Genomic DNA, 72,089 nt, shown 5'->3' with positions numbered 1-72,089 from the left:
AACTTAGTGAAATGGAAAAAAAAATTTCCATAGAGCAAAACAACTCATTTAAAAACTCAGTTGGATATATACAAAATGAAGTAAAAAAAGCTAATGAAGAAAATAATTCATTAAAACTCAGAATTGAACAAATAGAAATAAATGATTCATTGAGACATCAAGAATTAATCAAGCAAAACCAAAAAAAAATGAAAAATTAGAGAAAAACGTTAAATATCTACTTGGGAAAATGACAGACCTGGAAAATAGATCTAGGAGAGATAATCCAAGGATTATTGGACTTCCTAAAATTATGATGAGAAAAAGAGCCTAGATACTATTTTACAGGAAATCTGTAAGAGAACTGCGCAGATGTAATAAATCAGAAAGTAAAATAGGCATTGAAAAATTCATTGAACACCTTCTGAAAAAGACCCTAAAATTAAAATTCCAAGGAATATTGTGGCCAAATTTCAATACTATCAGACTAAGAAAAAAAGATTACAAACAGCCAGAAAAAAAAATTCAAAAACCAGGGTGCCACAATAAGGATCACTCAAGATCTGCCTGCCTGCACATTAAAGGATATTTTGAAAGGCAAAAGTAATTGAAATGCAACCAAGAATAAACTATCCATCTAAGCTGAACAGTTTTTTTTCCATGTAAGAAGATGGACATTTAATGAAACAGATAAATTCCAATTGTTTCTAAGGAAAAAAAAAAAAGATCTAAATAAAAAAAAAATTGTTCTCCAAGCATAGGACTCAAGAGAAGCAGAAAAAGGTAAAAGGAATATTTGATAATCATATTTCTATTGTGGATATACATAAATACTACATGTATAATTTGATTTTACTGATATAACACACACACAAAAAAAGAAGTACAAATGGAAAAGGGATAGTGTCAGAAAAAGGGGAAAGGGGGGATAAAAAGAAGGAAATTATATCCCACTTAGAGGCAAAGGAAACTTATCATATCTGAAGGAATTTAGAGAGGGGGAGGAACATTGTATGAATCTTACTCTCATCAGACTTGGCTAAAAAAGAAAATAATTTACATATTTGTTTCACACAGAATTTTCTCTCACCTCATTAAAAGGGGGGAGAGGGAAAGGGAAAAGGAAAAGAGTAATAAAGGAAGGGTACATGACAGGGGAAGAGATTCAGAGGGGGGAAGGGGGGTTCCTAAAGAGGGTGAGTGTCGTGACACAAGTAGAGCCCATAAGTTTAATACTGGGAAAGAGCATTGGGGGGGGGGGCCGCAAGAAAAAGAAAAACATAATCTGGGTATAATAAGATGGCTGGAAATACAGATTTAGTAATTTTAACTGTAAATGTGAATGGGATGAACTCTCCCATTAAGCAGAGGTGGATGGCAGACTGGATCAAAAGTCAGAACCCTACAATATGTTGTTCTCAGGAAATATTTAAAGCAGGGAGATACATACAGAGTAAAGATAAAAAGCTGGAGCAGAATCTATTATGCTTCAAGTGAAGTAAAAAAAAGCAGGGGTGGCCATCCTTATTTCTAATTAAGCAAAAGCAAAAATTGATCTAATTAAAAGAGATAAGTAAGGCAGCTATATCTTGCTAAAGGATAGCATAGACAATGAAGCAATATCAATATTAAATATATTTGTACCAAGTAGTATAGTATCTAACTTCCTAAAGGAGAAGTTAAGAGAGTTGCAAGAAGAAATAGTCAGCAAAACTATAATAGTGGGAGATCTCAACCTTGCATTTCAGTATTAGATAAATCAAATCACAAAACAAATAAGAAAAAAATTAAAGAGGTAGATAGAATATTAGAAAAATTAGTAAGATAGATCTTTGGAGAAAACTGAATGGTGACAGAAAGGAGTATATTTCCTTCTCAGCAGTTCATGGAACCTATACAAAAATTCACCATATATTAAGACATAAAGACCTCAAAATTAAATGCAGGAAGGCAAAAAAATGAAATGCTTTCTTTTCAGATGCAATAAAAACTATATTCAACAAAAAGTTAGGGGTAAATAGACCAAAAAATAATTGGAAATTAAATAATCTCATCTTAAAAAACGGTGGGGTGAAACAGTAAATTATTGACACAATTAATAATTTCATTCAAGATAATGACAATGATGAGACATCATAATAAAATTTGTGGGATGCAGCCAAAGTAGTAATAAGGGGAAATTTTAAATCTTTAGAGGCTTACTTGAATAAAAGAGAAAAAGAGAAGATCAGTGAATTGGGCTTGCAACTTTAAAAAGCTAGGAAAAGACCAAATTAAACCCCCCCAATCAAATATTAAACTTGAAATTCTAAAATTAAAAAGAGAAATTGATAATATTGAAAGTAAAAAAAAAAAAAACTTCCGGGCCAAGATGGCGGTGAGGAGGCACACAGCTGCTTGAGCTCCACGTTTTCTCTCAGAATTTACTTCATGACAAGCCTCAGAATTACTGCTTGACTAGGAAAAAAAAAAAAAAAAAAAAAAAAAAAAACACAAATAATGACCAAAAGAAGACATCCTTGAAACTCACCAGAAAAGGTCTGTGTTTGCTCAGGGGAGGGGATGAATAGATTGGGCGTAGACTGAGGACAGGAGCAAGAGCAAGGTAGGCAGCTCACACTGCTCAGACCATAGGAGGGAGGTGTGCAATCTTATCCGTTTCTGCAAAACAGCCTTTAACACAGTGTGGATATTCTATCTTGGCAGTAAGCCAGGATCAGCAGAGAAGGTGTAAACACCGGAGGTAAAGAATAAAACCCTGGAAAGCTAGCTCCTCTCTAGACCTGGTTACCCCCACCAACACTCAGAGTGACTCAGCAGTTCTCAGAGCTTCAGAGCGCAGATGCAGCACAGCCATCACTGTCCTGTTAGTGCCTTGCTGTTGTCTCCCGCAGTCTGTAGAGATAGCCAGGTGACACTTTCCAGACACATCCCCCCCAGAAACAGAACAATTGTTTCTCTTATCAATTTGTATTCTTCGATTCCCACTCTGACAAAATGAAAAAAAATTTAAAAGGGCTCTAACCATTGACAGCTTCTGTATGGAGAGAGAGCAGACTTCAAACCCTGAGGAGACTAAAAACCAGACTCTCTCCAGAGGAATCCCCTAAGGGGGAATATGATCTGTTCCTCAAAACACAAAACTCTCACAAAGTAAATCAAATAGGCTCTCACAAGAGAGATAGAAGAGAAATGGGAAAAGGCAAGGGAAGCTTGGCAAGAGAGTCTGGAGAAGTCATCCAGAGTGGATAAAGAAATCACATCATTGAGAAATGAAATTAGTGAGTTGGAAAAAGAAAACAGGTCTCTAAAAAATAAAATGGATGAAATGGAAAAATATTCCATAGAAGATAAAAATTCAATTGGACAATTACAAAAAGATATAAAAAAAGTGAGTGAAGAAAATATATCATTGAAAATTAGACTCGAACAAGTACAAATGAATGACTCAAGGAGAAACCAAGAAGTAGTCAAGCAAAACCAAAAAAACAAAACAATGGAAAAGAATGTCAAGTACCTTATTGGAAAGACAACAGACATGGAAAACAGATCCAGGATAGACAATTTGAGAATAATTGGACTCCCTGAAAAATGTGAGGAAAAAAAGAGCCTGGACACTATTTTCAAGGATATTATCAAAGAGAACTACCCAGAAGTTTTGGAAAGAGAGGGTAAAATGGACACTAAAAAATTCATTGATCACCTACTGAAAGGGACCCTAAAATCAAAACACCAAGAAATATAGTGGCCAAGTTCAAGAACCATCAGACAGAGGAAAAAATATTGTAAGGTGCTAGAAAAAAGCAATTCAGATATGGAAGAGCCACAATAAGGATAACCGAGGATCTAGCAGTGTCCACATTAAAAGAAGGAAGGGCCTGGAATATGATATTCTAAAAGGCTAAGGAACTTGGTATGCAGCCAAGAATAACTTAGCCAGCAAAAATGAGCATCCTTTTCCAGGGAAGAAGATGGACGAAATAAATGAATTCCATCTATTCTTGATGAAAAAACCAGATCTACAAAAAATGTTTGATCTTCAAATACAGAACTCAAGAGATTTCTAAAAAGGTAAATAAAAATCATGAGAACTATATTTCTGCTGTTAAGATATGTAAAGAACACATGTATAATTTGTCCTAGAAACTAGAGGTGAAAAGGAAATTATATCATAAAAAAGTGCAAAGTGGTGGTACTACATCTCATGAAGAGGCAAAGGTAACCTATTATATCTGAGAGAAAGAAAGGAGGGGGATGAACATAGTGTATATCAATAGATATATTTGATTTATGGTGAAACTTCTTCCACTTTATTGAAAACTGGGAGGGAAGGAGTAAGCTAAAGGTAAGGGAATACAGAAATTGTGAGGAAAAGGTGTAAAATAGGGGGAGGAACTTTAAGGTGCGGGAAGGATACTAAAAAGAGAGGGCTGTGAAAAGCAAGTGCTGCTCACAAGTTTAATACTGGGGGGGGGGTAAGAGGGAAGAAAAGGAGAAAAGCATAAGCAGGCATTAACAGGATGGCAAGCAATATAGAATTAGTCCTTCTAACCATAAATGTGAATGGGGCAAACTGCCTCAAAAAGAGGAAGCAGTTAGCAGACTGGATTAAAAGCCAGAATCCTACTATATGTTGTTTACAGGAAACACACCTGAGACAGGGTGATACATTCAAACTAAAAGTAAAAGGGTGGAGCAGAATCTACTATGCTTCAGGTGAAGCCAAAAAAGCAGGGGTAGCCATCCTCATCTCAGATCAAGCAAAAACAAAAATTGATCTAATTAAAAGAGATAAGGAAGGGCATTATATCTTGCTAAAGAGTAGCATAGATAATGAAGCAGTATCAATATTAAACATATACTCACAAAGTGGTGCAGTATCTAAATTCTTAAAAGAGAAGTTAAGAGAGCTGCAAAAAGAAATAGAAAGCAAAACTATAATAGTGGGAGATCTCAACCTTGCACTCTCAGAATTAGATAAATCAAACCACAAAATAAATAAGAAAGAAGTCAGAGGAAAATAGAACACTAGAAAAGTTTGATATGATAGATCTTTGGCAAAAGCTAATTGGAGACAGAAAGGAATACACTTTTTTCTCAGTATTCATGGAACCTATACAAAAATTGATCATATCCTAGAACATAAAAACCTCAAAATCAAATGCAGTAAGCCAGAAATAGTAAATGCATCCTTTTCAGACCACAATGCAATGAAAATTACATTAAATAAAAAGCCAGGGGAAAATAGACCAAAAAATAATTGGAAACTAAATAATCTTTTACTAAAAAATGATTGGGTGAAACAGAAAATCATAGACATAATTGATAACTTCACCCAAGAAAATGACAATAATGAGACATCATAGCAAAATGTGTGGGATACAGCCAAAGCAGTAATAAGGGGAAGTTTTATATCTCTAGAGACCTACTTGCATAAAAAAATAGAGAAAGAGAAGGTCAATGAATGGAGCTTACAACTAAAAATGCTAGAAAAGGAACAAATTAAAAAACCCCAGACAAACATGAAACTTGAAATTCTAAAAATAAAAGGTGAGATTAATAAAATTGAAAGTAAAAAAACTATTGAATTAATTAATAAAACTAAAAATTGGTTCTATGAAAAATCTAACAGAATAGACAAACCCTTAGTAAATCTGATTTAAAAAAGGAAAGAGGAAAAGCAAATTGTTAGTCTTGAAAATGAAAAGGGAGAACTCACCACTAATGAAAAGGAAATTAGAACAATAGTTAGGAGTTACTTTGCCCAACTTTATGCCAATAAATTCGATAACTTAAATGAAATGGAAGAATACCTTCAAAAATACAGCTTTCCCAGATTAACAGAGGAAGAAGTAAATTGGTTAAACAGTCCCATCTTAGAAAAAGAAATAGAACAAACTATTAACCAACTCCCTAAGAAAAAATTCCCAGGACCAGATGGATTTACATGTGAATTCTACAAAACATTTAAAGAACATCTAACTCCAATGCTATATAAAGTATTTGAAATATAGGGATTGAAGGAGTCCTACCAAATTCCTTTTATGAGACATGGTACTGATACCTAAGCCAGGTAGGCTGAAAAGAGAAAAAGAAAATTATAGACCAATCTCCCTAATGAATATTGATGCTAAAATCTTAAATAAAATATTAGCAAAAAGAGTACAGAAAAATCATCCCCAGGATAATACACTATGACTAAGTGGGATTTATACCAGGAATGCAGGGCTGGTTCAATATTAGGAAAACTGTTAGCATAATCGACTATATCAATAACCAAATTAACAAAAAACATATGATCATCTCAATAGATGCAGAAAAAGCATTTGATAAAATCCAACATCCATTCCTACTAAAGACACTTGAGAATATAGGAATAAATGGACTATTCCTTAAAATAATAAGGAGCATATATTTAAAACCGTCAGTAAATATCATATGTAATGGCAATAAACTGGAACGTTTCCCAGTAAGATCAGGAGCGAAACAAGGTTGCCCACTATCACCATTACTATTCAATATTGTACTAGAAATTCAATATTGTACTATCACTCTTTGCAGATGATATGATGGTATACATAGAGAACCCCAAAGACTCTGCTAAAAAGCTACTAGAAATAATTCAGAACTTTAGCAAAGTTGTAGGATACAAAATAAATCCACATGAATCCTCAGCATTTTTACACATTACCAACACAATCCAAGAGCAAGAGATACAAAGAAAAATTCCATTCAAAATAACTGTTGATAGAATAACATATTTTGGAATATATCTACCAAAGGAAAGCCAGGAATTCTATGAGCAAAATTACAAAACACTTGCCACAAAAATAAAGTCAGATTTAAATAATTGGAAAGACATTAAATGCTCTTGGATAGGCAGAGTGAATATAATCAAGATAACAATAATCCCTAAATTATTCTATTTATTTAGTGCTATACCAATCAGACTCCCAAGAAACTATTTTAATGTCTTAGAAAAAATAACAACAAAATTCATATGGAAGAACAAAAGTTCAAGAATTTCAAGGGAAGTAATGGAAAAAAAAATCAAATGAAGGTGGCCTAGCTGTACCTGATCTAGAAATATATTATAAAGCAGCAGTCAACAAAACCATTTGCTATTGTCTAAGAAATAGACTAGTTGATCAGTGGAACAGATTAGGTTCACAGGGCAAGATAGTGAATAAAAATAGCAATCTAGTGTTTGACAAACCCAAAGATCCCAACTTTTGGAATAAGAATTTATTATTTGACAAAAACTGCTGGGAAAACTAGAAATTAGTATGGCAGAAACTAGGCATGGACCCACACTTAACACCACATACTAAGATAAGATCAAAATGGGTCCATGATTTAGGCATAAAGAACTAGATCATAAATAAATTAGAGGAACATAGGATAGTTTACCTCTCAGACTTGTGGAGGAGGAAGGAATTTGTGACCAAAGAAAAACTAGAGATCATTATTGATCACAAAATAGAAAATTTTGATTACATCAAATTAAAAAGCTTTTGTACAAACAAAACTAATGCAAACAAGATTAGAAGGGAAATAACAAATTGGGAAAGCATTTGTACAGTTAAAAGTTCTGATAAAGGCCTCATCTCCAAAATACAAAGAGAAATGACTCTAATTTATAAGAAATCAAGCCATTCTCCAATTGATAAATGGTCAAAGGATATGAACAAACAATTTTTAGATGATGAAATTGAAACTATTTCCATTCATATGAAAGAGTGTTCCAAATCACTGTTGATCAGAGAAATGCAAATTCAGACAACTCTGAGATACCACTACACACCTGACAGATTGGCTAAGATGACAGGAACAAATAATGATGAGTGTTGGAGGGGATGTGAGAAAACTGGGACACTGATGCATTGTTGGTGGAGTTGTGAAAGAATCCAACCATTCTGGAGAGCAATCTGGAATTATGCCCCAAAAATTATCAAACTGTGCATATCCTTTGATCCAGCAGTGCTACCACTGGGCTTATATCCCAAGGAAATACTAAAGAAGGGAAAGGGACCTGTATGTGCCAAAATGTTTTTGTAGTGGCTAGAAACTGGAAAATGAATGGATGCCCATTAATTGGAAAATGGTTGGGTAAATTATGGTATAAGAAAGTCATGGAATATTATTGTTCTGTAAGAAATGACCAAAAGGATGAATATAGAGAGGCTTGGAGAGACTTACATCAACTGATGCTGAGTGAAATGAGCAGAACTAGGAGATCATTATACACTTCAACAATGATATTGTATGAGGATGTTTTCTGATGGAAGTGGATAGCTTCAACATAGAGAAAAGCTAATCCAATTCCAATTGATCAATGATGGACAGAATCAGCTACACCCAGAAAAGGAACAATGTGAAATGAGTGTAAACTGTTAGCATTTTTTGTTTTTCTCCCCAGGTTATTTTTTATCTTCTGAATCCAATTCTTCCTTTGCAACAACAACAACAACAACAACAACAAAATTCGGTTCTGCACATATATATTGTACCTAGGATATACTATAACATATTTAATATGTATGGGAATGCCTTCCATCTAGAGAAGGGGGTGGAGGGAAGGAGGGGAAAAATTCGGAACAGAAGGGAGTACAAGGGATAATGTTGTAAAAAATTACCTATGCATATGTACTGTCAAAAAAAAAGTTATAATTATAAAATTAATAAAAATAAATAAACAAAAAAAGAAATTAAAAAACTATTTAACTAGTAAATAAAACTAAGAGTTTGTTTTATGAAACAACCAATAAAATAGATAAATCTTTAGTAAATCTGATTAGAAAAAAGAGAGAGGAAAATCAAATTATTAGCCTTGAAAATCAAAAGGGAAAAGTTTCCACCAATGAAGAGGAAATTAGAGAAATAATGAGTTACTTTGCCCAACTTTATGCACAAAAATTGGTTAACCTAAGTGAAATGGATGACTACCTCCAAAATTATAGGTTTTCCCTATTAACAGAGGAGGAAGTAAATTGGTTAAATAGTCCCATTTCAGAAAAAGAAATAGAACAAGCTGTTAAACAACTCCCTAAGAAAAAATCCCCAGGACCAGATGGATTTACATGTGAATTGTACCAAACATTTAAAGAATAATTAGCCCAAATGTCATATTTTTTTTAAATAGGGAATGAAGGAGTTCTCCCAAATTCCTTTTATGACACAGACATGGTATTACTATCTAAACCAGGTAAGTTGAAAACTGAGAAAAAAAATTATAGACCAAGTTCCCTAATGACTATTGATGCTAAAATCTTAAACAATTTATTAGCAAAAAGACTACAGAAAATCATCCCCAGGATAATACACCAAGATCAAGTAGGATTTATACTAGGAATGCAGAGCTGGTTCAATATTAGGAAAGTTATTAGTATAATTGACCATATTAATAACCAAATTAACAAAAACCATATGATCATCTCAATAGATGCAGAAAAAGCATTTGATAAAATCCAGCATCCATTCCTATTAAAAATACTTGAGTGTATAGGAATAAATAGACTTTTCCTTAAAATAATTGGTAGCATCTATTTAAAACCATCAGTAAGCATCATATGTAATGGGGATAAACTGCAACCATTCCCAATAAGATCAGGAGTAAAACAAGGTTGCCTACTATCACCATTACTATTCAATATTATATTAGAAATGCTAGCTTTGGCAATAAGAGTTGAAAAAGAGATTAAAGGAATTAGAGTAGGTAATGAGGAAACCAAATTATCACTCTTTGCAGATGATATGATGGTATACATAGAGAACCCCAAAGATTCAACTAAAAAGCTATTAGAAATAATCCACACCTTAAGCAAAGTTGCAGGATACAAAATAAATCCACATAAGTCATCAGCATTCTTATATGTCACTAACAAAATCCAACAGTTAGAGTTACAAAGAGAAATTCCATTTAAAGTAACTACCAATAGTATAAAATATTTAGGAATCTATCTGCCAAGGGAAAATCAGAAACTATATGAGCAAAACTATAAAACACTTTCCACACAAATTAAGTCTGATCAAACCAATTGGAAAAATATTAAATGCTCTTGATAGGGCAAGTAAATATAATAAAAATGAAAATTCTACCTAAACTAATCTATTTATTTAGCGCTATACCAATTAGACTCCCAAAATACTATTTTAATTACCTAGAAAAAATAACAACAAAGTTCATATGGAAAAACAAAAGGTCAATAATTTCAAGGGAATTAATGGAAAAAAAAAATCAAATGAAGGTGGCCTAGCTATACCAGATCTAAAATTATATTATAAAGCAGTGGTCACCAAAACCATTTGGTATTGGCTAAAAAGAAAGACCAGTTGATCAGTGGAATAGGTTAAGTTCAATGGACAAAATAGTTAATAACAATAGCAATCTAGTGTTTGACAAACCCAAAGACCCCAGCTTTTGTTTGACAAAAATTGCTGGGAAAATTGGAAATCAGTGTGGCAGAAATTAGGCATTGACCCACCCTTAACACCATACACTAAGATAAGGTTAAAATGGGTTCATGATCTAGGCATAAAGAATAAGATTATAAATAAATTAGAGGAACATAGAATAGTTTACCTCTCAGACCTGTGGAAGAGGAAGGAATTTATGATCAAAGAAGAAATAGAGGTCATTATTGATCATAAAATAGAAACTTTTGATTATATCAAATTGAAAAGGTTTTGTACAAACAAAACTAATGCAAACAAGATTAGAAGGGAAGAAATAAACTGGGAAAACATTTTTACAGTCAAAGATTCTGATAAAGGCCTCATTTCCAAAATATATAGAGAACTGACTCCAATTTATAAGAAATCAAGCCATTCTTCAAGTGATAAATGATCAAAGGATATGAACAGATAATTCTCAGATGAAGTAATTGAAATTATTTCTAGCCTTATGAAAAAATGCTCCAAGTTATTATTAATCATAGAAATGCAAAGTAAGACAACTCTGAGATACCACTACACGCCTGTCAGATTGGCTAGAATGACAGGGAAAGATAATGCGCAATGTTGGAGGTGATGTGGGAAAACAGGGACACTGATACATTGTTGGTGGAATTGTGAATGCATCCAGCCATTCTGGAGAGCAATTTGGAACTATGATCAAAGAATTATCAAACTGTGCATACCCTTTGACCCATCAGTGTTACTACTAGGCGTATATCCTGAAGAGATCTTAAAGGGAAAGGGACCTGTATGTGCAAGAATGTTTGTGGCAGCCCTCTTTGTAGTGGCCAGAAACTGGAAACTGAGTGAATGCCCATAAATTGGAAAGTGGCTGAATAAATTATGGCATTATGTATATTATGGAATATTATTTTTCTGTAAGAAATGACCAACAGGATGATTTCAGAAAGGCCTGGAGAGATTTACATGAACTGATGCTGAGTGAAATGACCAGAACCAGGAGATCATCATATACTTCAACAACAATACTATATGATGATCAATTCTAATGGGCATGGCCATCTATAACAATGAGATGAACCAAATCACTTCCTATAGAGCAGTAATGAATTGAACCAGTTACACCCAGTGAAAAAACTCTGGGAGATGACTATGAACCACTACATAGAATTCCCAATCCCCTATTTTTGTCCACCTGCTAATTGCACACTATTTCAAAGTCTGATTCTTTTTGGACAGCAAAATAACTGTTTGGACATGTATACATATATTGTATTTAATTTAAACTTTAACATATGTAACATGTATTAGTCAACCTGGCATCTGGGGGAGGGGGAAGGAGGGAAAAATTACAACAAAAGGTTTGACAATTGTCAATGTTTTAAATTACCCATTCATATATCTTGTATAAAAAGCTATATAAAAAAAAGAAATTACACAGAACCCACATATCATATATCATGTTGTGACAAAGGGAGAGATGAATATCCCTTTTTCTTTTATTGTCTTTACAATTCCTGTTAATAACCAATTCCTGTTTAAGAGGTTGCCCCTTTCACACCTTTGGGAAAATCTAGTTAAAAGATTTTAATAATCCCCATTGCATGATGGACTATTGTTGTCTGTTTACAGATCACTCATAAAATATTGACAGTCTTCCAATTTCACTACAAAAGCAGGAGTCTATAAAGATCTGTATTTTAAAGTAAATAAACCATACTAGAAAACAAGAAGAATTTAGTATCTCAGACTTCAGAAAGAACTTCTCTGACATGCTATATAACTGGTAGGTGAGAAAACAAGACTGCAATGAATTACATTAATAGTAGATCTGATCAAATTCTTATTTTGTTTATTACTAAATGCTTTCTGAGAGGACATCAGGTTTCACATGGGAGTAAGTAAGTACTGAGAGCCATAGGAGGGGGACTGAATAAAAACTGGAATTTTTGCTTTTTTTGCATGTAACATGATTTTTAAAGAAAATGTGCAAAAAATCTATAATTCTTCACTGAGGTCAATGATGAACTCTTGTAGTTATAAATAGAATGATAAAATTTTTCATTTTCTCTTTCTCTCCCTCCTTCCTTCCCTCTTTCTCTCTCTCTTTCTGTCCCTCTCTGTCTATCTCTGTCTCTGTCTCTTTTTCTTCCCTTTTTTTTTCTCATTACTGAGCTAGTAAATGAATCTGTCACTTTATTGGCTTGAATGCTTTTTTTTTTTAACTAGTGCAAATTAATTCAAATTAATTCTCCTCTTTACTCTTCTCCCCCTCCCTAGACATAGATACTCATACACACATATACCTTCTTATCCTGTTTAATTCTTGTTCATGCTTTCCCATACATTCTCCAAAGAGAATCCACCCAATGAACTAAAGATTAAATTAAAAATCAGGAGAAATTACTTGTATGACTATTTTTTACTTTGAAAAGGTATGTGTCTCTACAAAATATTGTAAAGTATTGCCCAAAGAAATCAGATGCTATATATGAAATTTGTTTCTTTGTTTCTTTATTTTTAATCACTAACATTTATTCTTTTTGACATTCTCTAGTTACATCTGTATAATGTACAAAAGTCAGGCTAAAAAGGAAAAGATTAATCAATGTGCTTCATGTATATGTGTATATGTACATGAGTATTTATATATATACATATATATGTACATATATATTTATTTATGAGACAATTTATTTGATTTATTTTTTCCTATAAATTGATGAAATAATTGAATTCTTAATAATTTGAATATTTTCCTCTGAACTAATGGATTGCTTTGATACCCTGTAGAAACAGCCTTTATGCAGGAGGATCTGTGATTCAGAATGGTCAAATGATTTCTAATTGTCCTTTCCTATTTTTATTGTTGAAAGTTAATTAAATTAGTCATCAAAAATGGAGGGTTTTTTTTGAAATATTACTGATGCCTTTTTATACTACCTTCTAATATATTTTATTACATATTTTACCTTCACCTGTATTTTCCCTCATAGAAGAGAAAAACAGTTAAACAAGATGCCTTTGTCAGGCTAATAACCCTTCCCACCCCTTGACTGAGAAGAAGGAGGAATATTTTGTAATCTCACTTCTAGAAGTACATTTAGACACTATAGATAATAACATTCCCTCTCCTCCCTTTTTTTATTTTAATTTAATTTATAAAATGATAGCATTTTTGTATATTGTTCTTCTGATTCTCTTTACTGTCTAGTCAAGAAGTTAATTAATAACTGAGTGAATTCATAAAAACCCTCCCATGTTTCTCTAAATTCTTGATATCTATCACTAAATTTTCTATTCAGATATATTTTTGGAAATATGTGATAATAACTTTGGGAAGGTAATTTCATAACTTTAAACTTTAGTTTCCTTATCTGCAAAAATGAAAAGGAGGAATTGACATACAAATTTATTTTAGATGTTTTTCTAGCTCTAGCTTTTTTTCTCCTTTAAATTGTAGTGAATTTAATTTCATTTAGGTCTTTCTCCACTGAATAGTCAGCATCTATAATGTGCTATAATGTGGCTTTAGAATTGTACTTGGAAAAATGAGCAATTATTGAGCTTAGGAGAAAGTACATGTGTGTGTGTGTGTGTGTGTGTGTGTGTGTGTGTGTGTGTCTTTATGCATGTATATATGCCTTTAGAAAGTAGATTGAGAGATCTGGCACACACACATAGGATTCATTGAAATCAGTTAAAAATTCAGTTCAATAGCTTTAAAAAAACAAACAAACAAATAAACCTTATCATACTGTATCACTTGGACAAAACCAGCATTTGGTTGTAAACTTAGTGCCAGATATTATCATTGTACAAACATAGACTGAAATTTCTGAGGTGGGCAAGAATCTCAGCATAAGAGAAGAGAAAAATCATAATCTAGAGCCCACTTAGGTTTATGTCTAAATATGCAAATAATAACTGAGATAGACATTATAACATTCTTTATAAACACTTTATAAACATTATCTCTTTTTATCCTACTAACAATTTTGGGAAGTAGGTGCTATGATTATTCTCACTTTATAGCTGAAGAAATTTATTAAACAGAAACTACATGACTTGGCTGTGATTATACAACTAGTGAGTGTCCAATGTTGTATTTGAGCTGAGTTCTTCTTGTCTCCAGGCTCAGTGCTCTATTCACTGCATCACCTAGTATTGAAAGAAATGGCTGAGTGCTTATTTGGGATGTCAATATAATCAGTGAATACCAGGAGGCAACTTGATTTGGCAAAAAAGAATCACATGGACAGTCAAGGCACACAAATCAGTTGGATCATGATGTAGTTGTCTACTGTTTGTACTCAACTGCCATCAAATTTCTTCCAAAACTAGGTTCTACTCTAGTTAACTTTCTCACTGTGTAGTCCAAATTTTTTTTTATTTGAGTAATGGAGAACAGTTTCAAAGAGATGACATTTTTACCTTTTGTCTAATGGAAAAACAAAGACTAGTTGCCTCACTGAATTTTTTTTCATTAAGGAAGGAGGGAAGGAATGTAGGAAGGAAAAGAGGAAGAAAAAGAAAGGAAGGAAAAGGAAGAAAGGAAAAGGAAGTTAGGGAAAGGAAGGAAGGAGGGAAGGAAGGAAGGAAGGAGTGAAGGAAGGAAGGAAGGAGGGAAGGAAGGAGGGAGGGAAAGAAGGAGGGAAGGAAGGAGAGAAGGAAGGAAGGAAGGAAGGAAGGAAGGAAGGAAGGAAGGAAGGAAGGAAGGAAGGAAGGAAGGAAGGAAGGAAGGAGAGAAGGAGGGAAGGAGAGAAGGAGAGAAGGAAGGAAGGAAGGAAGGAAGGAAGGAAGGAAGGAAGGAAGGAAGGAAGGGAGGGAGGAAAGAAGAAAAACATTCATATAGCTCCAGAATAACTAAGCAAATTATAAGGAAATCAAGGAAAGGAATGTATTTTGAAGGTCTAAAAGGAAATATTTATTCTAGTTTCTTAGCTATAGAATTCAGAAATTTATGAGATACACACATACATAAACATTGATAATATTATTATGAATATGTATTGAACAAGTGTTTATTAAGCATTTACTATATATCAGGCACTGAAATAAAAGGAAGAACAAAGTTAATCCCTATCCTTATGGGCAGCTAGACGTCAAGAGGAGAGAGCACTGGGACTGAGTTCAAATATAGACTGAGGCACTTATTATCTGTGTGGTCTTAGGAGAATCATCTAACCTCTCTCTGCTTCAATTTATTTAATTGTAAAATGGAGATAACAATCACAGTCACCTCACAGGTTTGAAAATCAAATGAGATAATACTTATAAGAGCACAGTGCCTGGCACATAATAGGCACTTAAATAATGTTTGTTTACTTCCATAAGGAGAATAATGATCTAATGTGGAAATATTAGCATTAATAATCATAGTATTTTTGAGCAGAATTATTCTCCTATTTTATCTCAGAGTGTACAATATAAACTATCTACAGTTAAATAAAGGAGATCCTCTTCTACTGCCTTCTTTTATATGAGGGTTTTTTGTTTTTTTTTTTTTTTATTATTGAGTTGCTTCCAGCTTGTCTGATTGTTCATGACCTCATTTGAGGTCTTGCTAGACACTAAAGTGAGTTGCCATTTCCTTCGCCAGCTCATTTTACAAATGAGGAAATTGAGCCAAACAGGGTAAAGTGACCTGCACACAGTCACATAGCTAGTAGGTGAACTCAGGAAGATGTCCAGTGCTTTTTTCATTGTACCACCTGGCTTTCCTAGCTTTCCTCTAAGGTGTGTGTGTGTGTGTGTGTGTGTGTGTGTGTGTGTGTGTGTGTGTGTGTGTGTGTGTGTGTCTGTGTGTCTGTGTGTGTGTCTGTGTGTGTGCAGGGGGATGGCGGGGATGTGGGTTGCTTCAATTGACAGAGGGATTTTCTTTTTTTATTTTCAAAAGTTCACTGGAACTGGAGTCAGGTAGTCTGAGTTCAAATTCTGGTTCTATTATTGATTGCATGTGACTTTAAGTAACTTCTTTTCTCTGTGATTCATTTTCCTCATCAGTAATATGATGAAGTTGAAATAAATTGGCTGCCAAGGGTTTTTCAAGTTCTTTATTCAATGATTTTATGATCTTGTCTCCCTTATTCTTTGTGTATGATTAATCAGCTTCATTCTCTTATACTGGCATCAGAAGGGTGGTATAATGTTGGAATGGAAGAATTTGTATTTGTAGTGTCTTGTTTTATTCTGTGGGACAGAAATAGAGAAATAAATGCTTGCAAGACTGGGATGTTGAGTTGAAAGGTGCTCACTTCTGTTACTTTTCACTATTCTAGTACCTAATAATAACAGCATTTATTTATATGCTTTACAAAGTACACACAGTAACTCATTTGATTTTCACATTAATTCTGTGAAATTAAATAATTGATTATATTTAATGGCTATCACTGTTATATTAGTGCTAGGTAGCTAGCACTATCTTTTGGGGTATATGTGGAGATTTCTTCAGGACTGGAACATGACTGAATTCTTCCATCTAGAGGAAGCTATGCTTTGGACTTGGAGCCTCTACATGTGTCTATACCACATGGAATTAAGATAAATGAATAGATAACTGATCCCACAAATAGCATGTTGGTGGGAGCAAGTATGAAAGTGGGGTGGGAAAATGACTATATTTCATGATTAAAACTGAATTGTTCTTTAGAATCAGGAGACAGAATAAAGCTTTTTTTACTTGGGATTCATAGACTTGCCTTTTCAAAATACTTTAAAAAATTTTAAAGGCTATTTCACTATAATTGATTTCCTTAATAATCCAATATATTTTAATGCAATCAAAAACATTGTCACAAACGCAACTGAAAAAAAAGTCTGATAAAATCAGACTACCAAAGAACCATAATATAAAAAAGATTAAAGACTCCTACATCCCACTCCTACATATTGTAAATAAGACATTGACCCCCAAAAGGTTAAGTAATTTTCCCAAAATCACCGAGTAAGTATTAGAATGAGAATTTGGATGCCCATCCTCACTCTTGAGTCACCTTTTTTAGACTTCTTTTCATGAAGAAAAATTCCCTCCAAACAATTCTGTTTCTCCTAAATCCTTAGATTATATTTCTGACAAAAAAGTAAGCAGATACAGACTAATTTAACTCCTGATAAAGATGAAAGAAGTGATATTTGAGACAAACCCTTCTTGTTGTTCTCTGTATTTGGGACAAAAGCATGAGTTATAGGACCTGAGTCCTGTGGTTCAATTATAGTCATTTCACATTTTTTCTGTCTCTGTCTCCTTCATTCCTCCTCTTCCTCTTTCTTCTTTCCTCCTTCCTCACTCTTCCCTTTCCTTCTCCTTCTTCCTTTTCCCCTCTTTCTCCCACTCTCCTGTGTGTATATATCTCTTTCTACCCAACTCTCCTTCTCTCTGTCTCCCTTTGTGTGTCTCCCTCTCTCTCTCTGTGTCTCTCTGTGAGTCTCTCTTTTTCCCTCCTATCCTCTTCTTTTATCTCCTGTTTCCTCCCTCTCTTTTTCTCCTCTTTCTCTTCTATCTCTCTCTCTCCTCTTCTCTCCTATTTCCCCTCCTCTCCTTTTCTTTCATCTCCTGTCCTCTCCTCTCCTCTTCCTTCCTCCCTCCTTCCCTTCTTCACTTCCTTCTACCTTCCTTCCCTCCTCTTTCTTTCATCTCCCTCTCTCTATCTCTCTTTCTCTCCCTTTTCCTCTCCATCTCCATCTCCCTCCTTCTGGCTCCTCCATAAGGATAACTGAACAAGAAGGCAAAATAGTATAGACACCTATACATCTTCCTGCTGATGTTGTATAGATTTGACTGTCAGCACAGGATAGGCATCAGATGTGCACAATTTACTCATTTAAATGGGAAAAAAGGTATCATGCTATCCTATTCTATTCTGTGGCCGACCTTTTGAAAACCTTGGAAGACTTCATTATTCGGGTAATTGTTGTAAATGTCTGGTTTGGATGACTAACACAGAATTACTAAATGTGGTTTTATCCCTACAATTGCATTAGAGAAGTACAGAATGTACTATCATATACATGGAGTATGGATATAGAAATCACCAGAGGGCATTTCTATATAGTGCCTACTTTAATTTAATTGTACTGTAGAGTATATGTGGTAAGATGATATAAAATAAAGCTAAAAATATAGGGTGGTAAAGATTATGGAGGGTTCATAAGTTTAGAAAAAAATGGAAAGCTAGTGAAGATTTTTGTGTAGAAAATGAGAAATTCACTCAAGAAGAAGATAAACTCCTTGAATTGAGGGGTTTATTTGTTGTTTTCTACTAGTGTTTGTATGTGTATATATGCAAATATATGCATATATATATATTAATCTACAGATGTACATAAATATGCGTTTATATGTGTGCATGTTTGCACAAATCTATATATTTTGTTGTTGTTGTTCAAGGGAATTTCCATTGTGAAAATTGCTTTTATCAATCCACATTATTTAAAGATATGATATTAAAGATACTCTTTAAAAAAAAAAAGTAGACACATTTTACCATGTTCAAACAATTAGTATGATTCAATAGTGAGACTTGAACATCAGTCTTCCTGGCTCTAAAATCAATACCCTACAGAAGCAGGATACATATATATATATATATATATATATATATATATATATATATGTATGTTTGTATAAATATATGTTTATATTTATGTATATATAGTATTATATATAATAGGTATCTAATAAATGTTTTATAAAGTGACATAAATTATATTAAATAGTGATAAATATATCTGTGCATAATTAGTATTATTAATCTGAAAACTGCATGAAGATATTGGAGAGAAGAGAGAAAGAGAGCAATATATTGTTTTCATTTATTTTCATTCCCTCTTATTCCTCCTCTCTTAAGGTTATCTTTAAGCAGCTCTGACACATGCATCCATGGATGGAGCTAATTTCTCTGTTGTGTCTGAATTTGTGCTGCTGGGGCTCTCCAGTTCTCGAGAACTTCAGCTTTTCTTTTTTGTCTTCTTTTCCCTGTTGTACGGGATGATTATCCTGGGCAATCTTCTCATCATGGTTACAGTGACCTCTGATGCTCGCCTGCACTCTCCCATGTACTTTCTGCTGGGAAATCTATCCTTTATTGATATCTGTCAGTCCTCTTTTGCTACTCCAAAGATGATTGCAGATTTTTTGAATGAACACAAGACTATATCCTTCAATGGCTGTATAGCCCAGATTTTCTTTATTCATCTCTTCACTGGTGGCGAGATGGTGCTGCTGGTCTCCATGGCCTATGATAGATATGTGGCTATCTGTAAACCTCTACATTATGTGACTATCATGAACCAGCAGGTCTGTATTGCCTTAGTATTAGCCTCCTGGGCTGTTGGGTTTGTGCACACCATAAGCCAATTGACATTCACTGTGAATTTGCCTTTTTGTGGACCTAATGTAGTGGACAGCTTTTTCTGTGACCTTCCCAGAGTGACCAAGCTTGCCTGCCTTGACTCCTATACCATAGAGATATTAATTGTGGCCAATAGTGGGATTCTTTCCTTAAGCACTTTCTTCGTTTTGTCCATTTCATATGTAGTCATTCTGGTCACTGTTCGGTATAAGTCTTCTGCTGCAATGACTAAGGCATTGTCCACATTGAGTGCTCACATAATGGTTGTGGTCTTATTCTTTGGACCCTGTATCTTTATTTATGTGTGGCCTTTCACCACCTACCCAGTGGATAAGGTCCTTGCCATATTTTACACCATTTTCACCCCTATCTTGAACCCCTTTATTTACACATTAAGGAACAAAGATATGAAGGCTGCCATGAAGAAACTTATGACTCGAAAACTGAAGTCCAGGAAGATTTCTGAAATATCCCTCATGATGAGACCTTCTCTGTATTAAAACATACATCTTCTAAAGTTATCCCTGTGCAACCCTTACTATATTTTTCAACTATTATTGCTGTTATACCTTTCGTCATCATTATTACTACTTTTCACCCTTAAAAGACAGATATGTGCAGGGGGAACGGGGGTGCAGTATCATAACTGATGGAATATTGAAATTTAAAGGAACTATAAACATCTATTTTAATGCCCTAAGTTTACAGATAAGGAAATGAAAGTCAACAAAAGGAAAGTGACTTCTACAACAAAACAATAAACAAGCATTAAGTTAAATTCTGGGAAAGATTTCTTAACACAGCATTCGCTAATGTAAAAATATACTTGAATAGCTACAATTCAATATAACTGGCTGTAATCCTGTATTATTGTGTTCCTTTATATTTTATTTTATGCATTTAAAATAATATTCTCAGAAGTGGTCCATAGATTTCACCAAATAGTTGAAGGGATCTAAGACTAGATTAACCCTGTTCTAAGATTAAAAATCTTACATTTTCAATTAGATTAAAGATCAAAAATCCCTGTTCTAAGGATGTAAATTTAAAAAATAAAGCAGTCTCTATTCACAAGAAACAGCAAAAGGTTATGATGACAGTTACAGAGAATTAATGGGATAATAAGAAATTAGACTCGAAAAGGGAATGAGAGACAAAATTGAGGAAAGTTTTGGATTATATGGCAATCAAATAAATAGTACATCTCATGACTCTAAATTTAATTTTCTTCTTCTTTATAATACAATAATCATAAGCATCAATTTTTCTTTTTCTTTTTCTTTTTCTTTTTTTTTTTTTTTTAATCCACAAGCAGACTTCAGGGTCAAAGCACATTCAAAAAGCAGGAAATAAACTAAGTGCTACAATGGCCAGAGAAAAGGGCTAAATTTAATTCCTACCTCTAACACTTATTAGCTTAAGAGACTCTGGGTATGTTTATTTAATGTTTCTCAGGTTCAGTCTTTTATTGGTGATAGTGTTTGTTTACAAAATGGTCATCATAATCAAACCTACCGGAAAAGTTTTTGTGAGGATGAAATGAATGAATATATTTTGTTCTCTTTATTAACCAAAAATATTGTACAAATGTTAGCTGTTATTATTATTATTTTTGGCAAGATTATTGGGATTAAGTGACTTGCCTAGGGTCATACAGCCAGTAAGTGTCAAGTGTCTGAGTCTGGATTTGAATTTAGATCCTTCTGACTTCAGGCCCAGTGACCTATCCACTGTGCCACCTAGATGCTCCTATGTTAGTTGTTATTAGTGACTTTATTTTTTCCCTATAGTAGGAAGTATACAAAGAAAATGATGGTCTGTTGGCCTGGGTATACATTGATTGATTACGTGTATCTCATATGGACTTATTATTAGGTAATTAAAAACAATTACTATCTAGTGTTTGACAAACCCAAAGATCCCAACTTTTGGGATAAGAATTCATTATTTGACAAAAACTGCTGGGAAAACTAGAAATTAGTATGGCAGAAACTAGGCATGGACCCACATTTAACACCACACACTAAGATAAGATAAAAATGGGTCCAAGATTTAGGCATAAAGAACGAAATCATAAATAAATTGGAGGAACATGGGATGGTTTACCTCTCGGACTTGTGGAGGAGGAAGGAGTTTGTGTCCAAGGGAGAACTAGAGACCATTATTGATCACAAAATAGAAAATTTTGATTACACCAAATTAAAAAGTTTCTGCACAAACAAAACTAATGCAAATAAGATTAGAAGGGAAGTAACAAATTGGGAAAACATTTTTACAGTTAAAGGTTCTGATAAAGGCCTTATTTCCAAAATATACAGAGAATTGACTTTAATTTATAAGAAATCAAGCCATTCTCCAATTGATAAATGGTCAAAGGATATGAACAGACAATTTTCAGATGATGAAATTAAAACTATTTCCACTCATATGAAAGTGTTCCAAATCACTGTTGATCAGAGAAATGCAAATTCAGACAACTCTGAGATATCATTACACACCTGTCAGATTGGCTAAGATGACAGGAACAAATAACAATGAATGTTGGAGAGACTGTGGGAAAACTGGGACACTGATGCATTGTTGGTGGAGTTGTGAAAGAATCCAACCATTCTGGAGAGCAGTCTGGAATTATGCCCAAAAAGTTATCAAAATGTGCATACCCTTTGATCCAGCCGTACTGGGCTTATATCCCAAGAAAATACTAAAAAAGGGAAAGAGACCTGTATGTGCCAAAATGTTTGTGGCAGCCATTTTCATAGTGGCTAGAAATTGGAAAATGAATGGATGTCCATCAATTGGAGAATGGTTGGGTAAATTATGGTATATGAATGTTATAGAATATTATTGTTCTGTAAGAAATGACCAACAGGAGGAATACAGAGAGGCTTGGAGAGACTTACATCGACTGATGCTGAATGAACGAGCAGAACTAGGGGATCATTATACACTTCAACCAATGATACTGTATGAGGATGTATTCTAATGGAAGTGGATATCTTCAACATAGAGAAGAGCTAATCCAATTCCACTTGATCTATGATGGACAGAACCAGCTACATCCAGAAAAAGGAATACTGGGAAATGAGTGTAAACTGTGAGCATTTTTGTTTTGTTTTGTTTTGTTTCTCTTCCCAGATTATTTTTACCTTCCGAATACAATCCTTCCTTTGCAACAGCAACAACAAAAAAATTCAGTTCTGCACATATATATTGTACCTAGGATATACTATGAGATATTTAATATGTATGGGAATGCCTGCCATCTAGGGGATGGGATGGAGGGAAGGAGGGGAAAAACTCAGAACAGAAGGGAGTACAAGGGATAATGTTGTTAAAAAAAATTACCTATGCATATGTACTGTCAAAGAAAATGTTATAATTATAAAAATTAATAAAAAAGAAAAAAAAATTACTAAACTTGGATTCAGAGAGATCTGAGTTTGAATTCAACCTCTGAAAATCTATGTTAACAATCAAGTAATTGTATTTCTCTTAAGCCTCGGTTTTCTCATTTGTAACAGATGCAAAAAATTTTCATGTTACCTTTCAAAATTCATGATGAGTAAGCAAAATACTATATGTATCTACATGAGGGGAAAAAAAGGTTTATAAAAAGTGGTGTTTTGCAAATATAATGCATTCCTATCATTTTTTAAATTTTTTTTGTTATTCAGTAGATAGAATACTGGATTTGGATTCAGCAAGACTTGAGTTCAAATCTGTTTTCAGACATCTAGTAGCTATATGATCCTGGACAAGTCACTTAACCTTTTTTCCTTAATCTACTAAAGAAGAAAATGGTTAATAACTCCAAAATTTTTGCCCAGTAAAACTTAGGGATTATATATATGGTCCACGATGTCACAAATGACTTGATATAACTGAACCAGTGAACAAAAACAATTTATAAACTGGAACACATTAAGAAGAATGTAATTAGGATGGGGAATGGTGAAGAAATCATATTGTGATAAAATACGCTACTGGTTTCATTAATATGGATCTCCCCTCCAAAGATGCAGATTGCAACCCATCCATGTCTGTCCATTGTTTGCAATCCCCATCTGTGTCCTTTCATTACTTCTCTTCAGGTGATTAATCAAAAAATAAAGATGAAAATATAGAAATGTCATCTGGTTAATATATATCTTATTACATGCATAGCTGGTTGGAAAATTTTATCCCAGAGATGTTAATTAATAAACAGAATAGTAGAAATAGGTTGATATTTTATTCTTCTCATATTTGTGTTGTCCTATTTGTCCTTGCTAAAAATTGGATCTAGAAGGATAAAGTTATCCTTAAACAGAAAACTATTAACATTTGCCTTGAAAATAACACTACATTGTTGCAGGGCTTTCATCTTTTTTAATAGAAATTTCTATAAATATAGTAGAAAGTAATATATAGTATATATATATATTACACTATATATATATATGTATATATATATATATATATATATATATATATATGTATACTATATATATATACATACATATATATAGTAGAAAGAATGCTGGGCTATGAATCAAGGGAACTGGGTTAGAATTATAAATCCTGGAAAAATCAGTTGATGTTTCTGCGCCTTAGTTTCCTCATCTATTAAATGAGGATAATTCTACCTAACTCATAAATTTGTTTTAAAGAAAGCATTTGACAAATTGTAAAGTACTGTTATTTTTATCCTTATATTTTTCATTTGAACAGTGGACATGTTTTTAAATGGAAAAAAATGGAAATCTAGAGATATTTTGTTCCCCTCCCAAAAGAGCAGTAGAGTGTGTGTGTGTGTGTGTGTGTGTGTGTGTGTGTGTGTGTGTGTGTGTGTGATTCTGTAATTATCTGGAAGAAAGTAAGTCAAGAGTTAGCAGAATAACAACAATTATTCTGACTTTAAAAATATTTCTTTATTTCTAGTATAGTGCTAACACTGACCAAAAATCCCTTACCTATTTTGTCCCCTAGAAAGTTACTTTGCATAATTTAATAATTCCCACTGCAGGATGATTCTCCAAAGGAGGAGGCTATATATCTCCATAGTATAAAAATTGTGTACTTCACATTAACTTCAATACTTCAATAACTGAAGTTGCTACTTCAATAACTGAAGTTATTACTCCCAAGGGACTTAATAGTTTAGCAGAGTGACTATAGAAAATCAATTTTAAAATGCATTAAACCATAGAATATTGCATAATTTTCAGTGTGAAAATACTTATATTAAACACAGATTTTTAGAATCAAATTAAGAGACATCAATCAGAAAGAAAGAAAAACCAAAGGACTGAAAGGCAAGATTTTTGAGAACGTAAGTACATATGTTGATATTCTATATCTGTTTATGTGCCTGATTTAAGAATGTGCCAATAGTCTTCAAACCCTGAACTCCTTTCTCTAAAGGGGCAAATTGGTAGTCATGAAACTTGAAATTTGAGGTCAGTTTGAAGATTGCTGGTGGGGGTTCTTTGTCTCCTTGAGACCATTAATGACACTTTCCTTTTCCTGTGATCTTATTCTCATACTTTGAATAAATCAAAGATATCCTTGGTAAGGAAAAAAGCAAAACATTCTGGTATGCGGAGACCAAAGGGAAAGATCATCAAAACCATTTTGGTTCTTTCCTCCCATTGCATTCCCTGGATTTTTATTTCAGAATTTCATTAATGACTAGATATCTGGAATTTTAGAGGGGACACTGTGCAAATACAAAGACTGGCTTAGGTGAGGAAGAATGGTGTGATGAGCAGAAAAAAAGGCTTAAATATTTTGGATTGAATCTTTGCTCTGATATTTAGACAAGTTGCTTCTTCTCTGTGAATCTTATTTATAAAAATAATAATAAAAATAATAAATTTTATTAGGTACCTACTGTGTGCTAGGTATTGTACCAAATGCTGGAGAATAAATATTAGACTAATGGTTATGCTTCCTTCCCAGTTTATTGTGAGAATGAAAAGCACCACATTATGCATGTAAAGTTCTTTGTAAATTAGTAAGCACTATGGAAATGCAAAGCTATTATTACTGGAGAAGATGAAATATCTGTTTTTTTGTTTTTTGTTTTTTTTTAATCATCCAAACATCAAAGGATAATTGTAATTCAAGTCAAGGAAAAAACATTCTTATATAATAAATATCCTCAGCTCTTTATGAATAAAACGCAGTAAGAGAACCCAATGAGAGTTGGAAAGTAAAGCTGAAAATTACCTTAAAGCCCATTTTACAGGGATAAACAATGAGATTTTTACTTGCTCTATGTCACATAGGTCAAAAGAAGCCAAAGTCAAATCCTTTGACTCAACCCCCAATATACATTCTACTGGAACACACTGCCATCTTTACTTTTTTTAGGTTAGATTTAGTCTCAGTATTATAGTAAAGCAACAGTTCACTTCAGATTGAAAGACTCTGAGTATTTTAAGTACTATTGAGAAATTTCTTTATCCCTAAAGTGTTCTAAAAATAATAAGCTATGATGACTAGGAAACTACTTGATTTTAAAGAAAATCAAGGTGCCTTACATGAGTTTTTCAATATTTACATACTACTATCATACAACGATATTATTTTTCTTAGAAAAATGTTGTGATAGCAATGGAAATTACCATCACTGAATTTTTTATATTTCAGATAAGGAAATTAATAGAAAAATTTAAAAACTTCATGATAATTGCAAAAAAAAAAAAAACAGTGGCAAAGCCTCTTATTTGGAATTATTAGTATTTATATACTAATATACTACTGTGGTAATTAAAATAATTTTGCAAATTATTTGATTGTACATTATTTCCTTTGTACATCAGAAATTTTGTGAGTAAAATAGCCCGTAACTCTTACCTCATTTTATAGTTGAAGCAACTAAGGCTCAAAGACTTAGTTATTGTCACACTGTAAATATGTATCAGTGGCAGAATCTGAACTCAGATTTTTCTGACTCAAAATCAGACACTCTGCTCATCAACAATGCTCTGTTAAAACCATACCAGTACAGTCAGATCTACTGGGTTGGTTGCACATCATTAGCAGTTGACAGTCATTTGTGAAACTCTCCAGCATGTTAGTGCAAAATAAACAGAAATTTTCTGCAAAAAGGAAAATGGAAGCTAGAAGACATTCAAAATTTCTAGTATGTGGGAATATTAGAGCTATTAAAGCTGAGGTGTGTAAAAGAACATGCACTAATGCTAACAACAATTTCCACTTTCCTGTAACAACTCCCTTTTATTGTCCTTATCCTTTTCTTCCATTTCTGTTTCCATTTATTCTTGTTTCACATCCTTCCCTTTCCTTCTCATTGTTGCTCTGATATTGGTACAAACATGATAAAAGAAATTCCATTTGTTTCATGATTTCCAAAGTTAAGTCTTTCATATTTCTTTCAAAGATTAAAGCAAAAATTTTTTCACTTTAGGGATTTCTTCCTTCTTATCATTGCTAGTACTTTGCCTTTAGAGATGTAATACTCTCCTAGATCAACTTCAGAATTCAGTGAATAGAGTTTGATCTGACTCCCAAAGGTTTGAACTACATCTTTTGGACTGGTATCACTATTATCTCATTAAACTCTCATTATATTTAACAGAGTTTGTGGCATCATTGATTTATAATTAAAAGTGACTTTAGGCCATCTCTTACATTCCCCTCATCCTGCAGATCAGAAATAGAAACTCACTTAAATGATTGGACACAGAACAACTTTTTTTTAAAATCAGCATTTTTCCTTCACAGTGATAAAATATTGTCAACCACCATACTGGTATTAGACAGGAATGTCTGAATATTAGTGTTATATTTCAACTCAGCACTTTCAAATTTAATATATATATATTCCTGAAAAAACTGTTGTATTTAATGGTGTTTTAACTTATATTAACATTTCAATATAGCTCTAGGCATGTTTATGGAGAAAAGAGAGGAGAGAAAAAGAAAAATAAAGTGAGAAAACAGATGGAAATTAATGAGTGGGAGAGTATGGGTAGCTAAAAGAGCCCTGCTCAGGGAATCAGAATGCCTGGGTTTAAATCCCAAATTGGTCACTATTGACTATGGGGCTTTGAAGAAACCATTTAATATTAGGAATTAAGTGATAATAGCTTTCATCTCTGTCACAAGATGTTTCTTACAACATTTAGTTTTGTGATAGGAGCATATACTTTTTTAAGAATCATGTAGTATTTCTTGTTTTTCTTTAGAGTTCAGGAGCTTCCTTGTTAAGATATCTTTATGGATAAGGAAGTTACCAGATAGGATTTTATACAGCCGAATTCTTCTTCTATGAAGTTAAATGATGACTTTAGTTTTCTGATCTCTAAAATGTGTATTGTAATTGGGGAAGAACAAGCTGATTTTTATGAGGTCATATAAATAAAAATATTTAACAAAACATATATTGATGTTTAGAATAATTGCACATGTCTAACCTCTATCGGATTCCATGCTATCTAAGGGATGGGAGGGAGAGAAGGAAGGAGAAACATATTCAATACAAGGTTTTGCAAAGCTCATTGTTGAAAACTATCTTTTTTTGTATTTAGAAAAATAAAAAATTATTTAAAATATTAAACACTATTAAATCAGCAGAATTGGGCAAAATACATAATCTTGCTAAAATACAGTCTCTCTCCTTGTGGAATATATAATTCAGAGAGGATAATACATTTGATATTATGCATAAGAATGCATGATAGGTTCATTAGAGAGATATAAAAAAATGCCAGGGGAGGTCAAAGTAGAAAGCTTTTATAGAAAGGGTGATTTGGTTAAACAGGCATTTGAATTTAGATTTAAAGTCTGGGTGGAAATTCAACAAATGATGAAAAAGGGGGAGGATATTTCAGTCACAAAGAACAATATGAGAAAATGCATAAAGGTGGGAAAGATAGATTTGTTTGGGATTTCACAGGTAGTCTTTTGGACTGGAGACTATAGTGTGCAATAGGGAATTATATGATAAAGCTCAATAGTAATGTCAGATTGTGAAAAGGCCTTGATTGGTGGACAAAAGATTTTGAGCTTTACTTGAAAAATAATAGGGAGCTACTGAAAATAGGAAATTATTCTGGCACTGATATGAAAAATGGGTTTGGAGGGTGATAAAGCAAAAATTCCTCTCTGGAATCTATAACAATGATGGAGCTGGTTGATAATGAAGAACTATGCTTAATGAAAGAAGGAGAAATAGAGAAGATGATAAGATACAAGAAATAGTATGGAGGTAGAATTGATAGAAATGGATCATTTATTGGATATGAGAAATGAAAGGAAAGGAATAAATCAAAATAAGTGATATGGACAGAAATAGTGAATCAGAAAGAAGAACAATCTTAGGAGGAGGAAAATAGTAAGTTCACTTTAGGACATGACATTTGAGGTGCTGATGAGACTTGCAAGTAAAACTCTCATGTGGGCAGTGTGAGATGATAGTTTCTTAAAGGAAAGTTCAGGGTCTAACGTGTAGATATGGGATTCTGGTTTAAAGATAATAAATAAAGCTAAGAATATTAATTAAACTAAAAAGAGAAAGAAAGGTGAGAAAAGAGAGCAAAAAATAACTTTGGTGAACATTGGTGTTAAAGAATCAGGAAGAGAGCAAGTCAGCAAATGAAATAGAGAACAAGAATGCTTTTACAGACATTGGAGGAAGGTTAGAAAAATTTAGTGTTTCTGAAATCAAAAGAGAATGTGGGAAAAAGGGAGTGGCTATAATTGTATGCTGAAGCCAACTTCTCAAAGAGGATACTATGGTGAATTTTGCTTAATCCTCATGAATAAAATGAAAAAGAAACTCATTTTAGAAAGGTTAGACTATCTCCCCAGCATATAGTCTCTTTCTCCTTCATTCCACCTTGCCTATGGTAGTATGGTATAAAGGAAAAAAACAAATAAACAAATCCTGGATTTAGAATTTGAAGATTTCAGCTTGTGTTATGACTTAGACATTTACTTTGTGAGTGGCTTAGGCTTAATAAATTATTCTTTGCTTTCTTAAGCTCTTTCAGGGCAGATGCTATTTCATCTGCATTGCCTAGTGCCTTAGTGCCTAGCACCACTCCTGGAATACAACTGATGCTTAATAAATGCTTATTTATTTATTTATTCATTCATTCATGAAAATACTTTCTATCAACCCCCCAGCAGGATTTTTAAAAGTCATGTTGAAATGATCATTATAAGTGGTAAAGGAATATATAAAAAAGCTCTTAACTAATTGTCCTAAAAATTGTTGTCCTCACAGTACCCCATGTTCCAAGTAAAATAAAAGAATTTATTCAGACTGGCTTTCAAAACCTTTCACAATATGACTCCAGTCCTCTAAATCTTACTCTTATTGTTCTTTTGGTTAACCCTTTCTATTCTATTTCCAATGGTCTACTAAACACAGTTCCTTGTTTTTACTCTCATTCATATAATTTCCTATTTCTGAAATGCTTAATCCTTCTTAACTGCCTACTCAAACCTCTTAATTGTTCTATAGCCAGGTCAAGTTGTATTTCTTCTGTGGAGCTTCTTTAACATTGAGTTAAAAATGAGTTCTTTTAGATTTTTAGTTTGTTTACCATTCATTTGTCATATATATACACATATATATTCCATATAACTTATCTTTTTAATGTGTATATCTTAATTCCACTTTAATATGTCTACTAGAGTACACTTAGGATTGGGAAGAGGAAAAATAGAGGAAATAATCATCTACTATTATATTGTGTATACTAGAGCATGTAGAGTATCTACTAGGGTATTATAGAGTATAATAGAATATTGTTCTCTATGTGTAATAAAAAGCTCAAAATGCTTATTTATTGATATTATGAATGGTTTTATTATAAATGCATAAAACTGCAAAGTAACTATTTACCTGTATAAAAGAATCAGGTTGTTTGTAATGGAAATCATTACACAGTCAGTTAATTCTTTCTTTTCTGATTTTCTTCTCCTTAGGTGGTACAGACTTATAGACTGATTAAATGGCTGGAGGAAATCAATCCATAGTGTCTGAATTTGTATTGCTGGGCCTCACTAATTCTCAGGAACTTCAGTTTTTTTTCTTTCTGATCTTCACTATAGTCTATGTGGCATCTGTATTGGGCAACATTATTATCATCCTCACCATTGCCTCTGACTCCCATTTGAACTCTCCCATGTACTTTCTGCTTAGCAACCTCTCTTTCATTGACATCTGTCAGTCCAATTTTGCCACACCCAAGATGATTGCTGACTTTCTTGTTGAGCACAAGACTATCTCCTTTGAGGGCTGCATGGCCCAGATCTTCCTTCTTCATAGCTTTGTTGGAAGTGAGATGATTTTGTTGGTAGCAATGGCCTATGATAGATTTATAGCCATCTGTAAACCTCTACACTATAGTACTATTATGAATCGGAGACTCTGCATAATTTTTGTGGCTTTGTCTTGGGCTGTGGGGATTCTACACTCTGTGAGCCACTTGGCCTTTACAGTAGACCTACCATTTTGTGGGCCTAATGAGGTAGACAGTTTTTTTTGTGATCTTCCCCTGGTGATTGAATTAGCCTGCATGGATACTTATGAAATGGAGATTATGACACTAACCAACAGTGGCTTGATCTCTCTGAGCTGTTTTCTGGCCTTAATTATTTCTTATACTGTTATATTAGTCACTGTCCGGAGCCGTTCCTCAAGTGGTTCCTCCAAGGCCCTCTCCACCTTAACAGCTCATATCACAGTTGTAATTCTTTTCTTTGGGCCATGCATCTACTTCTATATCTGGCCATTTAGCAGACTCTCTGTAGATAAATTTCTTTCTGTCTTTTATACTGTTTGTACTCCTCTCTTGAACCCCATTATCTATTCCCTTAGGAATGAAGATGTTAAGTCTGCCATGAGGAAATTAAAGAGTAAGTATCTCAATTCCTGGAAATATTAGATGATCACCATGACAGAGAAGCATCCGGAGACACATTCCCTAGAAAATCATAGAAGTTAGCTACTGAATTAGGTTGTTTTCTTTATTATTATCCCTAAAATGCAAAAAAAAAAATTTGGATGAAATTTGTTCCTCATTTCTTCTGATAGTGAGGATTAATTATGACGATATGATGAATTAATCATCAATCTTGACTAATATGAACTTAATCTAAAAGAGAATATAGTGATTATGATAAATTATCAAGTTCTTCCTTTTTGCATAATTGGAAATATGGAAGGTGTTTGCCCTTCAAGTAGAGAATAAAGAGTATTTCCAGTAGGATGTGTAACATGGAGAGAGAAAATAAATATTAAAATAATATTGAGTCCTAATCATAGATTTCCATGTTCTTTGAAAAGGAAAATAAGAGAGAATCAAGTTTCAATCTATACCTACTCTAAATTTAAGTTGATTTTTATAATTGGCTCAGTTTTCTGCCCACAAATATGAAATATGCTTGGTAGAATAGAGGAAAACCTACCACCAGAGGACCAAGCATTTTTTTTGTCAAAAAAAAAAATCATTGTGGAATGAGTGATGGAGATATATGCAATTGTTATTGTTCCCAGTGTTTTTATTTGTACAATATGACAAAAAGAGTCAATCTTGTTCATGTGTGTTATTCATTATAATATCAGTACAAATATTTGAGTCATCATACAGCTTAGAAAAAATGTCTTAGGATTTCATATAGGATGACAATTGCTGAAATAGTCCAATTCCAGATATTGAGATGACTAATAGCCAACTCACTCAATCATCCTGGAAACTTGATCATCTGTCTATTTCTTCTGAATTGTGCCAAGCACATTTTGCTTCTGCAATTGTTATTAAAGTAATTATTTATTTTTTTACAGTTGCTTTGTTTCTTTTGCATACTGCCCATGCTGATGGAAAAAGAAGTAATTTTGTTTACTTTTCTTATTAACAATCCATCTTCCCATATACATTGGGCAAAATACCAGCTCTGAAAGTATTTGCTTTTACTACTTGTTCCTAGGCATGATGCCAAGTGAAAGGCATAAAATCTCACTTCTATGGTTGTTACATCCCTCTTCTTCTTTCTAATTATTATGCACATCTGAGAATTTAAAACTGAGCAGTGATCATGCCAGGTAAGCAGACATATCCATCATCCCAATAGAATTAGTCCAACAATAATATGGTGAATTGAGGCTGTGGACCTCTGTGGCCAGGACTGAGATTTTCAGAATATCACAATATTACAGAGTTTGAAGGCACCTGGAAAAAAAAATGTCTCTAACCTTCAAAGTGGCCATCCATCCTTTGCTTTAATGGTTCCTGAGAGCCACTGTCTCCCAAGATAATCATAACTATCATGGTTAGTCAATTTTTCTTTGCATTTCTTCTAAAGTTTTATCTCAGCAACATTCACCCATTTCCCCAAATCTTGCATCTATTACTTTAAGGAGTATGAAGCATTAAATTCTCTTTAGCTTTGTCCCAGACTACCATGTTAACCCATAGTGTTCTTGTGAAAATAAAATGAAATAACAAATTTAAAATGATTTGCAAATTTAAAGCAACTTATAAATTTAGCTGTTATAAATATAGCAAACAATATTTATGAGATTAGAAGGCAAATAGATCAAAAGTTGTTCTTATTTTTTGTCTTCCTTCCCTCCATCCTTCTATCTCTCCCTCCTTCACTCTTCTCTCTCTCTCCCTTCCTCTGCTCCTTCATTCCTTTGTTCCTTTATTTGCTTGTTTTTTCCTCTTTCCTTCCCTCCCTCTCTCTCTCCTTCCCTACTCCCTCCTTCCTTTCTTCTCTTCCTTCCTTCCTTCCTTTTTTTCTTCCTACCTTCCTTCCTTCCACTTTGTGACTCAATTCTGGCATCAGCTCAGTTCTCTTACTATTCAATAATAGGTCCATTCAAATTTCTGTATTCTGAGAAAATTTTGTTCAATAGTTGTAATTGTGAGAAAACTTAATTGCATTATTTGAACCTATCCCTGTATGACTGGGAAGCTAGACTACATATAACTTGCTGTTTAGGGACTTTTCACTAAGGACCGAAGATATCTGACCAGAAATCCAATCAGATCCAAAGTTTGATGCACGGAGTTTTCACACAATTATACATCTCAAGTAACCCATATACTTTTTTTCTGAAAACGGGCTCCATAATCTTCTTGGGGAGAATGTGACACCCCTTTCTTTTTTTGAATTCATAGAATTGTACTAATTTGCTTTATCCCACTCAATTTGGAAAATTCCTAATCTCTCCCTCAATTATAGACCAGATTACCTCATTTTGCTTCTTTTTTTATGTTTTTAATTATTTCTTTTAATTATTTTGTCCTAAATGATAAATGGTTTTTAAAGCATAAAAATTGATCTCCCCTGTATTCAGGGTCCAGTGCCAAAGCTGAGGTATCTGATCTCAATTTGTTATGTAATTGGCAAGCATTGCTTAATAAATTCATATATTCTAAAGTTTGAATCTTTGTTTTCTTAATTATTTCACTTTTCACCACCACATAAAAGCACTGAATTTGGATCCAGGAGCCCTAGATTCAAGCCTTAGCTCTGTCATTGCCTACACCTATCAGACCATAAATTCACACATTAACTTTTCAGTACTCCAGTTTTTTTATCTATTAAATAAGAAAGTTCAATCAGGTGTTCACCAAGGTTCCTGCCAGCTTTAAATTTTATGACTTTGTGAGTATTATCACGTAGATGGACATCTGGCTAAGTTTAAACTGACTAGAATTTTTTTTCAGATTCAAAGAAGGACTTCCAGGTTCCAGCCAAATTAAGGATTTGGTTGTGATGTGAGTCTTCAGACTAATAAAGAGTGCTTGCTTAAATTTGTCATCTACTTTATTAAAAGACCCTAATGCAACAGTTGATGGTTTCATATGCTTTAGAAAAGTTACCAAAATTTGTTTATTACTATAGAAAGAACAAAGAGGAAGTTGACTTGGGATTTAGTAATTATGTGGCAAATCATTTAAAGCACATATAGTACAAGCTATTAATTCGATTTTTTTTAATTATAAAAGCTTTTTATTTACAAAACATATGCATTTTTCAACATTGAACCTTGCAAAACTTTCTATTCCAAATTTGCCCTTCCTTCCCCCTATCCCCTCCCATAGACGGCAGATAATCCAGTACATATTAAATATGTTAAAATATATATATGTTAAATCCAATATGTATATATACATATTTATACAGTTATCTTGCTACCCAAGAAAAATTAGATCTAAAGAAAAAAAAAACCTGAGGAAGAAAACAAAATGCAAACAAACAGCAACAGAAAGAATGAAAATACTATGATGTGGTCTATACTCAGTTCCTACAAGACTCTCTCTTGGTATATATAGTTTTCTTCATCACTGAACAATTAGAACTGGTTTGAATCATCTCATTGTTGAAGAGAGCCATGTGCATCAGAATTGATCATTGTATAATCTTGTTATTGCTATGTATAATGATCTCCTAGTTCTGCTCATTTCACTTAGCATTAGTTCATGTAAGTCTCTCCAAACTTCTCTGAAATTATTCTGTTGGTCGCTTCTTAACTTCATATACCATGCTTGATTCTTCATAAGATTCATATACCATAATTTATTCAGCCTTTCTGCAACTGATGGGCATCCATTAAGTTTCTAGTTTCTAGCCACTACAAAAAGGGTTTCCACAAACACTTTTGTACATGTGGGTCCTTTTCCCTCCTTTAAGATCTCTTTGGGATAAAAGTCCAGTAGAAACATTGCTGGGTCAACGGGTATTCACAGTTTAATAACTTTTTGAGCATATTCCAAATTGCTTTCCAGAATAGTTGGCTCATTCACCAACAATATATCAGTATCCCAATTTTCCTACATCCCCTCTAACATTCATCATTATCTTTTCCTGTCATCTCAGCCAATCTGACAGTTGTGTAGTGATATCTCAGAGTTGTCTTAATTTACATTCTCTGATCAATAGTAATTTGGAGCACCTTTTCATATGACTAGAACTAATTTCAACTTCTTCATCTGAAAATTGTCTGTCATATCCTTTGATCATTTATCAATTGGAGAATGGCTTGAATTCTTATAAATTTGAATTAATTCTCTATATATTTAAGAAATGAGGCCTTTATCAGAACCTTTGAATGTAAAAATGTTTTCCCAGTTTATTGTTTCCTTTCTAATTTTGTCTGCATTAGTTTTGTTTGTACAAAAACTTTCTAACTTAATGTATTAAAAGTTATCTATTTTGTGATCAATAATGATCTCTAGTTCTTTGGTCACGAATTCCTTTTTCCTTCACCGATCTGAGAGGTAAACTATTCTATGTTTTTTCTAATTAGTTTATAATATCATTCTTTATGTCTAGATCATGAACCCATTTTGACCTTATCTTGGTATACTGTGTTAGGTGTGAATCAATGCCTAGTTTCTGCCATACTAGTTTCCAATTTTCCCAGTAGTTTTTATCAAATACTGAATTTTTATCCCAAAAGCTGGGGTCTTTGGGTTTGTCAAACACTAGATTGCTATAGTCATTGACTATTTTGTCCTATGAACCTAATTCATTCCACTGACCAACCACACTTTCTTAGCCATTACCTAATGGTTTTGATGACAGCTGCTTTATAATATAGTTTTAGATCCAGTCCAGCTAGACCACCTTTATTTTCATTTTTTCATTAATTCCATTTAAATTTTTGATGTTTTGTTCTTCCAAATGAATTTTGTTATTATTTTTCTAGATCTGTAAAATAATTTCTTGGGAGATTGATAGTATAGCACTCAATAAGTAGACTAATTTTGGAAATATTGTCATTTTTATTATATTTACTCGACCTATCCAAGAAGACTTGATATTTTTTCCAATTGTTTGGATCTGACTTTGTGTGTAAAATGTTTTGTAGTTGTGTTCATATACTTTCTGATTTTCCCTTGACAAATAGATTCCCAAATATTTTATACTATCAACAATTATTTTAAACAAAATTTCTCTTTGTATCTCTTCCTGTTAGACTTTGTTGGTGATATATTAAAATGCTGATGGCTCCTGTGGATTTATTTTGTATCCTGCAACTTTGCCAAAGTTATAGATTGTTTCTAGTAGTGGTTTAGTTGATTCTCTAGGATTCTCTATGTATACCATCATATCATCTGCAAAGAATGATAATTTGGTTTTCTCATTACCTACTCTAATTCCATCTCAGCTCCACCCCCTTGTGTCTCTTTTAACAAGATGTTGACTCTCTTTTCATAAATTTTTGTATCAATCTCATTTCTGTCCTAGTTTTTTCTCTACTTCTCTTAGTTGATTAAAAAAACCTTTTTTTGCATTCTTCTAGAAATTCTTGTTGGTCTTGTGTACAATTCATACTTGTTCTTTGAGGATTTCCTTTTAGTTGGATGTCTTCTGACTTTGTGTTTTGATCTTGCATCCACAGCAATCTGTTATAGTCAGATTCATTTTTAAAACTCATTTTATAATCTATTTCTTGATTTTTAATGTTATTTTAAAATTTGCTCTGCTCCCAGAGTGAAGGTGATAGTGTTCTAACTGTTAGGTTTTTGTTGCTATTATTTTCAGAACTATTTTTGTATGTCTGTAATTTTTCAGTGCTTTCAAGGCAATATAATGCAAGGAGTGATCCCTGTTCCCCTGGTCCTTACTTTAGGAAGAACCTTATTCCTCTGCAATGACAAATGCTAGTGTCTACCATACATACACACACGTACATATGTATATGTATATGTGGATATATACATACAAAAACAAATATTTATAAACAAATATTTGTATATAGAGATATTTTGTAGATATGTATGTTAATTGTTTATTTGAGAAATTTATGATACTTATGTTTTCCAACTTGACCTATTTCCTTCTTATCATGTATTCATTAATTTTGTTGATGCAGAAACTTATTAGTTTCAAGTAATCAAAGTTATCATTTTTAATTACCTCTATCCTTTTTTTTTGTTGACTGAGAATATATAAGCTTCTTTTCTAACTTTGTCTTAATAGAACAATCTTTCCAGTTAAGATCATACAAGCATTTTAAACATACTGTGAGATGTGTTATAAATTGTTGGTCTAAGTCTAATTTTTCCCAGACCATTATCTAGTTTTCTTGTCAGTTTTTGTCAAATAAAGAGGTATTTTAAAATATTTTATGTTTTCTGGTTTATAGAACATTTAGTTATTGAGTTGTGTTTCTGATTCTTCCTTTTCTAGTGTACTCAATTATCTCCCTAGTTTTTAACAAATACCCAATATTTTTGGTAATTGTGCTTTATAATATTGTTTGATATATATTTTACATCTAAGACAAAGGAATTAGAAAATTTTAAGTCCCTTTTCCATTGAGAATAAAGTAAAAATGTCTTTGGTTTTTTTCCCTAATGCTTTCCTTTCTTCCCCTGGCTGTGGGCTTACCTCTTTGACCTTTACCCTTACTTTGCTTAGAGAAGTATTTAAAGGAGGATGGGATAAAGAGGATATTTAAAAACTAATTTCTTTGCCTTATAATCATGTTGGATTGGAATCAGCTGCAATGAAGTGTCCTTGAAAAATAAGTATTCCTGGCTCTTTTCAACAATGAGGTAATTCATGCCAATTGTAATAGACTTATGATGGATAGAGCCATTCCCATCCAGAAAAAGACTATGGGGACTAAATGTGTACCACAACATAACATTTGCTCCTTTTTGTTGTTGGTTGCTTGATTTTTTGTTTCTTTCTCATTTTTTCCCTTTTTGATCTGATTTTTCTTGAGTAGCATGATAAATGTGGAAATATGTGTAGCAGAATTGGACATATTTAACATATATTGGATAGCTTTTTATCCAGGTGAATATGGTGGGAGAGAGAGAGGGAAAAAACTTGGAACATGGGGATTTTCAAGGATCAATGCTGAAAACTATCTCTGCATGTATTTTAAAAATAAAATATTATAATTTAAAAAATATATGTATCCTCATGTTCTTTCCAATATTTAATGGATGTTCCAAAAGCCAGAATGCACTTTTAAACTTTACATTTATACAGGAAATTATAATAAACATAGGAATCACTTCATATGTAATTCCCGGGAAGCCATAGTAGAAAACATTGACTGCATTTATTTATGAAACATTAAAGGGGGGAAAAGTTCCTCTTTTAATAGACTTCATTAGAAGATAAAATTCATGTTAAAATTGACTTCAGGTTTAATGCCCATTGTTAGGCTGCTTTCCTATGCTCTATAGCATATACTTTTTTCTTTTCTTTTTTTTTTCCTTTTCCAAATCCTTTTTCCTCCACATGATCTAGAGATGTATGTCTAAAAGAAATCTAGTTATGTGTTTGCTAGATTTTTAATAAGGATCTTAGTATTAGTCACAGATTTCCCTAATCTGCTTTACAAAACATAAAATTACATAGTATAATAGAATATGAGAAACTGGGTATCCTTAACTTCAATTCCCTATAACAGAATGTAATGTTACAAAGACCAGACTTTTAGAAAATTATAAATTGAATAAGGAAAGTGATATTAGATATTAATTCTTCAATGAAAATGAGGCTTTATACAAATGCACATTTGAAAAACCAGAGAGATTAGATGGACAATCTAGTCAGGTGAAGGTAAATTCTCTGAATTTGAAAAGAAGAGTCATGAAGTGAAGAGGGAGGGAGGAAGGGAAGGGAGGAAAAATAGAGAGAGTCAAAGTATCCTTCTGAACAAAATATTTTATTTGATTTTGCTGTCATTCAGTTGTTTCAGTAATATCTGACTCTTCATGACTCCATATGGGGTTTTGTTGGCAAAGATCCTGAAATGGTTTGCCATTTCTTTTTCCAACTCATTTTTATAGATGAGGAAAGCATGTCAAATAGGATTAAGTGGCATTCCAAGTGTCACACAGCTATTAAATATCTAAGATCAGATTTGAATTTTGGGAAGATAAGTGTTTCTGATTCTAGGCTCATGCTCTATCCATTGTGCTTCCTAGCTGCTCTAATTTGGTGTTAAGATAATTGTCTGTTAAATTATTAAATTTGCTGTTATGGGAGCCAGACCATTGGAAACAAGGTGATACAAGATAGAATGCTCACAAGAATAAACACAGCTCAAATTTGACTAAAAACATGAGTGAGTGCTTATTATGTACGACAAATTTTCCTAAGGTATAATACTGACCTTCTCACTACCTTGAGAAGAATCATTGGACCTGATGATTTTTCATTGTTTGAGAGACTCTGCAACAGGGACACTTCTTCCACTAATGCATATTGACATATCAATAAAATCAAGCTTAATTTATGTGCAAGGAACCACCCTAAATGCTAATAATGTACAACAAAGACCAAAATACTCCTTGCTCTCAAGTGACTTGTTTATGGTCATATAGCCAGTTTATGTGAAAGATAGAATTTTAATCCATGTCTTTTTGATCCTGAGACTGGTTATTTTTCCAAGATGCCATACTATTTTGGGGTAAATAAATGTCAATCAGATTAAAATATAAACTTCTTTGTTAGGTATTGAAAAACATCCACAATCTGCCTTCCACTAATCTTGTTTCACAAAATTTTCCTTGATGACCCTTTAATTTCTTTTCCTTTCTTTTCTTTTTTTCTGGTCTTTAAATTTCAGACAAACAAGCTTCACTTTCCAAGCTGCACCCTTCCCTATCCTTCTTCTGTCATCTTCCCAGGTTGTTCTTAATTCCTGGAAAATACTCCCTCATCTTCTCTACCATTGCCTTCAAGATTTATTTCAGGTAATCCCAGAAAGCAAAAACTTTGTCTGCTGACAACTGAGAACTAATTGTACCTCTGGCATTTTTCTTTTTTTTTTTTTTTTTTTTTTTTTTTTTAGTAATAATCTCATCCTTTATTTTTTTTTATTTTTTTATTTTTTATATTTTTATATTTTTTTATTTTAATAATTTTTATTATATATTTTTATAATATTATCCCTTGTATTCATTTTTCCAAATTATTCCCCCCCTCCCTCTACTCCCTCCCCCCGATGACAGGCAATCCCATACATTTTACTTGTGTTACAATATAACCTAGATACAATACATGTGTGTAAATACCATTTTCTTGTTGCATAATAAGCATTAGATTGCAAAGGTACATGTAACCTGGGCAGACAGATATTAGTGCTAACAATTTACATTCATTTCCCAGTGTTTCTTCTCTGGGTGTAGCTACCTCTGTCCATCATTGATCAACTGGAAATGAGTTGGCTTTTCTTTATGTTGAAGATTTCCACTACCATCAGAATATATCCTCATACAGTTTTGTTGTTGAAGTGTACAGTGATCTTCTGGTTCTGCTCATTTCATTCAGCATCAGTTGGTGTAGGAATCTCCAAGCCTCTCTGTATTCCTCCTGCTGGTCATTTCTTACAGAGCAATAATATTCCATAACCTTCATATGCCATAATTTACCCAAACATTCTCCAACTGATGGACATCCATTCATCTTCCAGTTTCTAGCTACAACAAAAAGAGCTGCCACAAACATTTTGGCACATATATGTCTCTTTCCGCTCTCTAGTATTTCTTTGGGATATAAGCCCAGTAGTAGCGCTGCTGGGTCAAAGGGTATGCACAGTTTGATAACTTTTTGGGCATAGTTCCAAATTGCTCTCCAGAATGGCTGGATTCTTTCACAACTCCACCAGCAATGTATTAGTGTCCCAGTTTTCCCACATCCTCTCCAACATTCATCATTATTTGTTCCTGTCATCTAAGCCAATCTGACAGGTGTGTAGTGGTATCTCAGAGTTGTCTTAATTTGCATTTCTCTAATCAGTAGTGATTTGGAACACTCTTTCATGTGAGTGGATATAGTTTCAATTTCTTCCTCTGAGAATTGTCTGTTCATATCCTTTGACCATTTATCAATTGGAGAATGGTTCAGTTTCTTATAAATTAGGGTCAGTTCTCTATATATTTTGGAAATGAGACCTTTGTCAGAACCTTTGTTTTTAAAAATACTTTCCCAATTTGTTACTTCCCTTCTAATCTTGTTTGCATTAGTATTATTTGTACAGAAACTTTTTAGTTTGATGTAATCAAAATCTTCTATTTTGTGATCAATAATGATCTCTAGTTCTCCTCTGGTCATAAATTCCTTCCTCCTCCACAGGTCTGAGAGGTAGACTATCCTCTGTTCCTCTAATCTGTTTATGATTTCATTCTTTATGCCTAAATCATGGACCCATTTTGATCTTATCTTGGTATATGGTGTTAAGTGTGGATCCATATCTAATTTCTGCCATATTAATTTTCAGTTTTCCCAACAGTTTTTTCCAAATAATGAATTTTTATCCCTAATGTTGGTATCTTTGGGTTTGTCAAAGATTAGATTGCTATAGATGTACACTTTTTTGTCCTTTGTATCTAATCTGTTCCACTGATCTACCGGTCTATTTCTTAGCCAATACCAAATGGTTTTGGTGACTGCTGCTATATAATATAGCTTTAGATCAGGTACACTTAGACCACCTTCCTCTGAGTTTTTTTTCATTAGTTCCCTTGCAATTCTCGACCTTTTATTCTTCCATATGAATTTAGTTGTTATTTTTTCTAGGTCATTGAAATAGTTTCTTGGGAGTCTGATTGGTATAGCACTAAATAAATAGATTAGTTTGGGGAGTATTGTCATCTTTATTATATTCGCTCGGCCTATCCAAGAGCACTGAATGTCTTTCCAATTATTTAAATCTGACTTTATTTTTGTGGCAAGTGTTTTGTAATTTTTCTCATATAATTCCTGACTTTTCTTTGGTAGATGGATTCCCAAATACTTTATACTCTCAACATTTGTTTGGAATGGAATTTCTCTTTGTATCTCTTGCTGTTGCATTTTGTTAGTGATATATACAAATGCTGAGGATTTATGTGGATTTATTTTGTATCCTGCCACTTTGCTGAAATTTTGAATTATTTCTAGTAGCGTTTTAGCAGAGTCTTTGGGGTTCTCTAAGTATACAATCATGTCATCTGCAAAAAGTGATAGTTTGATTTCCTCATTTCCTACTCTAATTCCTTGAACCTCTTTCTCGGCTCTTATTGCCGAGGCTAGCGTTTCTAGTACTATATTGAATAGTAATGGTGATAGTGGGCAACCTTGTTTCACTCCTGATCTTACTGGGAAAGGTTGTAGTTTATTTCTATTGCATATTATGCTTACTGAAGGTCTTAAATATATGCTCCTGATTATTCTAAGGAATAGTCCATGTATTCCTATACTCTCAAGAGTTTTTAGTAGGAATGGATGTTGGATTTTGTCAAATGCTTTTTCTGCATCTATTGAGATGATCATATGGTTCTTATTAATTTGATTATTGATATGGTCAATTATATTAATAGTTTTCCTAATATTAAACCAGCCCTGCATTCCTGGAATAAATCCTACTTGATCATAGTGTATTATCCTGGAGATGATTTTCTGAAGTCTTTTTGCTAATATCTTATTTAAGATTTTAGCATCAATATTCATTAAGGAAATTGGTCTATAATTTTATTTCTCAGTTTTCACTCTACCTGGTTTAGGTATCAGTACCATGTCTGTGTCATAAAAGGAGTTTGGTAGGACTCCTTCATCCCCTATTTTTTCAAATAATTTATATAACATTGGGGCTAATTGTTCTTTAAATGTTTGGTAGAATTCACATGTGAATCCATCTGGTCCTGGGGATTTTTTCCTGGGGAGTTGATTAATAGCTTGTTCTATTTCTTTTTCTGAAATGGGATTATTTAAGCAATTTATTTCCTCCTCTGTTAATCTAGGGAGCCTATATTTTTGGAGGAAGTCATCCATTTCACTTAAGTTATCAAATTTATTGGCATAAAGTTGGGCAAAGTAACTCCTTATTATTTCTCTAATTTCCTCTTCATTGGTGGAAAGATTCCCCTTTTCATTTGTAAGACTAAAAATTTGATTTTCCTCTTTCCTTTTTCTGATCAGATTTACCAAAGGTTTATCTATTTTATTGGCTTTTTCATAAAACCAACTCTTGGTTCTATTCATTAATTCAATAGTTTTTTATTTTCAATATTATTGATTTCTCCTTTTAATTTTTGTATTTCAACTTTAATATTTGGTTGGGGGTTTTTAATTTGGTCTTTTTCTAGCCTTTTAAGTTGCAAGCCCAATTCGCTAATCTTCTCTTTCTCTATTTTCTTCAAATAAGCCTCTAAAGATATAAAATTTCCCCTTATTACTGCTTTAGCTGCATCCCACAGATTTTGGTATGATGTCTCATCATTGTCATTATCTTGGGTGAAATTATTAATTGTTTCTATAATTTGCTCTTTCACCCAGTCATTCTTTAAGATGAGATTATTCAGTTTCCAATTACTTTTTGGTCTATTTATCCCTAACTTTTTACTGAATGTAGCTGTTATTGCATTGTGGTCTGAGAAGAAGGCATTTATTATTTCTGCCTTCCTACATTTAATTTTGAGATCTTTATGTGCTAATATATGGTCAATTTTTGTATAGGATCTATGAACTGCTGAGAAGAAAGTATGTTCCTTTCTATTGCCATTCAGTTTTCTCCAAAGGTCTATCATACCTAGTTTTTCTAATGTTCTATTTACTTTTTTAATTTCTTTCTTGTTTGTTTTGTGGTTTGATTTGTCTAAATCTGAGAGTGCAAGGTTGAGATCTCCCACTATTATAGTTTTACTGTCTATTTCTTCTTGCAACGCTCTTAACTGTTCCTTTAGAAAGTTAGATGCTATACCACTTGGTGCATATATGTTTAGTATCGATATGGCTTCATTATTTATGCTACCTTTCAGCAGGATATAGTTTCCTTCCTTATCTCTTTTAATTAGATCAACTTCTGCTTTTGCTTGATCTGAGATAAGGATAGCTACCCCTGCTTTTTTGGCTTTACCTGAAGCATAATAGATTCTGCTCCAACCTTTTACCTTTACTCTGTATGTATCTCCCTGCTTTAAGTGTGTTTCCTGCAGACAACATATTGTAGGGTTCTGATTTTTGATCCAGTCTGCTATCCGTCTCCATTTGATGGGAGCATTCATCCCATTCACATTTACAGTTAAAATTACTAATTCTGTATTTCCTGCCATCATATTATCCCCAGATTATGCTTTTTCCCTTGACCCCCCTGATCTCCCTCCCTGATATTTAATTTACAGACCCCCCTTGTGACGCGCAACCCTCCCTTTTTTTTTAGTATCCCTCCCCCCTCCCTCCAAGTCCCTTCACTTATTCTCCTTTTCTTTTTCCCTTTTTCTCTCCCCCCTTTTAATGAGGTGAGAGAAAATTCTCTGAAAAACAAATATGTTAATTATTTTCTCTTTGAGCCTCTCCTGATGAGAGTAAGATTCACACAATGATTCTCCCCCTTACTAAATTCCCTCAGATATGGTGTATTTTCTATGCCTCTTCCTGGGATGTAGTTTCCCTCTTTTTATCATTCCTTCCCCTTTTTCTGAAACGACCTCCTTCCCTTTACTACACCCCCCTTTTTTTCTTTTATATCAGTAAAATCAAATTATCCTTGAGTACTTTTTATATACCCACAACAGAGTTACAGTTCTCAAGGGTTCTGTGTACCTTTTTCTGTTTCTCTTCAGTCTTGTGCATGTAGATCATATTTTTTGTTTAAGTCTGGTTTTTTTCTTAGAAACACATAGAATTCCTCTATGTCATTGAATGACCATCTTCTTCCATGGAAAAAGATGCTAAACTTGGCTGGGTAGTTCATTCTTGGTTGCAGTCCTTGATCTTTTGCCTTACGGAATATCAGGTTCCAGGCCCTTCTGTTTTTTAATGTGGAGGCAGCCAGATCTTGAGTGACCCTTATTGTGGCACCTTGGTATTTAAATTGTTTTTTTCTAGCTGCTTGCAGGATTTTCTCCTTTGTGTGGTAATTCTGCAGCTTAGCCACAATATTCCGTGGTGTTCTTTTTTTAGGGTCTATTTCAGAAGGAGTTCGATGAATTCTTTCCACATCTACTTTCCCTTCTGTTTCTATTATCTCTGGACAGTTCTCTTTGATAATTTCCTGTAAAATAGAATCTAGGCTCTTTTTTTGGTCATAGTTTTCTGGAAGTCCAATGATCCGCAGATTATCTTTCCTAGATCTATTTTCCAGGTCTATAGATTTTCCCAGTAAGTATTTGACATTGTTCTCCAGCTTCTCATTTTTTGTTTTTGTTTTGTTTGACTGATTCTTGGGTTCTCTGTGAGTCATTCATTTCTATTTGTTCCATTCTGACTTTTAAGGAGTTATTTTCTTCTTTCATAGTTTTTAGTTCTTTTTGTAAATGCCCAATTTCATTTTTAAATGAATTATTTTGCTCTATTGAATTTTTTTCCATTTTCCTAATTTTTTTTTGAGAATTATTTTCTTTTTCCAATTCAGAAATTCTATTTTCTTGAGACTTTTTTATCTTTTCCAATTCAGAAATCCTACTTTCCTGTGATTTTTTAACCTTTTCTAATTCACAAATTTTGTTTCCCTGCATCTCCTGTGAATTCTTTATTTTTTCCAACTCCAATTTCAGGACGTTGTTATTCTCTATCATAGCTTCCCTTTCTTTTCCCCATTTTTCTTCAAACTCTCTTAACTTTTTAATAGTCTCTTCTAGGAGAGAGTTATGTGATGGGGGCAGGAATCGTTCCCCTTTAGGTTGTTATCTGCTGACTCTTTGCTGTTAACTTCCTCGGGGTTGGGTACCCGCTCTTTCTCTGTATAGAAGGAATCTATAGTTTTTCTGGCTTTTTTGTTCATAATTAAAAAATCTTTTGGGGTCTGTCCCTGGGGTAGGAAATTATTTATTTACTTCTTTACCAGCTTCCTCCGAGACCGGATGGATGCAGCGGCTCTTGGGCCTGAGCTAAGATAGAGCTCTGGGAGAGAGCTCCCCACCCCCTCCCTGGAAGTGCCACAGAGGTGACTAGCACTGCTGTGCCCCGGGGGTGCTGTGTTTTAGTGGCTTCCCTGAGGTTGAGATTTAACAGTAAATACAGCACAAAGCCTAGCCTATGAGTCCCGGTGGGGCGTGGATGTCTGCAGCAGGTGAAGTGAAAAGCCCCTGCGCTCAAACTGGAAGTGTCTGCCAGAAACCGTGGCCCCTAGTTCAAAGGTTCCGCTTCTCTGGGACTTCCGGATCTGAGGTCCACACCCTCCAGCTAAGCTAGGCAGTGTGTGTTGCCTTGGGCCGTATCCACCCACTTGTCAATCTCTTAACTAGTCTTAGGTGGGAGCTGAGGCCACACCCCCTGGTGACGAAGATCTGCTGAGTCACCCCCAGGATCAGGGGAAAATCTAATCTATCTGAATTTTTAAAGTGTTTAGATTTCCCTTCTGAACTGCTATATTATAAGCAGAGAAGAGCTAACAGCCTGTGCCAGATTCCTTTATCTCAGTGGCTTCTCTGATCCAAGAGCCCTTCCCAGCGCAATCGGCGCAGTATGCTAGCACCCAGCCATCTGTGCTGGCCTCTCTTCTTCCTTCCCTGGGAACTGACCTTTTCTGTTGAAACTCCAGATTCTCTTCAGCTGGTAAGTCGTGCTTCCAGTCCTTGTGGTATCTATCAGTCCAGAGCTATTTCTGAGGCCATTTATCTAATTGGTTGTGAGGGAGTAAGGACGTTCACAGAGTCGTGTGTTTCTTCTCAGCCATCTTGGCTCCGCCCCCTTGGCATTTTTCTTAAAGAACTCTGTCTGGATCCCTGTTTTCCCACCATCACATTTAATATTTGTATTATATTTTTCTGTGGTATTCCTACATCTTGTCTAATAGATTGTAAACTCCATTAATTCAGTAATTGAGTTGCTTTTCATGTTTGTATTCCCAGTGCTACTATATCTATAGCTTTATATTTAATAGATGTCATATATATTTATGCCTTAATATATGTGTATGTATATATATGTGTATATATATATATATATATATATATATATATATATATATATATATATATATATATATATATATATTACATACACACACACATAGTTAACTATATGAGTATAACTATATGAGTATAATCTAGTTCCTACTTGTTGAATTGGATTTCATTTTGCAATAAAGATATAGGGGAATGGAGAAGTCATCCTATAATGTAATGATTAAACTCATTTTATTTTTTTATTTTTTTTTTTTTTTTTTTTTTTTTATTCTAGCTAACTTCAAATCCCTTGGTTTTATAAATAGAATGGAGCAATAAGTCAGTGGTGACTGAATCCATTCTGTTGGGTCTGTCTAGTTCTTGTGGACTCCAGCTTTCCCTTTTCTTTGTCTTCTTGTATAGAGCTGCTGTTCTGGGCAAGCTGCTCATTATCCTCACAGTCATTACACATGCTCACCTGCACTTTCCCATTTACTTTCTCCTCAGCAATCTCTCCTTCATTGATGTGTGTCAGGCCACCTTTGCTACTCCCAAAATGATTGTTGACTTCCTCAATGAGCACAAGACCATCACTTTTGAGAGCTGCATGTCTCAAATCTTTTTTACATGTATTTGGGGGCAGTGAAACAGTGCTTCTTGCAGCAATGGCCCATGACAGGTACATTGCCATTTGCAAACCCCTTCACTATATGACCATCATGAGCCAATGTGTGTGCACTGCTTTGTTGTGGATTTCATGAACTATTTGTATCTTGCATTCAGCAAGCCACTTGGCTTTCACAATGAACTTGCCTTTCTGTAGGCCTAACAAGGTAGAGAATTTCTTCTGTGACCTTCCCCTAGTGATCAAGCTTGCCTGTTTAGACACTTACTTTCTGGAGATCATGGTACTGACCAACATTAGGCTGCTATTGCTCATCTGCTTTATCCTTTTCCCAATTTCCTACATAGTTTTCCTTGTCACTCTCCAAAATTGATCCTCTAAAGGGAACTTTTCACCCTGTCTGCTCATACTATTGTTGTGGTGCTTTTCTTTGTACCATTGATCTTCATCTACATTTGGCCTTTTGACAGTTTCCCCATTGACAAGTTTATTTCTATATTTTTCACCATCTTTATTCCATTCTTGAATTCAGTCATCTATACTCTGAGGAATGAAGAGGTGAAGGCAACCATGAGGAAACTGGGGAATCGGCACATAGAGTTCAAGCAGATGTCCTAGGAATATCAATATGTTGAGGAAATTCATTCCTGGGATGTCCAAATTGATTTTTATTCTGAATATATGATGTGTAAATCATCATACTTCTGTTGTTATTGTTGGCTTCTGAATATTATAGAGTTCAGCTCCATAGAATCTGGAACTAGAGCTCATTGTTTTGTGGATGCAAATGTATAGAATGAATCATGATGATGAAATAGTATACAATAATACAATTATAGATCAGGAAAGGACTTTAAAAATCAATCATCTAGCCTAATTTTTTTTTCATTTTACTGCTAAGAGAAAGAAAATGAGCATGCTAATGAAATGAAGGGACATAATGAAGTATTGACTCTGACCATATGCCTTCTCTCTTTTCTCATCTCTCACTTCTCCTCTGCTTTTCTCTCTCCAGTCTGTCTTTTACTTTCTCTATCTCTCTCTGCCCCAGAATCTTTCTCAGTCTGTCTGTCTGTCTCTCTTTCTCTTGTCACATTTACCTCTAAACATTCAACTCAGACCTCTCTCAGCCAATCAAGAGCCATGCTTTCCTATAGATGAACAGTTTCATGGGGAAGTCAGAGACTTCATTAGGAAATCACTGAAGTCTCACCTATTGAGGGGAGTACATAAGAAGAGGACTATACACAAGAAGACTGCCCATCATGTGCAAAGGCAGAAACATTTCCAGTTAAAAACAAACAAACCAAAAAAAAAAAAAAAAAAAAGCAGTAAGGAATCTTGGTTCTTGGCCTGTTAGAACTGAAGCAGGGGATAAAGCCAATTACAAGTAAATCCTAGCACAAGTATCCTATGCAAGGACTGTCAAAAAAATAAGAAAAAGAAAAAAGAGAAACTATCCAGAGAAAAGAGTAATCAATAATGTTTTCACACCTATGGGTATGAAATGCATTAGTTTTAAAATTATATTTATTTAGTTCATTAAATATTTCCCAATTACATGAAAAAAAATTAATGACCTTTTTTAAAAAATCTTGAGTTCTAAATTCTCTCTCTCCCCATTCCCTCTTCTCGTGGAAGAAAGCAATGTTATTTGTATTATGCATATGAGATAATACAAAATATATTTTCATATTAGTCATGATATAAAAGAAAACACAAACAAAATAAAACAGTAAAAATAATGACAATAAGTACACATCTGAGTACAAAAAAAAGCAATAGGGAAGCAAAGAAAAGCTGGACAGCTTTGAAAACTGTATTTATTTTATAAGTTTTCTTGAAATGGAAATTTATTGCTTTATATTGAATCCTCTCTTAATGTGTTCTGTGTACATGGCAATGTCTTTTTTTCCCCTCATATTTAAATGTAATTGTTTTTGAAATCTACCAATAAAAGAAAGGAAACCATTGGACAGACATTAAGGAGGAGAGAGGCAGGACCAGAATGAGAGGATAAAAAAGTATTCAACCAAATTCTCACAAACTCTCCTTCAAATAACTCTAAAATAATTCCTCAAATCAAATTCTAAATGTCAAAACTAACAAAAAAAAAATGGATGAAATCATTTTCTAGCCCTAGGCTATAAAGGGCTGAAACCAAGTTGATGCACTGAGGTAAAATAACCAAGCACTTAAGGCTAATTACAATTGGACAATACTTTATTAGCATAGGCTTGGAGAATGGTCCTGCCTACTATTGTATACTGGTGTATACAGAGAATTGTAAGAAAGGTTGGACAGTGGAGTAAGACAAACCAGAGTTACATTTGGGTGGTGGAGAGAGAGAAAGAAGGTATGGAGATTGCTGTGTCCATTCCCCCAACTGCTACCTCAAAAGACCAAGAATAAAGATCAAGGACTTTTGCTTATCCTGACTCCAGCTGATTCTAAGGTATCCAGAGTGCTAACTCGGTCTTCACACTTGGCCCCCAATTTGTGGACCAAGGACCCTACTTTCACCAAAGAAGTCCCCAGTGACCAGGAAATTGGGTGAGTATTTTAATAGACTGTAATGATGGAGAAACTGAGCAAGAAAGAGATTAGAGAATATTTGATACAGAATTTATTAAATGGAGAGATTTACTGGGACCAAATGGATCCATAGTTTGGTCCCAGAGCTGAATGAGACTATTATCTCAAAGAATATAGCCTTGAATAACAAGATTCTTTTATAGGATTACAATAGCAATGACAAAATGGGGGAAGTACCTGGAAGGAGATGACCTAATGGGGGGAGGAACCTAGTATGAGGATGACATAATGGAGGCAGGCACCTAGGAAGGAGGTCCTAGAGGCTCCTGATATTCTAATGATGTCTAAAATGGATAAAGACCTTTATCCCATCAAACATTAAGAGAGAATGATTATAACCTGAGGCAGAGTAACTGAATGGGACAATTAGGGAAACTGGGTCAGGACATTAAGAGAGAATTGTGGCACAACAAAACAAACAGGGAACTTACTTTGTTAAGGGCTACACTAGGAACCTTTTCTAGCTGACATGGGGCAATTGTTAGGAAAAGGTTCTCCCCTATCCCCAGCCTTATTCCCACCCCTGCCCCAAAGGAGTGCTATAGAAAGCATACTTCAGTTGATCAAGGGACAAGGCTTAATTATAACTTAGGAACAGATTACTAGACTCTTGGGTGTATTAGGATGCATGTCCCCTTGGTTCTTAGAGGAAGAAGAAATAGGGATAGATAATTGGAAGCTGGTAGGAGATCAACTATGTGAATACTACAGTGATAAAGGTTTTCATTCAATTTCTAAGGAAGCATTCTATACATACAACATAATATAATTGGCCCTAAAGTATCCTGCAAGTTATAGAAAAAAGAAAAGTTTTAGGAACAGCCAGATGAGGAAGTATGACGGACAAAAAGGAAGACAATGAAAGGATTAATGACATTATCACACCAAGGCATGGGGAATTAAGTCAGGTTCAATGGTATGGTGATTTTTGCTCTCACAAGGCAGCTTCAACCCCACCTGTGGAGCAGATTATTGACATGCTCCCATCAGCTCCACCTTCAGGGATATAGGAGGGGCAATGATACTACCAGCACCTCCCTCCCAGCAATCACCCCCTCCTATGACTAGATTGCAAAAGGCAGTACTTAAAGCCACAGAAGAAGGGTAGGATTTAGGTGATTTGAAATTAGGTATGTATCTGGTAATTCAACAGTTTAACTCTTCAGCTCAAGAAAGTAGAAGATTCACTCCTTTTAATATAGAAATCCTCAAAGACCTGAAAAAGGCTTGCACTCTTTATGGGGCTACATCAGCTTATGTTAAGATGTTATTATAGAATTTGGCTTATGAAACCTTAACCCCTAGTGACTGAAGATCTATAGCAAGGATATGCTTAGAACATGGACAAAACTTGTTGTGGTTTTCTGAATATAGTGAGTTCTGTAGGATACAAGCCCAACAAAATAGTCTAAGTGGAGTTAATACTCTAATCACCTGTTACTAACAGGTGTAGGTCCTTATGCAGAAATTTCAGTACAGATTAATTACTCCATAGCAGCATGTGAGCAAATTGCTTCTCCTGCTACTATCAAAGCATGGACTTCTCTCCCCAATAAAAATGACAAGGGTGAGGACTTAACAAGGACCAAATGAACTCTTGCTGATTTTGTGGGATGTTTACAGACAGCTGTCATAGGGACTAATGGTGAAAATGCAGTAACATTTTGATAAGGCAACTTGCTAAAGAAAATGCCAATGAGGTTTGCAGAAAGATTATACTAGGACTACACAAGGATGCTCCTTTAGAGGAGATCATAAGACACTGTGCCACAGTGGGCACAAATACCTTTTATAGCCAGGCTATGGTGCAGACTTCCCAAGATCCCAACATAGGAAGACAGGCTCCCTTTTGTCAAGGGACTTCCAGAGAGACTGGTCAATGCTTTCAATGTGGTAAAGTAAAGCATCTGAAAGATCAACGTTGGCATAGAAACAAAGTGAGAAAACAGGGTGCAAGAACAAGACCCAGTACCCCATGTTCAAATGCAACAGAGGCTTCCATTGGGCATTAGAGTGTAGACTGATTCAGGGAAACGGGATGAGGGGCCAAGCCCCACGGCCCAAAGCGAAAAATACTTGGGGCATGATGGGTTGTTCTGCCTGCCTTGTCAGACACTGTTGCTTTAAGCACAGCTTCTTCTGGTTGTGAAGCAAGCACAAGCCAGCAAAGCAGGTCCTCAATTTGTAGTTAGAAAACCTAATTAGAATTCAAAACTCAGTTTCCTCAGTGTGGAATTAATTCACGAATTAACCTCTGGGGGCCTCAATTGCTTCACTTGTAAAATGAGGGTAGCTCAGCACTTCTTAAAACTTTTTCCCATGGCAACCCCTTTTCACCTAAAATTTTTTGCCCAACCCAGGATATATAGGTATAAAAAATAGATAAAACATTTTATAATAAAGCATAAATTTATTTTAAAACAATTCTTTAATATACATATAATTTTAGCATTTATTAAAATTGTTAGAAAATTTGCATAATAATGATATGGATCCAGATAAAGAACTGATGAAGTCTGAATGCAAATTTAAACATATTTTTTTAAAACTATTATTTTTGAGTTTTTTTTCTTTGTTTCTTTTTGTAACATAGCTAATGGGGTTTGCATAACTACACATGTGTACTTGTGCTTGTCTACTTTTACATAAAGAATTAAATCTTGGTGGAATAGCTGCCAAATTTTGTAAATATGAGTTTACAAGCCATAGCTTATGTAGCTTTGATGGAGGTTTATGAGATGCTTTGGTGCAGAAAGCCTGGGGGAGTGGGGTGGGATGGGGGATGGAAGAAGGGGAAGGTGGAGAAGAAACATTTAGAGAAAGGTATCTCCAGAATACCACTATTCTAGAAGCTTCCTTACATCAGATCCTCCTCCTGCCCTTGGATGAAGTTAAGTCCGAGCAAGAGCCAGCTAAAAAGGCTCCGGACAGAGAATTTATATCTTAAAAATCAGATATGTATCAGGACTTGTTGACTATCCAGATTTAAAGTTTTTGAAGAAAATGTTTAAAAATAAAGTTAAACTTAAAAGTGCGTCTCAGCCTTTTCTAAGAAACCACATTATCAAAGAAAGGGCAGAAGGACACTCCAAGGGCATTCTCTTCTGCTTTCGGGTAACAGCACAGAAAAAAGTAACCTTGCCCCTCCTCCCATTGGCTGGTAAGGAAAAAAAAAAGGCCCGGTTCCTCTTCTTATTGGATGATAAGAGCACAGACATATGTAGCCCCGCCTCTTCTCATCTTCTCCAATGGAAAATTCTCTCATATAGCTTCTATAGAGCTTTTTTTTTTTTTTTTAAACCAATTTTGTGAACTGTACCTCCATTGGCATTTTTGATCCTAACCAGAATGTCTTTATCCAACCCTGAAAAGGATTCCTCCGCGAGTCCATCTGGTTTTCATAACTCTTAAATGTAACGTTTCATGTGGCAGTTGTCTCAGTCTGTTTTGACTTTGGATGGCAGAGGTCCCACCTCAGCCCTTGCAGCATTCTTTTCCTTATTAAAGGAGAAAACTTGGGCGGGCAGACGCTTTCATGGCCGTTATGTCGAAGGGGAAGACCCGCCCCTTCCCGGGCAAAGAAAGGTGAGGTGGTGAGGTCTCCTCAGGATGAAGGACTGCCACTTCAAGGCTGTTTTCGAGCACTGTTTTCCATGGAATGAAGGTGCAAGAATGGAGAGGGTAGGCCTAGCTCTAAAAAAAAAAAAAAAAAAAAAAAAAAAAAAAAAAAATTGAAGGGATTTATAAATTTGTTGAATACATTCCTCCCTCTTTCCCCGAATTTTGGTGATTCTACTATTTCTCTAGCCTTTCTCTCCCCACTTTGGGTTACTATGGGCAGTCCCTTAACATTTCCTGAGCCAGATTTCCTAAGTGTAAAATGGGGCTAATATTAAATATGAGCTCAAATGAGCCATGGACCTGAAGAGCTGAAGTCATCCACTGTCTAGTTAGGGTTTTGTTTTACAGAGGAGGAAACCAAGATGAAAAGAGATTTTAAGGGATCTGCCTGGGACGGGATTGTAATTGGGGACTTTACAGCATCCAGCCAGGCCACTTTGCATCAAAGAAGTTGACTACCCCACAATGTAGAAGTCTAAGCAACTGGTTCTTCCCCTCGAGGTTCCCTCTTAGTTTTTCCGTTTGGTGGGGGAGGGGATCACAGTCACGTGGCTTCTCTCCCCTCCCCCAGGAGAGCAGCTCTGGCTGCTGACCACCATTTTGAGGCCCTGCCTAGGAGGACTGGTATACCCGCTTCCTGTTAGCTGTTTAACTAAAGGAAAGTCAGGAAGATGAAGTCTATTATTAGAGACTATCATTCTATACCTTTAACCCAGAAAAAATGGAGCCACTGTTTCTCTTCCAAGAGAAGCTTGGACTGACTTAAATGTGAGAGGAGATGTGGTCGCGAGAGGATAAGGAAAGGATTAACCACATCTGGTTACCTAGAGTGAAGGGTATGTCGAGTAGGTGAATTTTTTTTGGAAGGAGAATAGATATTTGAAAATCATGCTATTTTGGATCCACAGTTTTTTGAGATACTGTACTAGTTTGTTTCAATTCAGTTTCGTCTATTAAACATCTATTAGCATTAGCCCTGAAGCCAGGAGGATCTGAGTTCAAAATTGGTCTCAGACATTTAACATCTCCTAGCTGTGTGATCCTGGGCAAATTACTTAATCCCAATTTTCTCAGGAAAAAAAAAATACATTGGGAGTTAAGAGGGATAGTGTGCTAAAAAAGAAACAAAAAATTCTATACTTGCTGCCCTCAAAGAGCAAAGTGAAGTTAGGATCAGAATCTGTTCAAATGTCACCTAAATTTTTTTTGATGAATTACAAGTTCATAATGAATCATATTTTTTAGGAAGCAGCCTCTTCCTTCCCCATATTTTTTTTTAAATTTAGTAATCAGGAAGGAATGGACCTATGTTAATTTCAGTAGCAGAACTATGATACAAAACACTGGATTTCAGTCTGGAATTTATATTCTGATTCTAAGACACTGCCTAACAGTGTACTCTTAGTTCAGAGCTTCTTAACTTTGGGAGGGGGTCTGTGAAGTTATTTTTTTCAGTTACTAAGGTTTTAAACTAATTGGTTTCTTTTGAAACTTTGTATCTCTTTAAGTTTAAAAAGTCTTTTAAAAGTTCCATAAGCTTTGCCAGCCTGCCAAAGAGTTCATGACACAAAAAAGATTAAGTCAGATCCAAATTTTGTGTTTCTTTTTCCTTATTTACAAAATGAGTTGTCCTTAACTTGAGATCTGTGAATTTTAAATTTAATTTTATTAAAATAATTTTAATATTAATTTGTTATTAATTAATATTAATAATAAAATAATAATTAAATAATAAAATAATTAAAATAAATTTTTAAAAATTTGATAATTGTATTTCAACATAATTGGTTTCCTTTGTAATCTTACATATTTCATAGTATGCTTTTAAAAACATTATTTTGAGGAGTGAATAGGTTCCACTAGACTGCCCAAAAGATCAATGACAGCAAAAATATTAAGAATTTAACTAGACACAGGCAACACAGGTCATTAGTTAATCAGTGAATACTACTATTGGACTTTAAAATGATTTCCTCTTTGCAAAATGCAGAGTTCCAAAAGGCAAAGGAGTGTGACTTAGTCACTCCTATCCCTATCCCATTCAGACACTCTTTGCATTCCTCCACCCTTATTGAGGAAGTACTGGTTTTGGGAAAATGTAAAACAAATTATTTTGCAAATAGATTTAGATCCCCTGGGCTAAATGAAAGTCTGTAAGCAGCCAGAAAAGCCATTGGAGTTGTAACAACTGTTAGTTGAGAGACTGTGTATTGACTTGGACTAGAAGGGAGGAAATTAGAAGAGAAACTGAAGCATAAATTACTTCACTATCTTTGCTATTGTTATCTCCCCAGATATTCAGTATCCATCAATGTCTGAAGTGATCCAGAGAATCAGTGAATTCCGGTGAATCCCTTCTCTCAAGTCTGAGGTTTCCACACAAGTCTGAGAATGAAGAAAGAAATTCCTTTTGGAATAAGGGAGTTCGAGAAAAGAATTTTTTTTCTGCCAGATATTTTATCAGAATGTTACGTTAGTTGAATATATGAACACACATTAAAGAGGTTTCTACAGTCTTCACATATCTTTGGGCCTACATTTTTCATGGAGGAATCTTATCTCTGAAGAAGAAAAGAAAGAAAAGTAGGGAGGAATGCTATCTAGAAAATCTGTAAATCACTAGAAATGGATTCTGGCACACAATAACATTATGCTTAATACTGGAAGGCTGCAGAATGAAAAGAACTGCTGACCTCCACTAATACATGAGTGGGTAAAAGGCTTCCAAATTGGAAAAGACTATGCATCATCCACAGTTCAGAGACACATTTTCACCATCCTGAAAAATGTTTCATCAGATTTCTTTTCATCTATCATTGTCCTTACAATGATGCCTCCAATAGCAGTTAGCATAAGGATCCTGAAGTACTATGGGTCTAGTTTTCTCAAGATAGTATAACTTTAATTTGTCTATAGCCTGGTTTCTTCCCAACCTACCAAAATATTAGGGAGAGTGCTTTTTTGTTTAACTTCACTAAATGACTCATAAGAGGTTTCCCATGGGAAAAGAACATTATTGGAACATTATGTCACTGGTCATATTTCTTGGTTCAGTAAATAAAAAGCAACAAGAGAACAGAGAGGTCCATTGAAGGCCATTCTGGTCTCTATCCTGGAGCAGCTCTTCCAATGTCAGGAAACCTGTGGAGTTTGATGGAGAGACCTGGTGCTGAGATCAGTAAAGAACATCCCAGAATGGAGGAGTGACTTCTGAGCTACAGGTTCAGAGAATGGAAACTGTACTTAATGAATTTGAGTGCAATGTGGTCCCCATTGAATTTTACATCGGACTCCCCTTTGGCTTCCACTTTGGTTCAATTTGTGAATATTCTTGATGCTCTGGGGATGAGGTTGATGGTGACCATTAATGTGGAACAGTTCTGGTGTTTACTAGGAAACATCTTAAGACAGTAAAATCACAGAATTATAACATGTTAGAAATCATCTAGTCCAACTCCGTCAGTTTGACAGTGTGGAGTTGTAATGTCATAAAGTGACTATGAGGAATCATCCCAGCTTTATAAATTACATCAGAATACAGGATTTATTAGTCAAGATCAAATATGGTAAGCCTGTGAAGTGGTCAATTGGGTACATGAAGATTCAATGTATACTCTAGTTGACTAAAAGGGAAGCAAGAAGGGAAAGAGTCAACATTTCTGGATTAAGAGAAGACCTTTGCACATGTCAGGAATGGCATTAGAAAGTACAAGGTGATATTTAGACAAAATTAAAGTCCTAATACAGAGTGAGCCTGAAGTCCCTGTGAATATGCCATAGATTGTCAGCATTATCAGAGGGGCCCAGCCCATCTGTGTGGACACACTTCTTATCAAATTGCAGTAAAGGTGGACTGAAGACCTTTGTTGCCTACAGAGAGTTTGCTTTTCATGAGTCTCCGTGACCTATTTCTGTTAATATTATTTAACTGAGTTGAAAGGGATTTCAGACTCCTTTTAGTAAAGAACACTAAGATTGAACTGCAGTAAAGGTGGGCAGAAGACCTTTATAGCTATCAGAGATCTCACCTGACATGAGTCTCCATGTCTTTGTATATTGCATCTGCCATTTGCTGACTTTTTCAACTAAGATAAAATGGACTTCAGACTCATCCTGAGAAGAACTCTTAAGACTGAAATGTCGTAATGGTAGATAGCAGACTAATAAGTCGTCACAGATTTCACCTGGCATGTGTCATTGTATATTGCAACTTCCACGTCTGCTGACACTTTTGAACTGAGGTGAAAGGGACTTTAAGATTATATTAAAAAAGAACTTGTGTTTCCAAATGATCGTGATCAGAGTCACATCCAGGAAAAACAGCAACCAGCTGAACTTTAGGGATATGTATTTAGTGTTACTTCTATTTTGTGGTAATGATCTTGAGAGATTATGTTGAGTGATGGAGATTGTTTCTCTACCCTCTGCTTCACTGCTGAAATACAGCACCAAAGTTCATTCTGGGACCAAGGAGATGACTGTACTTCCCAGATACAGGGTTGAGACAGACTTAGATTTTGAAATTCAAGCTTACAGCTGTTTAATGTAAACTCTCTTCATTAATAATACCTATATGGCTAAAATACCAGAAGCACAGTGCATACAGTGAGACAAGGGAAAATGAGAAGGGAAAAGGAGGACAATGAGGGTTGTCCAGTATTCCAGGAAAAAAAGTGAGTGCAGCAGCAACTATGTAGCAAGTCCCAGCCCTTACCTCAGTGAGACATAGTTAAAATAGAAACACTATAAAGCTATATAATGCTGTTGTCTAAGGGGAAAATATTTTTTAATTCTTAATTTATCAGACATGGATATAGTCACCTCACCACAGAACCATTGGTTATGTATTAGGCAAAGAGGGAGGCCCAAGGAATGGAGGCTGGGGAAGGGTAGTCTTGAATTCCCTGGAGTGGGAAGCATGGCATTCTAGGAATCTCAAATGTCTAAATTAGCATTTACCCAAGGCATTAAATGAGAAAAACTTTTAGAATAAAGTAGAATGAGGAAAGTGCTTCCTTTTTTGGTACTATAAAAGTATGCACAGGAATAAGACATCTAATTTTCTGGAAGAGGGGATTCTAGGATGAGGGATTAGACATAGCATATCATGTAAGGTGTACTTTCATGTTTTATCTAATAAAAATTGAACCATTTCAGTTATGATTTATGATTATTGCTATGTCTAGGAAGATAAAAAGGTGGTCCAAAAGAAATCACTGCCAAAAAGACATTTTGTAATATCCAAAGAACAACAAAATCTAACTATTTAGCAAAAGCCAGTCTCTTGTTGGACAAGAATGAAGATTAAAAGGAAAATAATGCAGTTCTGGTATTTATGAAATAAAACATGATTTAAGCTTCTCTACTTTTGTATTGGTCTCTATTTTTTTGAAATGTATTGATCTCTGCTTTTTTTGAAAATACATTCATTTTCCTAATGACAATAGGATCTTTTCCTTCACTAGTTAACTTTGTAATCTCCAATCATCTAATTGAGCAAGTCAGATTAGCATAATAGACTTTTTCCTCAGCACTGGTGGTGGTTCAGCCCAGTGATTGTGTTCTCTTAATATTACATGTCCTACGATATGCTAGAAGGTCGGGAAAGTACAAGAGAAACATAGAATTGTCTTTTATAGGCTTGTAATAGGAGAATGAAAAAAAAAAAAAACCTTTACATTGAATCAGTGAGAGGAAATAATATAGTATACACAATCAAGTTCTAAAGACATGTCTACTCACCTGTTACAGATTTCATGCCAAATGGAATTATCCATCTTGATAATCTTATTCTTTGTCTGCTAATCACAATAACGATTGCAGGAAACTTTTATACAATTGAGAATATGAAAATTATAATTCAAGGAAATAAAATTCTAATATATAAATAAGCTAAATTATTAATCTTATTCTAGAATTGTATAATCTTTGGAGGCTGATGATGGCATCAAAAAGAAAAAAGTATAAAGAGAATCCGGGACAGAATTTTTTGGGGAATACCTGCAGCTAAGGGATGTAATATGGAAGAACTAGGAAATAAGGCTGAGAAGAGACAACCAAAGGGAAAATAATTGAGAGAAAATATGAAAACCCAGAGGAGAATGTCTAAAAGAGAGGAAAGTAGCATCAATTGGAGAGAGGAGGTCAAAAAAATGGACTGATCAGAAATCATCAGATTCAATTAGATGAGGATTTTTGAGTTGAGGTAAACTAGATTTTAAAAGGTTTAGGAAATGAGAGTAGAGGTAGAAAAACCATCTTTCCTTAGGAAATTGGTTTAGAAGGGAAAGCTGGAGCTTGAGATAGGATATAGTTTTGTTTTTGCTTTTTTTGTTTGGAGAGGGACATCACTTGGACATGTTTGAAGACAATAAAGAATAGGTAAATTGAGAGGGGTATGAGGCAGTCTTGGAAAAAGTGAGGGAATGAAATTAATGATCAAGAGCACATATAGCAGGAATGTCCTTAGCAAGGAGAAGGAACACCTTAATCAAACTGGGGAAAAGAAGAAATGGAAAAATTAAAAACTAATGTTCTCAATTCTGAATAAAGTGGGATTACAGTGCTTACAAAAAAAATAGTCCATTTGGTGGCCAACTTTGATACACTTCTCTGAACAGACCATAAATCTATAATTACCAGTCTACACTTCAAAAGTCCAGAAGTTGATCAAACCAAAGGCTGCAAACTCACTCTACCTTACTGTCCTAGGTGGACTAAAAATCATTTTAGTTTGCTTAGATCAGCAACTTAGACAATGTGAAGACAGAAGAATTTTTATATCTCAAGATAGAAACCATTAAAATAGGAAATAAAATAAAAATGATGGGCTTCTGATTGTTGTCCCTAGCCCATTGGAAATGCAAATCTTCCCCCAATTTCAAGCTATAATCAACCTTAGAAAAGATTTAGTCCAGCCTCCTCATCTTTCAAGGAAATTCAAGGGTGATCTATACAAACAAGACTGACAACTAATATTCAGACACAAAATCCTTTTCCTTAATAAAAAGTATAAACATGATCCTGTAATATTTTAAAAGAGGTAACAACACTATTTGATGTGAGAGGCATTCCAACAATTGTAGTAATATGTGTTGTGTGATAGAGGTAACAAATATCTTTAAATATGTCTAAAGTTGACTGATGGACATGTTTACAATACCTTGAAGATAGAAGTTTTATATTCAATTCACTAAAAAAAAAAAAAAAAACGGAAGTGTTACTGCAGCTAGAAATATGACATGATGCATATTTGTGCAGAAAATATAGACATGATTGGAAGTCAGAAAGAATGGAGGCAATTGGACCAGGTAGCTATTGCATTGTAGGAAATAGAACTCTTCACATGTAATCTCAAATCTCTGGAAGAACTGAAATAAATGCAAGAGTCAAATATATTGGAGACATTGTTAATCCATTAGTCAATTCATGCAATCCTGCTCTCTTGTCAACTTTAAAAAAAGAGAGAAACACTTAAATATTAATTAGTACTTCCCAAACAATCCATATATGTATCAACTATTCAATTATTTCAGATAATGATCAGTTATGATGGACATAAATTGTAAAGGGCTGAAACTCTTGAGTCAATGCACTGAGTGGAACAATCGAGCACTTGAGGCTAATTACTGATTGGACAATACTCTATAAGAATATGCTTGGATCATTTGGTGTATACAGAGAATTGTGGGAGGGACTAGGAAGTGCAGTGAGACTAGCCAGGATCATTTCTGTTAGAGAAGAAAAGGTGAGGTTGCAGAGATCCTGCATCCACTCTCTTTACTTCTACTGCTAAAGACCTAGAATAAAGACTTTTGCTTATCCTGACTCTGGTTGATTCTAAGGTAGCCAGGGTGCTAACGTGGTCACCACAATAAACTTAATATTTGAAACATTGGACACATTTCTTTTTATTTCAATGATGGGATTCTGATTGGTGTTCCCAGCCCACCCCAACCCAAATCTGCCCCAGCCCTGAGCCTCACAGAAATCATTTACTCTAGGTTTCATGAGAACAAATGAATGATCCAGCATATTCTGTAACCACATCACCAAGTTACCACATGATGATTACCACAAAGCATAAGATAGCACAAACTTGAAATTCCTACCAAGTTGGAAAGCAGAATATGAGCCCAGTACTTAAAATTCACTTTAACAAATAATTTAGCATGAAATATACCAGCCCCTAAAGATAGAGGGACAAAGGGGTGGAAAACATTCTACCCTTAAGGAACTTACATTTTATTGTTGATTATAATTCTGGAAATAATATAAGTGTGATGAAGTTCTTTATTGAAAGGATTGCTACCAAACAATTTTTTTTGTTTGTTTTTGAGAAAGGAATGAGGACCAAAAAGTGGTCAAAGTATCTCCTAAAAACTTCTAAGATATGATACTGTTGTGATCTTATGAATGGAGGGAGCACCAAAATCATAATTCTTTGAAGTATTAAAGTAAATGAGATAAATATATTAAGGATGAGGCAAATATATTATCTTTTTATTATAGCTTTTTATTTACAAAACATATGCATGGGTAATTTATAAACATTGATCCTTGCAAAACCTTCTGTTTCAACTTTTCTCCTCCTTCCCTCCACCCCCTCCCCTAGATGGAAGATAATCCAATACATGTTAAATATGTTAAAATATATGTTAAAAACAATATAAAATACATAATCTTTCTATTCATTTTACATTCTACTTGTGATTGGCTATGAGACATGAGTAATTATTTTTAATCTAGTAAAATAATTTACAAAACTGGAAGGCAAGAGGTCCAGATTCATGTAGAAAGTATTTAATCTTTAAAAAAAAATTTACTCAGAAAATATACTTCACAAATAATTCAGATATAAAAATATAATACATGTAATAATTATATGACCAAAGACAAAATAACAGTTTGTTAAAGCACTACTTATTTCACAATAATAAAAAAAAAAAATACCTGACCCAAGTGTGAGCCTCACATTTGATAATGTTGGGAAACATGATTTTAAAAGTTTAAAGCACTATAGAATTATAACAGAGTTATATCCATTTCTCCCTTACTTCCAATTATTCTCTTAAAAGAGAAAGAATTTCTAATGTTGTCATTGCACTCACACACCAAATACGCAAAAGATCACAGAATTGTGCCATATTTATGGCTAGTTAACCTAACTACCCACCCACAGTATAAGATTCACTAGTTCTACTTATATGAATCCAAGAATCCATCCATTTGATCAAGGCAACATATAAACACACCTATTAGTTAAATCAATAGAAAATTATAATTAGAAGGGTTCTTAATGATATTGCTACTATATGTATTGACATAGCCATTCTTTTGGGGAAATGTTTGAAAACTAATTTTGGTCATTTAAATGCTCAAAATTTGAAGTGAAGCTTCATGATCTTTCCAAATTGGTAATCTTTTTAAAATAATGTATATCTTAGATGGATTTTTACAAAGGTAATGTGGAAAGTGCACTAAACTATAATTGGTAGTGCTGGGTTTGAATGCTGATATTGCCACTACACAGCCCTGTGTGAACCTTTGGATTCTAATTAGATAGTGCTTCCTAAGATAATTAGAGCACAGATAAGTTTCAAGCCTGAAATATATTGATATACCCAAAATGCAGTACTCAAATTGAAGTCCTATGGATACAGCATATTCCTAAAATTGGGTTGGAAAATTTGGGGATTATATCATAATATTAAATAATAAAAGTTAATTGGGCATATTTTCATACTGAAATGTTTTATGGAATTAGATTTTTGACAGAAACAATTTATTACTTACCCCACAGAGTTGTAAGTAAAGAGCCTTGGAAATACAAATTCCCATTTTCATATTTCAAGAACTAGATGGGATCTTAGGGAACCTCTGATTCAATTCCTTCATTTTATAGATGAGGAAAACAAGACCCAGAAAGAGAGAAAGAAAGAAGTAATTCTTAAATCCATGTACTCTTTAACTTTACCATATTTCTGAGGCACCATATTTATTATTTTAGCAGGCCCTTTGGAAGCTGCTGAATTATTAGTTTCTACCAGACTGAAAACACACTAACAATAATGTATACAGTTCAAAAATATATTCCAAATCAAATTTCCTAAATGTTACATGTATACTATTGGAATTCCAGAAAGATAAAAAAGAAATCTATGTTTAAAAATCAATATGGCACCTCATTTTGTGTTGGCAAAGAAGTGGAAACTGAGGGGATGTCCATCAATTGGGAAGTGGCTAAACAAATTATGGTATATGATGTGATAGAACATCCTTGTGCCATTAGAAATGATGAAAGGATAGTTTCATAAAAAAACTAGAAAATACAAAGTGAAGTGAACAGAACCAGTGAAACAACATACACAGTAATAGCAATATTGTAAAGATAATCAACTGTGAAAGGTAATAACTGACCAACACCATGACCCACCATAATTTCAAAGGATTCTTGCAAAGGAAGTGTTATCCTGTTATCCATCTCCAGGTAGAGAACTGATGAACTCAAAGAACAGATTGAAAAATACACACACACACCACACACACACACTCACACACACACACACACACACATACACACACACACTTTTTTTTTTTTTTTTTTGCTTTTTTAACATGGCGAAGGAAGACATTGTTTTGTTTGACTTCATATTTGTTACGAGTTTTGTAATTATTGCCTTTTAAATTTGGAACTGAAAGCAAAATTGAATTTAAGAAAAAAAAAATCAATTATAGCATTTAGAAGTCTGTTCTTGGTAATAGGGAAATTCCTGAAATATATGAAGGGCTTTTGGAATGTATCATTTGCTTTCTTATGAAATATACTTCAGTGTGGTTAGAAATTGTTAAATAAAGGTGTAATTATGAACTCTTCCTGTTTTGTAACTTTCCAGCAAAGGCTTTGAATCTGCATTGAAATTCATGGAACTATACAGAATAGATTCCTATGGCCAATAGAGAGATAAATGTCTTGACATTAAAAAAACATGCATTTCTACAAATTTATATTCTGTAACATCCATTGTTATGCACATCTCTAGATCACATTCTAAACTAATATCTGTTTTGCCTGTCTAGTCTCATTCTCAAACAATAGTTCAAATTTATGTAAATAATTTGTATACAAAGCACTTTGCTCATAACAGCCCTGTGAAGTAGGTAGTACATTATTATTTCCACTTTATTGATGACACATTTGAGCTTTTGAAAAATTTAGACACTTGCCCTAGTCATTCAACTAGATAATATGTGAACATAAACTTGCACTCTCAAAAATTATTGTCCTGAATATGGCAAGATGCTAAAATACTAGACTGGTAGAGTCACTGATTGAAACTTTCTAGCATAAAGAATTTACTCATTAATTGCAAAGAGTGAAGTTTTTTTTTTCTTCCATGTAGATGGATGCTATTAAAATGTTTTCTGACAAGAACATCCAATTTGATGTTTTTCCATAGTAATTGATAATAGTTGAGGCATTGTGGTTCCACAGAAGAAGATCATGTAAGAGACAGGGGTATTAAACCTGACTCTGACTATTACAATTAGTAGTGTGCTAGTCTTTTAACTTTTAAGGGCTTAGGGTTTCTAATCTTTAAAATATAATTATTAAACTAGCTAATCTTAAATTGTCTTCCAGCTATAGTATACCCTTGTTGTGTAGTAAACATCTAATAAAAGGCTACTGGGTCAAAGAAAGCATTTGTTATTCTAAAGTTAGAAAACATAATATTGAATCATAGATTTCGTTTCCCTCATTTTACAGGGTATCTTGGAAACTGTGCAGTTTTTCGGAAACTAATATATTGATTGCTCATTTTCCTCACAGCTGCTTTCACCTCTTGGTTCCTCAGAGTATAGATAAGTGGATTCAAGAAAGGTGTAAAAATGGTATAAAAAACAGAGAGAACTTTGTCCATAAGGAAGTTGGTAAAGGGCCACACATATATGAAGATGCATGGTCCAAAGAACATGAACACAACTATGAAATGTGCAGTGCATGTAGAAAGTGCCTTTGATGATCCACTGGAGGAGTGCTTTTTGATAGTGACCAGGATAATGACGTAGGAAGTAAGCAAGAGCAGGAAGCTGACCAAAGCAATCATACCACTGGTTGAAATCATAAAGAGTCCTAGGACATAGATATCTATGCAGGCAAGTTGAATGACCAAAGGAAGGTCACAGAAGAAGCTGTCCACAACATTAGGACCACAAAACGGCAAGTAGAGGGTGAAGGCCAATTGACTCATTGTGTGAAGGAAGCCCACTGTCCAAGAAATGATTACAAGGCCCAGACATACATGTTGACTCATAATTTTTGAGTATCGGAGAGGTTTGCATATGGCAATGTATCTATCAAAGGACATGGAGATAAGCAGGACAATCTCAGTGCCAGTGAAGAGGTGCAAGAAGAAGATTTGAGAGATGCAACCTTCAAAAGAAATGGTCTTGTGATGAGTGAAAAAGTCCATGATCATTTTAGGTGTAGCAAAGGAAGATAGACACATGTCAATGAAAGACAGATTGCCAAGCAAGAAATACATTGGAGAATGAAGCTGTGGAGTAGATATAATCGTAACTAAAATGAGACAATTGCCTAATATAGTAATCACATAAAAAATAGAGAACACCACAAAGAAGAAAGCCTGGAGTTCAGGAGAATCAGTTAGTCCCAGCAACACAAATTCAGACACCCTGGAGTAATTTGTTCCTTCCATTTATTTCACAGATTTATCTAGGAAGCAACCTGTAAAGAAGAAGCAAAATAAAAGTGAAAACATCTAAGATAACTGCAACTATATTTGACAGAATGATACTGATATTGCTGCTCATAGTGTTGTAAAGATGACAAATATTATAGAAACTTGATTAACCAAGGCTCAAGCAACTGAAACTGAAATAATTAGTATTATGTTTTGACCCTTTCAATATACGTTTAGGAGGAGGTAAATGAAAAAAAAAAAAAAACAACTAGAGATTTATTTTAAAAGTCAATTTATGAGTATGGAGATATTAGGCTGCAATTTATTATTGAGGAAAAATGTGTCAAATCACTAATAGTTAGAGAATTTAAAGTAATCTGAGGAGCCATTTCCTATCCATAAGAATGATAGACATGAGAAATGCCCCCCCCCAAAAAAAAAGAAAAAAGAAAAAAAAAAGTTGTGGGAGAGGATGCAAGAATACAGGCATACTGATACATTATTGGTAGAATTGAGATTCAAGATAGCCATTCTCTAAAATAATTTTAAACTATGCCAAAAAATCACTAAATAATGCATACCCTTTGACACTACTAAACATTACTAAATCTATATGGGAAAGAGGAAGAAGCCACATATTTGCAAAACATATTTACAGCAGCTTTTTATATCCAAAAATGGAAATAAGGAAAGGGGAACATCTATTGGTATAGAATAAATTTCAGAATATGAATGTAATGGAAAATTATTGTGCCATAATGAAGGACAAAAAATACAGTTTTAGAGAAATCTAAAAAGTTCTACCTAAAATAGTACAAACCAAAATGAGCAGAATCAAGATAATTTATATAATAATAACTATGCTGTAAATAAATGTAATTTAAAAATATTTAAGAATTCTCATCAACGAAATGAATAGCCATGATTCTATAGTGTTAGTGATGAAGTGCCACCCAACTCCTGAGAGAAGGGGGATAGATTCAAGGTGAAAAATGAGATACACAAGCAAAGTAAAAATGTGTTATGCATGTTGGTTACAAGGGTTTTGTTTTCTTTTTTTCCCAATGAAGGGATATTTAGAGAGAGGGAGATAGTGACAGGTCTGCCCCACTCCAAAAAATAAAAGAAAAATAGTGAAACGTTTTTGAAATATAGAATATAAGGAGTTTGAGAAGGAAATATAGGCCACCTTTGAAAGTTACATGTTGAAATATAAATTTAAACAGAAGAGCAAGCTATATATAATAGGGATAATTTTCATTAACAATCCTCTTTTCTGTTATATATATATATATATATATATACATATATATATAAATGGTCCTTTTAGTTTGTGTTTGTTAGACTCAGAAAAAACACTGAAATAAAATTTGTTTCTGTGGGAAAGTTAAATGTCAGAAGTCTTTTCAGTCTTCCCCAAGGAGTCTAGTCTATGTGATCTGCATAGAATAAAGGAAAACAATGAAAATCAGAATGTTGGTATATTCCCTAATTCTCTCACCAAGCTTAGACAAAGCATTTTATTTTACTTACTTAAAAACAAATTTCCTTACCTGTTTCATTCAATTCCCTTTTTGTTTGAGGTGATAAAACCATGGGAATACTGGCCACAATCAAGGATAAAGGGACATACATGGAACTAAAATTGTTTTCTGACAGTGTGTTAGGAAAGAGTTAAATTAAGCTAATCAAAGAGTGAAGTTGGTGAGAGAAGAGTTCAAGCTACAGCTATAACCATAGTTTTAGCATCCAGCTACTTTTTGGTGTGATCTGTAACATAAAAACCTATGTGGAAACGCTATAATCACCAACAATTTTAGATTTTTAAAAATCTAAACATTGAAGTAAATCTAGGTAAGAAGATAAATGTAAGATTTTGGTGTGGTCCAGTGAAAATATTGTCAAGAATAATAAAGATTCAAATAAGTTGAGATAGATTTTAAAAAGCTAATATAAATAAAAAAGAGTATTTGTTTTGATTTTTAGCTACATTAGAAGAAAAGGAGATCAGAAAAATGATAATAACTTTACTTGGGTGGTTGTGATGATAATAACTGGCAAAAGAGAAAAGGCAAAATTGCTTGATTATCAATATGAAAGGGAATGATCTTTATCCTGGAAATGATAATACAAAAATTAGCACTATATGATAGTTACTCAAGATAGTATTAGCCCTGTTATAAAGAAGAGAAGTCTTAAATTGCTTGTTTATAGTTATCAAGTCTAGGGAGAAAAATTCAGAGAAATAGTACAGAATTAGATCTGGATTGGAGATTATAGGCTCATGAATCTAAAGTAGAAAGGGACCTTAGGGATCATTTGATCGAATCCCTTTAATTTATAGAAAATAAAAAGGGGCCCCTGAGAAGCTATAAAATCTTGAGTCTTAATATTTCAATGCTTCCAAGATCTATGATTTTATCAATATGAATATTTCCTAAACTCATGCACAAATCCAGCCTTTCTACAACTTAGTAAATGATCTTCAAAAATTACTGTGAGAACACTTACAGAAAGAATACTGAGGATATATTATTTACACATGAAGAGTGATACCATGAGCAAATTAAGAGAATATTAAAAGAGTTATAGTTTGCCTGTCATATTATAAATAAAGGAAGAATTTAGGACTAACAGGATGTATAGAATATTCTAAAATGTAAAATAGATAATTTTATTATATAACATTAAAAAGATTTTGCATAAACAAAACCAATGCAACTAAAATTAGATAGAAGATAAAAATTGGGGGAAGGGAAAGCAGACTTTTAGCACATATCTTTGATAAAGGCCTCATTTCTCAAATATATAGAGAAATGAGTCAAATTTACAAGTACTAGTCATGTCTCAACTGATAAATTGTTAAAGGATATGAAAGACAGTTTTCAGACAAAGAAATCAAAACTACCTATAGTCATATGAAAAATTCTCTATATCATTGTTGATTAGAGAAATGCAAATTAAAATAACTTTAAAGTACAACTCCACACCTATCAGATTGGCTATTTTTTTTTAAAAGAAAATGTTAAATATTAAAGGGAGATGTGAGAAACAAATTCTCATGCACTGTTAGTGGAGTTGTGAACTGATCCAACCACTTTGGAGAGCAATTTGGATTCATGCCCAAAAGTCTACAAAATTTTACATGTCCATTGTAACAACACCACTGCCAGGTGATCCCAAAGAAAGGGAAAAGGACATATTTGTACAAAAAAATTATAGCAATTCTTTTTATAGTAACTAAGAATTATAAACTGAAGGAGTGCTCATCAAATGAAGAATGGCTGAACAAGTTGTGGTATATGATTATTATCTATTATATTATAATGAATTCCTAGCAGGATGATTTTAGGGAAAAAAACTGAAAAAGATCACATGGACTGATACAAAGTGAAATGAGCAGAATCAGAAGAACATTATACACAGGAATAACAATACGGTATAATAAAAATTGTGAATAACTTAGCTATTTGCAGCAACATAATTATCTAGAGGCAGAGGTCCAAAGCAGGAACATGCCATGGCAAGGAACCTCTCTCTCTTTCTCTCTCTCTCTCTCTCCTTGGCAAAACTGCCTATCAGGACCCCCTGCCCACTGAGAAGACATTTTCTTTTCAGCATTAACTCCTTTTTATCTCTCTCACCTACTTCTCTGTCAGGACCTGGCAAAAGGTCCAAAGCAGCTTGCTCTGCTTCTAGGACCCTGCCTGCTGAGAGGACATTCTCCTCTCAGTGTCAACCTCCATTTCCCTAATAGGATTTTCCAGGGGACCTAAAAGTAGGACCATGCCAGGCCAAGGGACCTCTCCTTGTCATAGCTGCTTGTGAGGGACTCTCTGCCCTCTGAGAAGACATCCTTTTCTCAGCATTAATCCTTCTTTATCTCTCTGCCAGGATTTCCCTGCTAGACCTTTATTTCTCTGTCAAAACCTTGACACTGAGGAAATTATCCTCCTAGTAAAGGCTGATTTCTCAGTGCCAATAATCTTCCTTTTGCCAGTCTAAAAAAAAAAAAATATATATATATATGCATATGTAAGTATATATATGTATATGTAAGTATATATGTATATATATATATATGTAAGTATATATATATATATATATATCATCTAGAACAATCATGTTGAAGCATGCTATATGTCTCAAAGAACTGATATTATCTGAATACAAACTGAAGCATTCTATTTCTTTCTCCCTTCCTTTCTTTCCTTTTTTTTCTTTCTTTCTTCTTTCTTTCCTTTTTTATTTTTTGGTTTGAATCTTCTTGTACAAAATTACTAATATAGAAGTGTTTTCCATGACTGTATGCAGATAGTCTATATTGTATTGTTAACCATCTCAGAAAGGGGAGAGGGGAGGGAAAGAGACAGGGAGGAACAGAATTTGAAAGTCAAAACTTTTTTTTATTTATTTAAAATATAATGGGGAAAAAGAAAATATTATTTTTAAAAAAAGAGAGGTTGCTAAGTGGGAGGTTATAGTTAAGCCGAGTATGACATTCCCTTCTCAAAACATAAAAAAATGAAGCAAATAAAGCCAAAGATTAATAATAACAAGGGCAACGTTTTAGCAAGATCATTTCTCCAAGAAAAACAACACAAAGTACTTGTATCATTCCTATTTCCTATTCTAAATCCTAGCCTTGTAGCTCTATACAGGATTGGAAGCATATGCTTCTTAGCTTCATTTTAGTAGTAAATTAATCAGATTTCGCATCCACTCAGATAGGATATGATTTTAATTTCATGTCATCTGTAATATGGACTGAAAAAATTTATGTATATAAGAAGACGAAGAAAGAGCTCAAAAATATAATCCTGTTTCAATGTCATCTGGATCATAAAGGTTAGGTTTCAAATAAGAGGTCTGAGTAAGTCCCTCTAATACCCTTCTTTTATTCAATAGCTAAAAAGTCATCAAATATTTTTAAAACCTAAAATTGGGGAAAGGGAAATGAAAATGAAATATGTACAAGGAA

The 72,089-nt window shown here is 34.0% G+C and overlaps 3 protein-coding genes and 1 pseudogene across 3 annotated transcripts; 3 read left to right on the top strand and 1 right to left on the bottom strand.

Annotated features, from left to right (window-relative positions):
• The first annotated feature begins 19,279 nt into the window (after positions 1 to 19,279).
• On the top strand, positions 19,280 to 20,251 carry LOC141553412 (olfactory receptor 4K5-like). The gene has a single exon (XM_074285081.1). It carries the CDS (start codon positions 19,280 to 19,282, stop codon positions 20,249 to 20,251), a length of 972 nt encoding a protein of 323 aa, XP_074141182.1.
• A 10,470-nt stretch (positions 20,252 to 30,721) lies between these two features.
• Positions 30,722 to 31,657, top strand: LOC141552773 (olfactory receptor 4K1). The gene has a single exon (XM_074284769.1). The coding sequence runs from the start codon at positions 30,722 to 30,724 to the stop codon at positions 31,655 to 31,657; it is 936 nt and encodes a 311-aa protein (XP_074140870.1).
• Positions 31,658 to 32,807: 1,150 nt separating this feature from the next.
• Positions 32,808 to 48,806, top strand: LOC141552772 (olfactory receptor 4K3-like; annotated as a pseudogene).
• Positions 48,807 to 54,408: 5,602 nt separating this feature from the next.
• LOC141552770 (olfactory receptor 4K2-like) lies at positions 54,409 to 67,123 on the bottom strand. Its single transcript, XM_074284768.1, has 3 exons — positions 66,186 to 67,123; positions 64,824 to 64,876; positions 54,409 to 54,476 (listed from the first exon to the last, which is right to left on the bottom strand). Exons 1-3 carry the CDS (start codon positions 67,121 to 67,123, stop codon positions 54,409 to 54,411), a joined length of 1,059 nt encoding a protein of 352 aa, XP_074140869.1.
• Between the last annotated feature and the right edge of the window lie 4,966 nt (positions 67,124 to 72,089).

This window comes from Sminthopsis crassicaudata, chromosome 2 (assembly GCF_048593235.1).
Source record: "Sminthopsis crassicaudata isolate SCR6 chromosome 2, ASM4859323v1, whole genome shotgun sequence".
Taxonomy (NCBI): domain Eukaryota; kingdom Metazoa; phylum Chordata; class Mammalia; order Dasyuromorphia; family Dasyuridae; genus Sminthopsis; species Sminthopsis crassicaudata.
This window is presented reverse-complemented; position numbering and strand designations above follow the sequence as displayed.

What these genes read in the sequence shown, in the direction of transcription:
- LOC141553412 (XM_074285081.1), top strand. Translation starts at nt 19,280, where the DNA reads ATGGATGGAGCTAATTTCTCTGTTGTGTCTGAATTTGTGCTGCTGGGG.
- LOC141552773 (XM_074284769.1), top strand. Translation starts at nt 30,722, where the DNA reads ATGGCTGGAGGAAATCAATCCATAGTGTCTGAATTTGTATTGCTGGGC.
- LOC141552770 (XM_074284768.1), bottom strand. Translation starts at nt 67,123, where the DNA reads ATGGAAGGAACAAATTACTCCAGGGTGTCTGAATTTGTGTTGCTGGGA. An exon ending in AGTTTCCGAAAAACTGCACA is followed by an intron (nt 64,877 to 66,185) that starts GTTTCCAAGATA and finishes GATGGATAACAG; the next exon opens with GATAACACTTCCTTTGCAAG. An exon ending in TATGGTGGGTCATGGTGTTG is followed by an intron (nt 54,477 to 64,823) that starts GTCAGTTATTAC and finishes TTTTTTTTTTAG; the next exon opens with AGCTAGGCCTACCCTCTCCA.